Source organism: Vombatus ursinus, unplaced genomic scaffold (assembly GCF_900497805.2).
Source record: "Vombatus ursinus unplaced genomic scaffold, bare-nosed wombat genome assembly UNPS02010219.1, whole genome shotgun sequence".
Lineage (NCBI taxonomy): Eukaryota > Metazoa > Chordata > Mammalia > Diprotodontia > Vombatidae > Vombatus > Vombatus ursinus.
Genome location: NW_020949997.1, coordinates 4,456,041 through 4,528,129, shown reverse-complemented (window position 1 = coordinate 4,528,129; position 72,089 = coordinate 4,456,041). Strand labels below are relative to the sequence as shown.

Sequence of the window (72,089 nt, the reverse complement as noted above, 5' to 3'; positions counted from 1 at the left end):
ACATGCAGCCTTCTAGGTCCTTGAGTTCGGCCTTTTGACTGAGTCTAAGTTTTATAGAACAAATCCTTTTATTAAGGGGATTTGTTCTGTGAAGTTTGGATTCAGTCCAAGGGCCACACCCAAGGACCTAGAGGGCCACATGTGGCCTTGAGGTCACAGGTCCCCACCCCTGTATAGTTAGAAAGTATATTGAGGAGGTAGAATTGATAAGACTTGGCAACTACTCAGATAAGAAAGGGAAAATGAAGAGTCAAGGATGACTCCTGGGTTTCAAACTCGGCTGACTGGAAGAGCATTGGCACCCTCCACAGAACCGGGGAAGTTCAGAGGAGGGTTGTTAGGGGGAAAGATAATGAGTTTTGTTTTGGACATGTTGAGTTGAAGGTATCTAATAGGCAGACTTGAGCTCAGGAGAAAAATAAGGACAGGATCTGTAGCTAGCATGCTGTTCTTAGAAACAAGATGGAAAATCATGGGATAGATAGAATGTAAGCTCCTTGAGGCTGCCCTCAAAACTTTCACTTTTGTCTTTGTATTCCTGGGCCTGGCACAATGCCTTGCACAGAGTAGGCATTTAATGTTTATTGATTTGAACTTAACTGAATGATAGTACAATTAGAAGGATTTGTGATTGACTGAACAACTGTTGCTTAATTAATTGATATTAATCTAGAAGAAGGCTCTGGTGCTGGGGGGGTGCTTGGGTGCTTGTACTGGGACCCTAACTTCAAAACCATATTTCTCCCTAGCTTCAGAAACACTATCCCTGGCAGTTTCTCCCCAGCCCAAGGACACTATGCCTTAGCAGTTACTCATGAGTGGGTCTCAGCAACATACTTATCTCTCTCTCTAGATCAGTTACAAACCGCACCTGTAGGAGTTATTAGTTTGAACTGGCTTTGTGCTGGCTCATAAAGATATTTGTACCCACTGGACTATCTATACCACCTCCCTCCTGCATTATCTGTATCCTGGACTCCCCATGGGTATCCTAGACTTAGGACATAAGTACACTCCTTACATCTATCTTGTCAAACAAGACTTTGATTGGTGGCAGACTGGACAATCCCCAGTTGGCCCTGACCGCTAGTTAACTTAGTGACATAGCAGACCTAAAAACCACATCTCCTTGTAGACCCCCTTTGGGCTTTTCCTGGTGAACTCTGGGTAAAACGTCTGTGCAGTAGATACAGAAAGTATATGTTCCTTTAAGAATTGACCACTCCTTAGCCACTCCCTAATCCCACCTTGAATCACCTAGTTAGCATATTTGGCACATGTTTTTACTATAGTTTATCCTATATAAACTTTTTTTGGGCTAGGCAATGGGGTTAAATGACTTGCCCAGGGTCACACAGCTAGTAAGTGTCACGTATCTAAGGTTGTATTTGAACTCAGGTCCCCCTGACTCCAGAAGCAGTGCTCTATCCACTGCGCCACCTAGCTGCCCCTACTATATAAACTTTAACTGAACCCCTCTAAAGTTGCAGGTTCCTTAAGAACTTTTGCCCACTGAAAAGCATAACAATACATCTTTGCCAACTTGACTTAAAGAATGCTTAAGTCTGTGAATTCATTCCAGACCACCCTGTTCTGTACTTGGGTCCTTGAGGGGTCTCTGAACCTCTCAAACTGCAACAGTGCCAAATACAGCATAAGGAAGACATGACTGGACAGCAGTTTTTGTTTGAAAAATATTAAATATTTTACTTTCCTGAAAGCTGAAATTCAAGTCCTCACAGATAAAAGCAACGTTTGGGATGAGGAGGAAGCCTGAGAGCCAAGTATTAAACTTCTCCAGAGAGAAAGGGATTGATCTTCTGGCCATAAGATTATATTAATAAGATGATCTTGAACTCTGTGATCGTAATTTTTTTGTGCTTCCAGCTTTCCCTCTTTTTCTTTCCTCATGAAACTATTCTTTGTCTTTACTGTGATTTTAGTCCTTTCATCCTCTCCCTGTTACCCTTGTCCACCACTCCTGCTCTGGCCTCATTTTGTTCCCTTCAGTAATTAACCAATTCTGTAAAGCACTTCCTGCCAACCTTGAACGTCTTGTCTTCTTGTACTTCTACTATTCACATCCTGCCAACCATTATGTCTGGGTTTCCCATCCCATCTGCCTCTTCTGCTTCTAGTCCTGAGCTGCTGAAAAATGTTGGAGGAAGTCCCACAATTATGCCAACTAGGTCCAATAAAAATTCATGTTATCTAATCTCAATTCATTCCTCTGCTGCATGGCAATCCTTTTATGTTTCCCTAATTGACTATCAGGATCCTCAAAGTAGTTGGTCCAAAATTTTTCCTTTTTCCTCAAGCCTTCAGTGTCATCCACTTACCCCTTCCCTCTACAACAGATAACCTTGCCTCCTGCTTTACTGAGAATATCAAGGCCATTCATTGTTACTTCCTTTATCTTCCTTAGTCTACTCCTTTAAATATTCTTTCACATTCTCCCTCTGTGCCAGTCTCTGAAGAAAAGATGTCTTTTATTTTTGCTAACCCTCTACTTGTGTCCTTAAGCCCATCTATTTCTTCCTGTTTCCCCAGGGAACTTGCCTCATTTGATCATTCCCCCACCTCATCTTTAATCTCTCCCTAGTCACTGATTTCTTTTCTTCTCCCTATAAATATGCTCAGGTTTTCCCTATTCTTAAAGAACCTTCACTTGACCCTGCCGTCCTCCGAAACTATCATCCTGTATCTATGCTTTCTTTCACTATCAAAATCCTGGGAAGAATCGCTTACATTTACTGCCTCTATTTCCTCACTTTCCACTCACTTCTCAATCCCTTGATGCCTGATTTTCAATGCTGAAACCTTGCTTCAGAGTGTAATACTTGAAACAAGATTACCCAGGACCCTTTAATTGCCAAATCCAGTGACCAGATCTCCATTCTCATCCTTTTTGACTTCCTGGAAGTTGAATTCCCTCCTTCCCAATTTCTGGAGACTTTCTCTTCCTTGGATTTCATGATACTGCTCTCTTTTTGATTTTCCTCTTCTCTTTATCACTGTTCCTTCCCAGACTCTTTTGTGGGTCATCAGCCATGTCCCACCTACTACATACACATTGGTGTTCCCTAGGCATCCGTCCTGGGCCCTCTTCTCTTTTCTCTATACACTCTCTCTCAGTGAGTTCATCAGACCCTATGAATTCAATTATCATCTCTATGAAGATAACTATCAAACATAAGAGTAAAGTTCTCATACTCCTTGCGGACCTGTCTTGCATCACAAACTGCATAATGGACAGCTCAACTTCAACATCCTACAGGTACCTCAAACCCAATATCATCAAAATTGAATACCTCACCTTTTCCTTTAAACCAGGTGTCCTCACATTATGGCCAGAAGGCCAAAACTGGTTCACAGGCTATTTTTTTTTTTAGTCTAGGGACCTAAGAATTTTTTTTTTTACATTTTACAACACAACAAAACTTTATTTTAAAATGTAAAAACCATCCATAGCCCAGGGACCATACAGAAATGAATCAGCTCCATGGGCTGTAGTTTACTGACCCCTGCTCCAAACTCAACCCTCCTCCTAACTTCCCTAATTCTGTTGAAGATACCACCTTCTTTCTAGTCACCTAGGTTTACAATCTCAGAGTCATGTCTGACTGTTCACTTTCCTTCATGTCCCATATCCAATCAGTTGACAAATTTTGGATGAGATTTGCTTATCTAACATTGAGGAACTACTGCTGGGTTGCCATAGAGGCTGGAGTACTGACTTTTCCCAGTCCTAGACCTAGCCATGGTTTGAACTTTATTCAGTCCTGGGGAGCCTGGCCTCTAATGAAAAGAGGCTCCCTTTTCTCAATCTCATTAGGTCAAGTCCCCCATATTAGAACAGACTTCAGTAACAACTAGTAACTCTTAAAATCTGTCGAGAAGCTAATATTTAAACCTCATCAGAACATGAAGCAGTTTGTATGACTCATAATTAGTCATTTTATATTTTACCTAAGCTGGACACTGTCCAAATAACTCCATTACCTATTTGCTGATAAAACTGGCCACACTTGACCCAATCATTTTTCTGGTGGCTGCCCTTTCTCAATGCAGTAATTTCCCCTATTGTCAGCTAGGTCTTCACTGGGACCCAAGTCCTTCAAAATTTTCCAACTCACAAGGTCACTTCCAAGGTTGAACAGGTCCATTTCAGGGTAGTCGTTTGCCTAATATCAGAAAAGAACAAACACAAAAAAGGCAAAAGTAGTCAGAGATCCTGGTGCAAGACTGCCTAATTGTATAGACACTCCATGTGGAAAACACTGTTGGAGTCATCATGATACCACGCTAGGAAAGGACTCATCCTTTCTCAATCCTTCTCTGCAGTCACACTATGACACCTGGAGAGTGTCATAGAGCTAAGAGAGCAGCCAAAAAGAAAGAAGTAAAGCTGAGTCATCAGCTCTTCTAGCTCAGTCAATTAGAGGAAACTTCATCTTCTCGAAGTACCATTCCTGAAGTCTTGAGTCATACTTGGCCAGAAGCAGTCTGCCTAAGCTTCTACATGATCTCTTGGAATTCTGAGGATACAAAGACAAAAATAAAGCAGTCTCTGCCCATAGGCAGTTTATATTCCATGTACATAGCAAAGTATATATAAGATGTATACAAAATAATGTCAACGGTGAGGACATCAGCACTTAAGATGACTAGCCATGCTGCATGGGGTAAAGAGGGCTTCACTGCATTTCTGCTACGTTGGAGAATCCCACTTTCCTTCATTTAACTCAGAATAACGTCTGTAAGATCTGTGGGACAGCTGGGCATCAGACTTGCTTGCAAAGGGCCAGCCCCTTTCCCAGGAGCCTTTTATTTCCTTGAGCCAGGAAAAGATGGGAATCAAGCAGGTGGCAGTGAAGTTGATATACACCTGTCTTCCTGTAAACTTCCTGTAAAAGTGTGTCCACATGGTTTCTCTATTATGCTGTAAGCTCTATAATTAAATTAATTGAGTGTGAGGCTTATTCTCATTCTTGAGATTCCAAACTCGGCTAGAGAATGTTTCCACAAAACATCTTCTTAGTGCCATCATCAGAGACAAAAGACCGGACTGTATGGATTATTCTGATCCACCTTGGCATTGCTCACATTAAGTTAAGTTTCATAGGATGTCCCCAAGTATTTGTTTGTTTGGTTCTTTAAGTTCAGTGACCAGAACTCAGTATTCCAGGTGCAGTCACACTATCGTGCTGTGAAAGAGAGAACATTTCTGTTATGTTCGCACTACTAGCTGCCTATCCGAAAAGTGAGCAAGTCAGACCAAATGATCCCTAGGGTCCCTTAAAGCTCTTAAGTTCCTGTATTATGAATCAATGAATATCTACCCCTCATGATGATGACCTTTTTAGTTTTCCATAACAACATGCTGAGCTTTTTACTTCAGGGAATAGTCAACATTCCCTCCTATTTCCCTTTCCTGCATCATGACAGAGACCTTAGGGCCCATCATCTTAATAGTATAGCTTTGACTATTTTCCCCTAAATCCTTATAGTTGCCCATCTTGAAACGTAGATATCACTTTTCGGCCCACTGATAGACCTATAGGAAATTCCTTCAGTTTATCCTTGGAATTTCGTTAGAAATAACTTCACAGGAAAGCAATGTGGTTTAGTGCTATACTGGAAGTCAGGAAACCTGGGTTTGAATCTAGCTTCTGCACTTATTAAGCCATGTATGTCAATGGATAAATCATTGTGTTGTTATTCAGTCATTTCAACTATGTCTGACTCTTCATGACCCCATTTGGGGTTTGTTTGGTTTTGTTGTTTTTTTTTTTTGCAAAGATACTGTAATGGTTTGCCATTTCCTTCTCCAGTTCATCTTATAGGTGAGGAAACTGAAGCAAGCAGGGTCAAGTGATTCGCTCAGGGTTGTATAGCTAGTAAATGTCTGAGACTGGCTGGATTTGAATTTAGTTCTTCTTGACTCCAGGCCCAGTGCTCTATCCACTGCTCCACTCACCTGCCCTTGAACATTAAAGTACCCAGGTTCAAATCCCACTTTTACTACTTGTTGCCTGTGTGACTAGTCACGACCTCTCTAGGCCTCATTTTCCTCACTTGCAAAATAAAGGAGTCATAAAAGATAATCTCAAAGGTTACTTCCAGCTTTACCATGCTGTGATCCTGGAGAGAAAGGTCAACCCCTTTAAAAATTAGAGGCAAGTCTGGATGCTGAGAGCATGATGGAGAAGCTCCCAAGAAGACTGGTTTATATAGATGAGAGTATGTGATCACCAAATACCTAGTCGACAAATACCTGATGGAAGGAGGTATGTCCTTGTCCTTTGTGAGAGCAAAACTGCTTTCTTCTCATTGGAAATGAACCATCATAGAGGGGGGAGTTACTGTACAAATATGTACACATGACTGTTTTTTCTCTCTCTCTTTCCCTCTTATCCCTCCCTTCCTTTCTCTTCCCCTCCCTTCTCCTTTCCTCTCCACCCCTGCCCCACTCTTTCCCCCTCTCCTTTTTTGGGCTTTTGCCAATTAGTACAGAGGAAAAAGTCAGGTTGGGCCTCTCTATTCCACCCAGACACTCTCTAGCCAAGTATAACCTATAGCCTATTTGTTCCTTGAATGTTACTCTGGTCTCTGCCTCAAGAAGAAATGTGTTCAAAGTTTCTGGATGGCTTGTCACAGAATCCAGGTTTCCTTGACACTGGTTCCTCCTATCTGTTTTCCTAACCTTCTTTGATAGGATGTGGTGGTCTCAACTAAGCAGTTGGAAGATAGAAGTGATATCCCATAGGTCAGTATCCTCATAATAAATGCCTAGAACAGTCCTAAGCATAAAGCACAGAACTTTGGAGATAGGAAGGACATTGCATGTGCTTCAAATGCAAACCTGGGCAAAGGTCCAGTAGGTGGAACATTGTATATGGTGAACAGAAGGAAGGCCAGTTTGGCTAGAAGGTAGAATGTGTGGTCAGTCAATCAAGGACAAACAACTCCCTCCTCACCTCTGTCTCATAGAATGCCTGACTTCCTTCAAAACTCATTTCAAGTGCCTCTAGGAAGCCTGTGTTGATCCCACCTGGACATTAATGCCATCCCCATGAAAATTACTTTGTATGTTATCTTGTATTTGTATCTCTATGTATGTTGTTTTCTCCCCAAAGAAGGCATACTCTCTGAGGGCAAGGATTGTTTCATTTTTATCATTGTATCCTCAGCATTTAGGAGGAGAAAGGGGAGGGAACAAGCATTTATTAAGTCCTTACTATGTTTGAGGGGCAGCTGGGGCAGTGGATAGTGCACGGGGCTTAGAATCTGGAAGACTCACCTTTATGAGTTCAAATCCAACCTCAGATACTTACTAGCTGTGTGACCCTGAGCAAACCACTTAACCCTATTTGCCTTAGTTTCTTCATCTGTAAAATGAACTGGAGAAGGAAATGGCAAACCATTCCAGTATCTTTGCCAAGAAAACTCCAAAAGGGGTCACACAGAGTTGGTCACGACTAAAAAACAACTGAACAACACTATGTTCTAGGCTCTGTGCTAAACACTTTCCCTCTGATCCCACAACAATCCTGGGAGGTAAATGCTATTATTATCCCCATTTTGCAATTGAGGAAACTAAGGCAAACAGAGATTAAGTGGCTTGTAAAGATCATACAGTTTATAAGTGTCTGAGGTGGGATGTGAACTGAGGTCTTCCTGCTTGCAGGTCAAGCATTCTATCCAGTGGAGCACCTAGCTGCACATTGCCTAACACATAGTAGGTAATAAAAAATGCTTATTGAATTGAATCAAATAGAATCCTGATGTCCTACCCTGCTTTGCTACTAGCCAATTCCCGGTGGAATGAGGCAGCATCATATCTTTACCCACATCCGAGACTGAATTCAGTGATTAAACATGAGCTCACCCACCCCTCCTCAGCAGCTGACTTCATCTCTTTGTGTAAACAAATTGACCAGCACTTGACTCACTGATTTGCCCTTTATGGTTGTTTCTGGACTCTGGCTGACTCCCTACTTGGTAGCTGACCCACCACTTAGCCTAGACCAAGCCCTAACTTCAGCAGGTTCCTGGCTCTACCTCTCCTGGATCTCCACCCTTTCTCTACCTTCCACTGACCATGGTCCTGGCTCTATCCAATATTTCAGTTCCCCACTATTTATGGATAAAATCCAGTGTCTTAAAGCACTGCAGGATAATAGGAGTGCTTTGTGGTACAAGGCTCTACCCTTGAGAACCTAGGGGAGAGACACGATGTTTATCGTGATTCCCCAGTTGTCCCTCCCTATAATTATTTGACTACTATGAGCCCAAAGCTAAAAAAATCAGCACTCAGTCTTTAAAAAGCAGCTCTATCAGACTTAACCTCTGCTGTTAAGTGTTCTGCTTGCTTAGACTGGGCTTCTTGGCCTTCATCCACAGCCCACTGCTGACTCTGCTGTGACATGACACTCATTATCTAAACACCAGGGCCCAGTGTTCCACGCCAGTCCAGTTCCAGTCTTCCCTTTGCTGAGTGCTCCATCTCTCTACTGAGATCCAAGACAGCCACAGTCCAGAACCTCTCAGGAAGCCTGGACCAACAGGCCGCTTATCCTAGAGTCCATCTGGGGCAGTACAGACACTCTGGAGCCTTGTAAGTCACTTCTATTACTGCCAGATATCATGACTTCCAAACTCTCTGGCCACCCTGATACTTTTACTCTCAGTCAAATCAGTTCATTCTGGATTTTCTCTATCCTGATCTCTTCTGTCTAATGGGATCCACCTTTGTCAATGTGGCAGGGTTGCCCCACTGGCTATCTTCTCCCACAAGGCTTCTTCTCCAAGCATCAGGGTAATTAGCAAGGTCTAACCCCTATCACTAGGGAGAATGATGGGCTCTAGAAAGGCAAATGCAAAGGCGACTGAGCATTTTTGTCTCAGCCCCCAAAAGACACAGTTAAAAAGTGCTGAGCAGATGAGGGCCACACTCCCTGAGTCCCAAGACTCTTAGAAAAGATGAATGGAATCAATTCACGCTAACCAGAGTTAGGACCTGGGATGTTTGGTTGAGAAAGGCAAGACAAAGATGCCTCACAGGCCTTTTTTGTGATACGAGGAAGGGTAGGAGTCTTGAGCAAAAAAAAAAAAAAAAGCAGAAACTATTCATCTGACTTAGAGACATAGTGAATCTGGTCCTGCCTAAAAGAGCTACAGATGTCCCCAACAGCTCAGAAACATGTTGGCCCCAGCTATCTTATTGTAAGACAGCAGCAATATTGCCCTGAGGATGACAGAGACACAATGGGAAACAGATGGCGGCAGCAGCAGAATGATGGAGCCCTGAAAGGAGTGAGAGGCTGATACAGCCCAGATTGGTGGCCAAGTAATGGAGCACCAGGAGGAAAAAAAGATCAGTTCAGCAGGGAGCTTGGGACCAATAGAAAGGCCTTGCCATCATGACATAACAAAGCCAGCCTTGCCCTTCTCTCATACAATAAGTCCTGTGAATTGTCGTGTAAATCTGGCAGGTTGCTCTTTCTTCACGTGAGAAGGTCTTAACCCAGGGGAGCATCACAAGTCAGGAATGACTGAATAAGGCCCTGAAGAAAGGCAGAGATCCAATGGAACTGAGGGAGGAGTTTCAGTTGATTCTCTAGCAAACCCCAACTTCTTTTTCCCTTCTGACACCAACAGTTTTACAAAAATTCATCTTAGCTACTTACAACTACCCTCTCGGCATATTTAAGTCCATGGGGAGGAAGGAGGAAGAGGGGGTGGTCATATCTGTGTATATGTGTGACACATGTATGTATCTGTGTATGCATGCATGTATATATACATTCACTTATGCATCAAGAGAATATAAATAATGTACGTACATCATTGTTGGCATGTTTTCTTCCCCATTAGATTGCGAGTGCCTTGAAGACAGGGACTATATTTCTTTGTGCCAGGCACATAGTCAGCATTTAATAAATGCTTGTTGACTGACTAGCTACCTGAATTTCCCCATTTCTCTGGTTAGAAACAAAAACGAATTGTGAGAGGCCTACTGAAATATACCCGGGCCCTTTGTCTTAGGAGGGGTCCTCCCATTAAGTCTAGAATCAGGCCTTCTGACAACAAGATTGTACGTCAGACACACAGTATTCTAAAACTCCATCTCAGCTATTCACATTCACACTCCCCACATCATCAGGCAACCTGGAAGCTATTCTCCCTCCTTCTCACTCTCCCCATCTCCAACACAGCAGGGATCCATATTTCAATCCCTCAAGGATATATGGTTTTATTAGTGTGGTTACTCACTCCAAAGACTGAGATCACAGCCCCTCTAGACTCAGTAAATAATCCTCAACAGTTGCAAAGGGCAAAAAAAACTCCTCATCCCACAGAGTGAGGAGACTGAACCAAGGTGTTAGAATGGGAGAATTGAAAGGAGGTAGGCACCCCACCCCCAACCCCCTTAAAAAACAACAAAGAAAAATAGCCAATAATAATCTGTTGCTGAGTTTTTTCAGTTGTGTCTGAATCTATTTCCCCATTTGGGGGATTTTCTTGGCAAAGATATTGGAGTGGTTTGCCATTTCTTTTTTCCAGCTTATTTTACAGATAAAGAAACTGAGGCAAATAGGGTTAGACAGCTAGTAACTGTCTGAAGCTGGATTTGAACTCAGGTCCTCCTGACTCCAGGGCCAGTGTTCTATCTACTATGCCACCTAGTTGTCCCTTATATGCCCTTTCTATATGCTACCAATAGTAACAATTAATAATAATAGCAAGCATTTATATAACACATAAGCATAAAGTTTACAAAGTAATTTACAAATGTTAACTCTTTTGATGCTCACAACAACCCTGTGTGTGATTTGCTTACTGTGCCACCTGGTTGGTGTTGTGAATAGAGTGCTGGACTTGGAGTCAGGAAGCCTTAAATTCAAATCATGCCTTAGACATTTCCTAGCTATGTGACCTTGGGCAAGTCACTTAACTTCTGTGAACCTCAATTTCCTCATCTGTAAAATGGGAATAATAATAGCACCTACTTCATAGGGTTGTTGTGAGAATCAAATGATTTATTTTGATGCAGACCTTATAAAGTGCTATATGAATGCGAGCTATTATTATTAAACTACCACAAGGATATAAAAGTCAAACAAAACTTAAAATAAGTAATGCGAAGAAGAATGTGTGGGGAAAATATTTTAGGATAACTAGATGAACTAAAGTATCAGAAGTCAGAGAGATTCCATCACACAGAATCCAACCCAGGGATGAATGAGCCTCTCTGACTTTAGCTAGATTGTTCCTAAGGCAAGAGACATACAATCTGTTCCCAGGCCCATACTGAAATCCTTTCTAGCTTGTTGTACACACCAGAGCTTGCATGATATCTGTACGGTCTTAAGGAACCAGGGTCACAGCCCCACATCATTAGGAGACACCAAAGTAGGATTTTAGTGGACAATCCACAATCCCCTTTTTTGTATGTCCATTCAGGGACAGATGATGTAGATATTCTGAATTACTAGTTTGGTTGTGACCAACCCTCTATCTATCATCTTGTCCTACCTTGTTCCTAAACTGGCCTTGTCTTGTAGCAACATGGTCTTGCAGTCTGTATCAGCTTATACCCACTTCCCAGCAGCCCATTTCCAAGGTTGAGTTCCTCTTTTAAATCATAGAATCATCAATTCAGAGCTGGAAGAGTTCTTTGAAACCATGAAATTTGATCACTTAATTTGACAGATAAAAAAATCAAGGCATAGAAAAGTCCAGTGACTTGCCTAGGATCACAAAGCTAGTGAATGTCTGAAGTGGGGTCATGGCCAGACACAAGACACCAGCAGCATGGAACAACTAGAACTGAGAGACCATTGATGAGTCTAAAAGCTAAAATACCCCAAAGTCTAACGAGTCAGGGCAGGGTCAGGGCAGAATGCCTTGGGAAATCTTCCAGAAGGCGGGTGGGAGCAGGGGCAAGAGCCAATCCCAAGACCTGCAGGTAAGAGCATATAAGTGCTTTAGGAATATAATAACATGGACAGGGCAACTTAAGTGGTGTGGTGGATAGAGTGCAGGGCCTGGAGACAGGAAGACTCAACTTCCTGAATTCAAATCAGACACTTACTAGCTGTGTGACCCTAGGCAAGTCACTTAACCCTGCTTCCCTCAGTTTCCTCATCTTTAAAATGAGCTGGAGAAGGAAATGGCAAACCACTCCAGTATCTTTGCCAAGAAAACACCAAGTGGGATGACGAAGAGTCAGAAACAACTGAACAACATGGACAAATTGGGGGACATGAGATCAGAAGGAAGGGTAAATAAATACTGAAACTTTTTTTGTTCTTTCTCCAGGAGAAAGGGAATCTGAAGAAATATGGAAGAGAACTCCTACTTGATCAGGAATGCTAGGAAGGCAAATGAGACTATCCTAATTACTATTTTTATAGTGCTTTTAATGTTACAAAGAGTTTTATAATATTATCCCATTTGATTCTCACCAGGTAAGGTTTTTTGGGAGTTTTTTATTTGTTTGTTTAGAACTGTTATTTCATCAATAGACGGACCTTCCTGTGAGGAAATTTCCTCTACCAATTCAGATTGTTCAGTTGCTGTTCAGTGGCTTCAAGAGTTGCCTAGGATACTAAGATTTAAGTGACTCTGCCCATAGTCACCCAGCCTGCGTGATATTACTATCTTCATTTTACGTTTGAGGATATTAGTGAGATATTAGAAAGGTTAGGTGATTTGCCCGTGGTCACACAGCTAATAGGCAAAGGAGGCATAATTTGAGCCCGTGTCTCCTGATGCTGCGTTATGCTATACTGGGCTGCCCCTCCCTCTCATTTGCTAATAGCCCAAGCAGCATATAGACCATTTGTGGCTGTGATGAAGAAAAGCTGTTGATAATGAATAATTTGTGAGTTGTAAACAGCCTGTTATCATGTCCCCAGTCATCTACGGAGTGGGTAGGTAGGGGTCAATTACCACCAAGGCGGTGTTAATGGCGGAGCCTGATACCAGCACAATATCCAGCTCTGGAGATCAACAGAGTAGTGATAGGCCAAGTTGTTTCAAGGTTGAAAAATCACACAAGTGACAGATCCAGGGGATTAGGCAGAAGAATATGTTTCAAGAGCTTTAATATCAAAATTTGGTGGGGGGGAGTTTTCACACTTTCACAAGGTCAAGGGAATACCACAGAGAGAGAAACTAAAGACAGAGGTAACTATTGATTTAGCCGACAGAGAATTAGCCTGAGAGACAATGTCCTTTTATGACATTGGCGAGCTAATCATACCACCCACTACCTCGGTGAAAGCAGCAGAGCTACAGGTTCAGACTCCTACAAGGACTTTTGATTCAAAGCTGACAGAGGCTAAAGCAAAGATTTAGCTCAGAAGGATATAGCTCTAAGTTAGAGTGTTTCAGAGTAAATTCTATTAATCCTGAAGAAAAACAGGTTAAAATTGAGGAAATGGTTAAAACTTAATGAATTAGTTACTTAATTGTACCTGTAAATGTTTGTTTTTCCTTAAGTTTTGCTCTAAATGGCGTATCCCGGTTAAATATACCAGCTATGCTAAATGTAACATTATTTGATGTTTATGCTTATCTGTTTTAATTTTTAAAAGTTATAGATTTAATAAAAAGAATAACAGAGTGAAAAATCATATTCTTCTCTGACCCAGGTTTCCATACCTGTGCTAAGCCTTGTTGTTCAGATCAAGGCTAAAACCAAAGCACTTCTGTTTGCTTGATGGCAGATTACCACAAAACGTAGGCATCAGAAAATCAATAATCTCTGTACCAAAATTGCCCTAGAAAAATCAGACCTGTGAAATGACAGTAAAAGGCCCATCATCCTTTCTGGGCTCCTCTCATGCTTCCATTCCAGCCTTTAATGCCACTGTCCTCTTGATAGGGAACCAATCATCTGCCCTGACATTACTCCCCATCTGCATTGCAACTTTGCCTGCCTAAGTTGTACTTGGCCTTTCGATCTGCCATGAACTAAACATAAGCACGAACCCCTCTTTGTGCATTTCATCCTCAATTATATGTGTGATCTCAGGGATTAACTGAGTTTTCTCTTTCACCCCAGTGCTTGCACATAACATAGTGCTTGGCACTTAATAAACACTTAAATGCTTTATCCATTAAATTCAGAGACAAAGCCCTAACTTACCAACATTTTTTAGGCTTACATTCTTCAGAAGCACCTAGTGGCCCAGTGGATACAGAACTGGGCCTGGAGTCAGGAAGCCCCGAATTCAGCCTCAGACACTTATTAGCTATGAGAACCTGGGTAAGTCACCTAACTACTGTTTACCTCAGTTTCCTCAACTGTAACATGGGAATAACAGTAGCAACCTACCTTGCAGAGTTATTATGAGGATCAAATGTGATAATATTTGCAAAAAGTACTTAGCACAGTGACTGTGCTAAGTGTTATTTGAGGATCAAATGAGATAATACTTGTAAAAAGCACTTAGCACAGGTGCTATATAACTGCTTATTTCTTTCCTCCACCCCCAAGGTACTTTCTCAGGCTGTTACAGTAAAAAGCTTGCTATTCCCTCCAGGAGAATAGTAAATCTGGCCTCAGTCACCCAGAGATCTTATTTCCTCTTCAGGTGTTCCCCCATATTGCGCAGGGCCCAAATGTAAATCATGACCCAAAGATGGAGCTGGGTCTCCCATAGAACACCAGGGCAAACAAAGATTACCTAAAAAGATTACCTAAAAAAAGATTACCTGGCAATGCATGTGAAACAAAATTGCTTTCCCCAATAGAAACTAATGGGTCCCCCATGGGCTTTGTTATCCTATCATCCAAAAAGGAAAGGTGAAAGATTTAACTCTGGGTGGGAGTCAGAAGTAACTGACCCTGTGGTCATGCAATCATAACTTAGAGTCAGAAGGAGACTTAGAGGCCATCTAATCCAACCATCTCGTTTTACAGATGAGGAAAACAAGGTTGAAAGAGATTAAGTGACTTGGTCAAGGACCCACAGGTATGTGGAAGTGATAGAAGTAGGTTATGAGCCCATGTCCTCTCTCTCTTCAAATCCCATGTTCTTTCTGTTTTTTTCTAACTTTTATTTTCAGTTAATGGACATTTAATTTCTCTCCCATCTACCTCCCTCCCCAATTGCTGGAGAGGAAGGAGGGAGGGAAAAGAAAATTCTTTTGACAAATATGCATGTCCAAACAAAACAATTTCTTGCATTGGTCATGCCCAAAAGTATACGTTTTATTCTACATTCTGGGTCTATTGCCTCTCTTTCAGAAGGCAAGTAATATGTTTCATCACTGGTCTTCAAGAATTGTGATTGGTCACTGCACTGATATAGCTTTTAAGTTTTTCAAAGTTGTTCATCTTTACAATGTTGTTGCTTTTAATAAATTGTTTCCCTGGTTCTGCTCACTACACTCTGCATCAATTCATACTAGTCTTCTCAGGTTTCCCTGAGCCTGTCTCTTTCGTCATTTCTTAAGGCATAATGATGTTCCATTACATTCGTATCCACTGCATTTTGTTTAGCCATTCCCCAACTGATAGGCACTCCCTTTGTTTGCAGTTCTTATAATACTTTTTCCAGTGTGCTTCCCTGTACTGCTGATGAAAGAAAAAGAGGAGGCTTACCAGCTATAGACCTTGATCAAAACCAAAACTCACCGGCTTTTCTTTGCTTCTTTCTCATGACCCTAAGAGGTAGGAAGTTAACATGTACCACTTACAAAGCCTAGAACATGTACCACTTGAGTAAGTGATTAGCTCCTTGACTGAAAGAATTACAAAGCCTAGAATATTTATTCTAGGGAATAATTGGGAGTACAATCTTGAAAGAACGTTTAGCCACATATGATTTAACTATGGGACCAATGTGGTGTGGAAGCAACGTGTGACCAGGAGTCAGAAGACCTGGCTTCTCACCTGGTTCTGTGACTAACCAGCTGTAGTGTCTTGGATCACTCATTTGTTCCTCAGTTTTCCCATCTGTAAAATGAGGGATTTGATTTGAATTATTAATTCTGAGTTCTAACATTCTTTGACATTTATAAGTAGCCAGGAAGTGTTTATTCTTAGGACAGAGGAGAAAGAAGATGAGCAACACTTCAGGACTCTTGTAATGCAGAGAGGATCCAAAGATTTCCCCTAAAGATATCCCCACCCTTTCCTTCTGTTCCCTGAGTGAGGGAGAGCTCCCTGGGGCTGTCCAATAGCTTTGGGGCCCACCAGCTATCATCAGGTGGTGATGCAGAGAACACAATTAACTGAGCCAGTCCCCTATTTCCAACCTAAAAGGCTGGCCTGGGTCCCTGAGGTCTTGGTGGAGTTTTTCATAAGCATATGTACATGAAAGAAAGAAGCCCTGGTGATCCTCAAACTTCCCATCCCTCCCAAAAGAGACGGTGGCTGATAGAGCCACCCAGTTTACTCTGGTCTAGTGATAGGGCCATGGAAGTCTTCCCAATGTGATCTCGTCGCTTCTAATGGGTCCACCTCAGTGCCCAGAAATGGCAATAACAGGGAGAAAAAGGAATTCAAAATGAGACCTGCCTTTGTCCTGACCGGCTTCTATTGCTCTTTATTTCCCAGTCAAAGAGGCTGTTCGTACAGCCTCCAGGAGACTCACAGGCTCGGGGTCTGCATTGTCACCAGGGGGATTTTCCGTCCAGCCAGTGACTGACTTGGCAGGGCTTAACTTTAGTTATTATAGCACCTCTGGAAGAGAGAGATAAAGCAGAGAAGCAGCTGTTGCAATCTTGACTAAACAGGGCTCTGGTAAAGCAAGCTTGAAAATGGACTATTTAAGAGGTTGGGATGTCACAGGTTTGATTGCAGAAGTGGGTAGTGGGGAGGGAGGGAATCAGTGGATTGTAGATTCTGTTTGTCAGTTGGCTAAGGGGGTCAGCGTGTGTGTGTCTGTGTCTGTGTGTGCGCGGGTGTGATTGAGGTGGGCTGGAAAGGGGAGGGCTGTGTGTGTGTCTGTGTGTGTGCATGTGCCTCTGTGTTCACGATATATATATACCAGTGTGACAGAGACACAGCATAACGGAGCCACATAACAGAGAGAACCCAGCTACTGACAGCATTCAGGTAGGTAACTGCATGCTAACCCTAGCAAAGAGGCAAACTGCTTCTCACTCAAACCAGAGGCTCAGCATTAGAAATGAGGTCCTCTCTCCTTAGACGTGCATCTTTCTGTTCTCTGGATGCTTTGAGCTCTTTGGGGTTTGGGACTTTGCTTTTTCCTTGGGAGAACGTGCCTTCTCTCCACCCTCATCCCCTATTCCCAATCGTCTTGTTGTGAATGTCTGGATTTGGGTTTGAGTTTTTCATCCCAAGGGAAAGCTGTGTTCTGGATAGAGGATGGTCCAGCTTTTTCCTGGGAAATGAGGATGAGGAAAAGTTTCCTTTCCCCATTTTGGTTTCCCTTGAAATCCTGACTTGCTTCGAGATGCTACAGGGCTGAGGGAAGATCAGGGATAAGGGGGTGTGTTCGGGCTTACCTTCTAGATCAGCTCTTCCATGATATTAAATTAGGTTCTATCTTTCCTTATAAATATTGTCCTTTCTGTGGTTGCTTCTTTCACTCCCTGTTTTTGTACTGCTGCTAATTTTTATCAAGCTTTTAACTTGAGGCAAACGTTTGGGTTTGAGTTTTGAATCCTAAGGGACCACTTTTTGTTCACTTATGGAAAACAGTGTTTCCCAGCCAGAAGTGCTAATTATGGGAGAGGGGTTGTGAGGGGCACAGGGCAAAGGGGCATGGGGCAAGGGAGTTGCGCTCCATCATTGAGTCCAGCTGCTGGTGTGCCTGCCTCCCACAAGGACTGTTTGAAAGGATGACCTTGCCTTAGTATTCCCTGAGTCATTTTGCAGTGGTTTTTTTCTTCTTTTACCTTTCCTTGTCTCTAATTTTTCTCTCTTCAAAATAATACTACTTTCAAGAAAGTATGACATCTGAACTCTCTTCCCTTTTCTTGCCCCTCTCTCCATTTCTTCTTACTCTCTATCTTTTCTTCACCCTCCCTTCTTAATCTTCACCCAGTATCTCTACCCAAAGCTTGCCTCATATATGGGTATATGCTATCAAGCTTACATTATGTATGTATTCCCAGATGGGAATTTTTTTTTGGGGGGGGGGATCCAGGATGATTTGGGAAAATGTACTATTTAAAGCAGTTCACCTTGAGCTTGAATATCCTGATGCTAGGCTTAAACATCTGTGCTTACTTTATTCTGGGAGTACATAATTGGTCCAATTACAACCAATAAAATTGTCCTGAAGATTAACAAAAGATGTGCTTTTGCTCAGCATTCATTGGTAAGAATGCCTAAACCAGAGAAAGCTGCCAGTCCCCCCCCCCACACACACCTACAGATCTATGCATGTGCTTATATGTACATATGTGTGTATGTCTGTATGTACATATGTGTGCTTTGTTTCCCATCAAAATCTCAGAGTTCTCTTCTTTCCAGCTGTCTATGGATGCCCATGCATGTCTCATTCCCTTGCAAAAGTGTCGCAGGAAATACCATTTAAAAAAGAGCCAGGGACGTGAAGCATCTGACCCTTCTTCCTTTTAGGTCTAGGCCCGTTTAATGAAAGTGAGCAGAGGTCACTTAGCCCCCTGAGCTAGGCAGAGCCCCGTTGCAGTGAGTTAATCAAAAGGACAGGGGCCATTTTACCTGCTGCCTGTGGGGGGCACTGTGGGACAATGCCACAATCATTTTCAGTAACCATTTTTTTTCAGAGCTGAATGGGCTGTCAGGCCTTAAATTATCAACTAAGCTGAGGGCACTCAGGGATTTCGAAAATGTAGGCAAATTTGCATTGTCACTGAGGGGAGTAATTGCAAGATTAATCTCAAAACCCTGGCCTCTGTATCTTACGGTGGAAGATGCCTGGCAGCTATTGTACATTCAATTGGTCAAGTGACTGCTATTCACCCAACTCATGGTGAGGATATAAGAGAAATATGAAACATTGTCCCTTGCCCTCCAGGAGCTTACAATCTAGTTGGGAAGACAACACTAGAATAAGAGGAAATTTTACAATTATACAAGAAACTACCTGAAAAATTTTGTGGGATCAGCACGGGAAACTCCTGGTTTGGAAACTCTCTCCACCAGATTACAATCCTTCTATTATTTGGTACATAAATCCTTGGGAGTTGACTAAGGTCCATGGAAGTTAAATGAGTTGCCCTGGAACACACAGCTATAAGTGTCAGCATTTGAATCCAGGCTTTCCTGACTATAAGCCATCTGAGTCAAGTTGCATTAGTGTAGAGCAATAATACATAATTAAGGGTTAAGGTATATTAGTACAGACAACTGATTTGATTTAGGGTAGGGATTAGGCAACTTTTGAACAGATAGGGGCCATATGTTGTGATATTAGTAGAAATAGATATGTATATAGATATTTAATATACATATATGAGGAAACTATATTATATAAATATATATGAGAAAACTATAAACTATATGTATACTGTATACAGTATCTTTCTAAAATTATATAACAAATTCACAGCTTTTCATATTTTTATATTATTAAGTTCACAGTAAGAAAGAAAATTAAATATATATGTATTCTTTGAACATAATTTTGGGTGAGGTTGGATTACATTTTATACAGTTCTTTTTATTTTGATTGATGGGGGGGATTTTCCCACCAACCTCATCTGTATCTTTTGAATATTTTTATTATTTTATTTATGTCAATTCATACAATAGAATGGAAATAAAACAATTAGCTGCCTCCTAGAGGCCCTTTTCATAATTTCTGTAGGTAGAATGCCTAGGAATTGGAGATAGAGAAGTCCCTAAAGGAGCGCTTCTAATCTTCCATTACCACATTAGTACAATGAGTTTATCAGATTAGCTAATTAGCACCTGGAAGGCAGCAGAGCCTGACCCTAAAGGGAGGAGCTCTGCAGGGTTGGGTTGGAGGGAGAGGGTGTGGAGTGGGAGGAATGGACAGCCACCAGCCCTGGGCTAGGGATTTCAAATGGGGTTACCTGCTAAAGAGAAGTGGCCTAAGTGGGGTCCTCGGGGGAGGCTATGTGCTTTAGAGGTGGGTTGGGGCTCTAGACTGGAGTCCTGTAGGTCTCTAAACCTAGTGATTCATTGTTTGTCCTTGGCCCCTAATAAGATTAGTCCACACGAACAAATTCATTTGTCTATTTTGGTCAAAGGGCTCCTCGTGGCTCATGAGTAACAAATTGCCCTCTCAATGCTCAGAGCAGGCAGAGATCAGTGTGACTGCTGTCCGAGGAGGCTTCCTGGAAGAGGTGGGACGTCCATTGAGTGCTGAAGGATGGGTGTGGAATCCCTGGTTTCCCTTCCAGGGCTTCTTAACCTGGGATCATGAATTTGTGTCTTAAAATAAATATTTTGCTAAACATATTTCAACGTAATTGTTTATCCATATGTACTTCATTTTATGTATTTAAAAACGTTATTCTGATAAATGGTCCAAAGGGTTCTCCAAGCTGTCAAAGGGGGTCCTTGATAGAAAAAAAAAAAGTTAAGAGGCCATGCTTTAATCAAGCAATCAATGAACAGGAAGCATTCATAAGCATTTATTAAGCAAAAACCCTTCCACGGATAATGATGTGGGTATAGGGGGGGACAGGACAGAAAAAGACAGAGTTCTTGCCTTTAAGTAAGAGATTTTACATCCTGATGGGAAAACTATCTTATATATTAAATCGGTATATATAAGATATATAGAGTAGATGGAAAGTAGCGTTAGAGGAGAAGGCACTAGCAACTGGGGAGAATTACGGGCTTCTACAAGAAACCTTTTCTGACTCCCCGCCCCCCACCAGTTGCTTTTGCCCTCCCTCTCAAAACTACCTTGGATTCATTTTATGTGTACTCTATATATTCTTATCCATTACATGCCGTCTACCCCGCTAGAATGTATGTGCCTTGAGAGAATGGCAGAATTTCACTCCTTGTACACTATGTGCCTGGCACATAGTAGAAGCTTAGTAAATGATTGTTATAAAGGCAGACAGATGGGACAGGAGATGGAGTCCTGGATCTAGAGTCAGAAAGATCTAAATTCAAATCTAGCCTCACACACTTACTGGGCCAAGACATTTAATTGCTATCTGCCTCAGTTTCCTCAATTACAAATTTTAATAATGTATATTAATAATAGTATAATAATATATAATATACTATAATATAAAATAATAGGATAATAATCCAAAGTTTCTTGTGAGGATAAAATAAAATCGTATTTGTAAAGCACTTAGCACAGTGCCTGACACATAGCAGGTGATAATAATAATAAAAATAATGGCTAACATGCAATTGGCATTTGGGGCCGCTAGGTGGTGCAATGGATAGAGCACTGAGCCTGGAGTCAGGAAGACTCATCTTCCTGAGTTCAAATCTGGCCTCAGACACTTATTAGCTGTGCGACCCTGGGCAACTCACTTAACTCTGTTTGCCCCAGTTCTTCTTCTGTAAAATGAACTAGAGAAGGAAATGGCAAACCATGCCAGTATCTTTGCAAAAAACAAAACAAAAACAAAACAAAACAAAAAAAAACAACCCACCACCAAAAACAACAAATGGAATCACAAAGAATCAGACATGACTAAACAACAAATTTGGCATTTTTAGGCTTACAAAATGATTCACACATATGCTCTCATTTAATAGAGCAGGATGTAGATAAACAGGGGAGGTAAGTGACTTTTAAGGTAGCCTAGACTTCATGACAACAAGTATGAAGGTATGAATGAACATGCTGTTTCTAGGGTGGCAGACCTCACTGCTGCTATGCTTTATCATTCAGTTTTCTTGTCCTCTTCCTTAGGAAGTTTCTTTTCCTCAACCCACTGGGCTTTGTAAAAGCAAGTGCCCCCTCCTTCAGGATATATTCCCAAATTTCCCTATTTCTCTCTCTTACGGCCTTTGCACTTACAGATGGCACAGTGGATAAAGTGTTGAGTTGCAGTCAGCAAGACCTCAGTTCAAATCCAGCCTCAGACATTTACTAGCTGTGTGACCCTAGGAAAGATTCTTAACCTCTGTGTGCCTCAGTTTCTTCACCTATAAAATGGGAATAATAATAGCATCTACCTCTCAGGGTTGTTGTGAGGATCAAATAAGATGACATGTATAAAGTGCTTTGCAAACCTTAAAAAGCCTACTTTCTTAGAGCCCTTATTGATTCAGTAAACATTAATTAAGCACCTACTATGTACCAGTGTGCCAAGTGGGGGGATACAAAAAGAGGCAAAAGACAGTCCCTGCCCTCAAGGAGTTTATAATCTCTAGTTATTCCCTTACTAGGTTTTAACTTTTAACTAGATCAAATCAAAGTCAACAAGCAGTTCATTAAGCTCTTACTATGTTGGAGGCATTATGCCAAACATTGGAGATACAAATCCAAGCAGAAAGATAGACAATCCCTGCCCTCAAGGAGCAGGAGGGAAAGACAACACCTGAAAGGGAGCTGATAATCAGGCAGGGCCCCTGTCTCATTCGCCTTTGATTCCTTAGCACTTGAGCAGTTAGCATGGCTTGAACACAGCATGGATTCAATACGAGTTTATTGAATTGAGGTGGGTCCCTTCTGCTCATATGGAGACACACAACTGAGGATAATGTAAATCATTTGCTACAGAGATCTGGCTTAAATTGTAGGGAACTCTTGGCAAAATGGATCCTCTTGGATCTCCAATACTTGTATCATCACTTAACAAGAAATGTTGCCCTTGGTTTCCTTAAATATTGGCAGCTGTCAATACTAGGTCCTGAGGGGAGGAAGATTGACTGACAGGGTTAGCTTATTTCTTTGGAGTCCTCAAATCTTTAGCCACAATATCCTCACACATTTACTTTTCAATTTACTAGTTATTTTCAGTACACAATTGGGCTCCTGCCTTTATCAGATCTAGAAAATGGAACCAATTTAGAGCCACCCCACCCTTACCCAGGCCTTTCTGGTAATGTAACTGAGTTTTCCTTCTGGGCAGAGAAAAAATTCTTTCAGAGGAGAAGAATCTAAGATTATCAAGAAATACCCTCTCATTTTTATAGATGAGGAAATGGAGGAAGGTTCAGGAAGGGAAAGGACTTGTCCAAGGTCCTTGGTTATCACAGAATTTCAGAGCTGGAAGGGACCCCAGCAGTTATCTAGCCCAACTAATATCTGAATAAAATACCCTTTCTACAACATACTTGACAAATGCTTCCCTAGAATTTTGTTGAAGACCTTCACTGTGAGTGAATCTACCACCTACTGAGGCAACTCATTCCACTTTCAATTAGCTTTAGTTGTTAGGAATTTTTTTCCTAACATTGTTTACTTGCTTTTTTTTCTTTTTCTTTTTCTTTCTTTTTTTTATAACTTCCATCAATTGTTCCCAGTTCTGTCCTCTGGAACCAAACAATCACTCAATCAACAAACATTTGTTAAGCACCTACTGTGTGCCAGGCACTGACCAAGGCCTTTGGGATGCAAAGTCAAAAGTGAATTTGTCTCTGGGGCTTACATTATAAAATACACACAAAATAAATCCAAGGTAAAATGAAAGGGAGAGGGGGAGGACAGTAGCAGCTGGGAGAATCAGGAAAGGTTTCATTCTAGAAGGCATCACTTGAGTAGACTTTTGAAGGAAACAAGAGGTTTTCAGAAGTGAAGATGGGGAAGGAATTCATTCCAGATGAGGAGGGTGGTCAGTACAGAAATCAGACAGAGAATGTCTGTGTGAGAAACAGCCAGTTTGACTGACTTGTAATGTATGGGGAGGAGAAAAGTATATAATACAGTTGGAGGGTAGGGGCCAGGTTGTGAAGAAATTTAAAAACTAAAGATGGGAGCTTATAGTTAATCATGGCAGCAATCGGGAGCCATTGTAGTTTATTGAGGAGAGGAGTGACATAGCCAGACTAGCATTTTAAGAAAATCACTTTGGCGGCTTATGTGAAGAACGCATCAGAAGGGGGAAAGAAGAGAGAGTTTGAAGACAGAGACCAGGTAGGCTGCAGCAGGAATATAGGCAAGAGGTGATAAGGGCCTGAAGTAGCATGGCGGTTATATGAATGAATAAAAAGAAGGGCATGCATGTGAGAAATGTTGTGGAGGTAGAAATGATAAAAAGTTAGCAGGTGATTAGATATGTGGGGTAAGAAAGAATGAGGAATCAAAGATAGTGCCAAGGTTATGAACCTAAAGGAACATTCTCCATGAGAGCCTTCTCCAACGTCTGAAGATGGTGATCGTGACCTTCCAGGTTTTCTCTTCTCCAGGTTAGTTCACTCAACAAATGAAACAAAAACAGAAATTCAAAAACGAAACAAAAAGAGAAACCTGGCGTGAAATGGCTTTTTATCATCCCACTTGCCCCGTCCAATAGGGAGCTGGTGATGTGGGAACAGAGCTCAGGAAAGAGATTTGGGCTAGAAATCTTAGTAATCTGCATAAAGGTCATAACTGAACCCATAGGAACTTATGAGATCACCTAGAACTTATGGAGAAAGAGATAAGCCTACAACCGAGCCTTGGGGCTACCCAGGATTAAGAGAAACATAGAGGTCTCTCGTTTCCTTCCTTCCCAACATCCTTCCTAAAATGGAGTGCCAAAAACAGACCACAATGCTGCAGGTGTGGTCTAACCAGGGCAGAGCTCTTTGAGACTATCATGCCCTTATTCTTGGATGTTATGCCTCTCAATGCAGCTGAGTGACCATAGCTCATTTTTGATATGGATCCCTGGGGCACTCCACTGGAGACCTCCTTCCAAATGGGCATCAAACCATTAATGACTACTCCTTGGTTTCAGCAATTAAACCAGTTCCCAACCCACCTAATTGTGAGATCGTCTAGCCTGTATTTCTCCATCTTTTGCCCAAGATTAACACAAAAGATTTTTACCAAATGCTTTGCCAAAGTGTAGATCAGTAATATCTACAGCATTCCTCTGAATTACCAAGATAGTAACCTTACCAAAATGAGAAATTAGTCATCCTGTCACATCCTACTCTTGATAAAGCCTTGATGGCTCTATGCGATCGACACTTTTCTTTGTGTTCACTAACAGTCTCTTTATTAATCCATTCTGGAATTTTGCCACAAATGCAGTTAGCAGATTCCACCCTATTCCTTTTTTAAAGAAATTGGGACATTTGCCTTTCTCCAAGACTTTAGTCCTGCTCCCATTCTTCTCTTTCAGATATCACTGGCAGTGATATCGCCTTTTCCCAGTTCTTTCAGAATCAGAAGATGTAATTCAGCTGGTCTAGATGACCTGAACTCATCAATAGCAGCTGGGTACCCTGTTATTGGGGGAGAGGAAGGGAACAAGCATTTATTAAGCGCCCAGTGTTTGCCAGGAACTGTGCTAAGTGCTCTTCAGATATTATCTCATTTGATCCTCACAACCCTGGCAGGTGGGTGCTGTTATTAGCCCCACTTTGCAGACAGAGGTTAAGTGACTTGCCCAAGGTCACTCAGCTAGTAAATGTCTGAGGCCAAATCTGAACTCTGGTCTTCCTGACTCCAGGCCCAGAATTCTATCTACTGTGCCGACCAGCTGCCACTATTAATCTCCTTATTTAATTTGAGCATCATCTTTCTATTTGCCACTTTGGTTCTGTCCTTTCCAGTTCAAAGATCATTCTACTTGGAAGAGAAAGAAGCCAAATTAGAATTGACTCGGTTTGCCTTCACTTTGCAGCAGCTATCATTATCCCACCCCACCCTGAGCCACAGTCCTGTCCCTTCCTGGACCATCTTCTTTTCCTCACTGTGCTTTTAAGACACCCATTTTTGCTGCTCTTACTCTGTCCTGCCAGCCTCAGCTCGCTCTGAGTTTTACCGATCCTGACATTGTTCTCAGACTACTCCATACACCATGCTTTTGTATCCTCCTCTTTTACCTGATGTTGCTTCCATCTTCTGTATGTGGTTTGTTTTTTAATCGAAATGGATAGCCTATACAAAGGTACGCAGGCAGAAGGGCTCAGTTCGGAGAATAGCAAGAGGCCACTTTCACTAGAAGGGAGTAAATGTGAAGGGAAAGATGTGAAATAAGCCTGGAAGGGCAGTCTGAGGCACAGAAGGTAAATCAGGAAGAACTTTAAAGGCCAAGCTGAGGGGTTTGTATTTTATTCTAGAGGCAAAGGGGAGTCTTCAAAGGTTCTTGAGCAGCAGAATGACATGATCAGGCACACTTTAGGAAGATTATTTGGCCAGCTGTGTAGCGGGTGGATTGCCGAGGGAAGAGACTGGAAGCTGCAGGGGCGAGGGGAAGGGGCCACTAAGAAGCTGTTGCAATAGTCCAGGTTTTAAAGAGAGGTAATAAAGACCTGAAAAGGTGGTGAGCATGTGAGTGGAAAGAAGGTGATAGAAGAGAGGGATGTTGTGAAGGTAGAATGGGCAGAACAAGAAAACTGATTGAATGTGGTGACAGAGGGGGAGAGGGTTAGAGAGAGGAGAGTTGAAGAGGATGCTGAGGTTATAAATCTGGGTGACGGAGCAGGAGTAAGGGACTTAGGAGGAGAAGGAGGAGGAAGAAGAAGAGGAGGAGGTTAAGAGAGAAATAGAATTAGTTCTGTTTTGAAAATGTTTAAAATGTCCACGCAACATCCAGCTGAAGATTTTCAACAGGCAGTTGGTGATTGTAAGCCTGCGGTTTAGGACAGAGATTGGGGAAGTTTTGTTTTCTTTTGGGTGGGGAGTGGATATGAGTTTTGCTCTGGACCAAAAAGGAGAGGGCAAGTAGTATTGCCAGTTTTTTGACACAATTGAAAATCCCCTCTTCCTAGATTCTTTCTTCTCCCTAAACCTGTAGTTTCATCGATGGAGGGAACTTCCAGCATAGAAATGCCCTGCACAGATGCAGATCAGCCCCTCCTGTGTAACATAATTAAGAGAATTGCCTGAGTGGCTGAAAAGTGAAATGATTTGTCCAAGATAATGAAGCTAATATACATCAGGCAGGACATGAAACCAGGTCTTTCTGACAGCTCTTCTATCCACTACAACTTGCTGTGGCTAAAGTTAAAAGGATAATAATAATAATATCTGACATTTATATGACATTTTAAAGTTTGCAAAGCACTTTATATGGATACAATGGGTATAACTTGGGACTTGGAGTCCGTAAAGCCTGAGTTTGAATCATCTCGAGCACTTATTGGCTCTGTGATCCTGAGCAAGTCACTTAACCTGTCTTCCTCAGTTTCCTCATCTGTAAAATGGGGATAATAATAGCATCTGCCTTACAGGATTATTGTGAGGATCAAATGAGATAATATATGTAAAGCACTTTGCAAACCTTAAAGGGCTCTCTAAATGTTAGCTATTATTATTATCATCATCATCATTTCATTTGAGCCTCATAATAACCCTATGATACTGCAGATATTATCATCCCCATTTTACAGACCAGGAAACTGAGGCTCAGGAAGATTAAGTGAATTTTGTATGGTCACACACATTGCTAGGAGGTATCAGATGGAAATGAACCCTGAGTTTTCCTGACTCTAGTGTAGCATTCTATCTACTAAACCATGCAGCTGTATAGAAATCCATGAGCTTAGCAGGATGAAGGAAGGAGAGAGGGAGGGTGTGTATAAATTGAAGAACATTTGAAAACCAAAAAAACAGGAGCAACACCATCGTAGAAGTAAATTATAGATTATTTGGACACTTTGAAGACTTCATGAAATCATAAAATTGGAAACTGGCAATGATTTTAGCAATAACTTTATCCATTTTAATCATTTTATAAATGCAGAACCCCGGACCCAGAAAGGTTAAGTGATTTGTCCTAGATACAGTTGATGCTTTTATCCAGTTATGAGATGGGAAGGAGAAAGTTATAATGAGAAACTTCAGTTACACAAACATCTGCTGGTATTCTCATCCTACTGATGGCAGAGCATGAGTCAAATTCTTATCTTGTCTCACCTTGCTTTGCCTGTGGTTTCATCACTCATAAAGCAGTGAGATCAGTATAAGAATTACTTTAACTCAGACCAACATGAAGAACTGGCTGATGATATAAAAGTGAAAGAAGTTTGGGAGAGGATGACCATGTCATCCTGGAGTTCATAACAGCAAAGGAAGGGGATGCTGGGTAGGGTTAGACATGGACTTTCACTCACTACACTTCACACAGAATCTCAGAGCTAAAGACCCTCCAGGTCAATCTGTGCTTGAAAAATAGAATTCCCCTCTACCACATCCCTGGCAAGTAACTATCCAGCCCTTGCTTGAAGATTTCTAGTGAAGGGAAATCTCCCAAGGAAGTCCATTGTACTTTTTAATTATTCCAATTAGTAGGAAATTTTTCCTGATCACCAAGTCTACATTTGTTGTGTCGTTCAAGTTGTTATTTAGTCATGTTGAACTCTTCATGACCCCATTTTGGGGTTTTCTTGCAAAGATGCTGGAGTGGTTTGCCATTACCTTCTCCAGCTCATTTTACAAATGAAGAACTGAGACAAACAGGGTTAGGTGACTTGCCCAGGGTCACACAGCTAATAAGTGTCGGAGGCCAGATTTGAACTCAGGAAGATAAGTCTTCCTGACTCCAGGCCAGGTCCTCTATCCACTGTGCCACCTAATTACCTAAGTCTAAACTGACCTCTTAACAACTTCCATCCTTGCTCCTGAGCCAAACAGAATAAGTTTATTTATCTTTCTGTATAACAACCCTTCAGATATTGGAGAACAGCCACCAGGTACCCTCCTGAGTCATCTCTTCCCCAGGCTAAACATCCTCAATTCCTTCAACCAGTCCTCATATGGCATATCCTCTAATCCTCTCACCAGTCCGATCATCTTCTGCAAATGCTCCAGTATGTCTATGTCATTAGCAAAATGTGGCATTCAGATGTGAATACAGTGATCTAGACATGTCCTGACAAGGAAGGGATATGGTAGAACTATCAGCTCACTAGAAGTGAGCTGTTTCTCTTTTAGTGTAATTTAGGAAAGTATTACATCTCTTGGCTGCCATGTCACACTGTCAACTCATAGTGAGTCAACTAAATCCCCCAGATATTTTTCGTGCAAACTGTTGCCTAGCCATGTTTCCTTCATCCTTTTGGTTTTGATTTTTTGAATCCAGCTACAGATCATCAAATGTAGTGCTTCTGATTTAATTCAGCCCATTGTTCTAGACCAAGCGTTCTTAACCTGGGGTCCATTAATTTTTTTAATGTGATAATTGCATTTAAATATAATGGTTTAATTTGTAATCCTGCTTATTTTATTTTATGCATTTAACAACATTATTCTGAGAAATGGTCCATAGGCTTCACCAGACCACTAAAAGGATCCATGACTCAAAAAAAAAAAAAGCTAAGAACTCCTGTTTCAAACCCTTGATCTTTTGAATCATGGACTTCATCACTTAAGAACCCTCTAAGTGTTGTGTAATTTGCAGTTTGACAATTATTCCATCTATGTCTAAAACACGTATCTATGAGACACTTCACTAGAGTCCTTCCAAGTTGACATTGACCCATTAATGACAATTCCTTGACATGGTTCTATCAACCAACTCCAAATTCATCTAACTATATTATCATCTGGCCTATATCCCTCCTTCTTATCAATAAGCATGCCCCAAGAAGCTTTGTTAAATGCTTGGCTGAAATCTAAGTGTACTATATTTATAATATTCCCTTGATTGTACTAGTCTAATAACCCAGTTGAAAAAGAAAATGCTATTCTAACATGTCTCTAACATGACCTGTCCTTGGCAAAGCCATACCGGTTTTCAGAAATTACCAATTCCTTCGCAACTACTCACAAGGCAACCCATAAATAATGTATTCTAATTCTAATGTCAGAAAGAGAAGTAACGTTCATTGGTCTAAAGGTTGTAGAAGACTCAGCCCTCTTCCCTTTTTTGAAAATTGGCGAAACATTTGTACTTCCTTAGTTCAACAACACTTCTTTCACTCTTCGAAATCTTTCAATAACCACCAACAGTGGTCCAGCAATCCTATATGATCGTTCCTTAGGTACTACAGGCTATCATTTGTATAGGCTATGTGACTTGAATTCATTGAGGGTGAATAGATGCTAGCTACATTTTGACTCACCTTAGGTTTCCACTGCCTGCTAACCATTTTTGTTCTAGTCTTCCCATTGTTCATGGTTCTTCTTGGAAGAGAAGCAAAATGAGCTGAGCACCTCATCCTTCTTTTTATAGGTCATCATCATCATCATCATTGTCGTAGTTGCCATCATCATCATTGCAGTCATCATTGTCGTCATCCCTATCATCCTTCGTCATCATCCATGACTAGCAGTCTTTTCCCTTCTTTGATGCCCTATTGCCTTCAACATACCACACACAAACAAAAACCTTAGTTGTTCTTAGCCTTCCCTGCCAGTGTCACCTCATTCTGAGATTTACAACTCCTGACACTATTCTAATAAAAGTATATTATTCCTCTGTATTCATCTTGCTTACTTACTCTTGCTTTCATCTTCTATACATGTCTCTCTCTTTTTTTCTTATTTGAGTTTGTCGATGAGCTCCCTGTGTGGTCACATAAGTCTCCTTAGGCACTATCTCTTTTTTGCCTCCACATCAGAATCATTTTGCTCAAATCTTCAGAATTTCATTCTTGAGAGCTTCCCAACTGTCTTAGAGTCATTTTCCTTTTCAAAAATATTACACTACCAGATCCAAGACAACTCTGAAGGACTTATGATGAAAAAATGCTATCCGTTCCCAGAAAAAGAACTGATGGTGTCTGAATACAGATTGAAGCTTACTTTCTTGTTGCTTGCTTTATTTTTCTTGAGGGTTTTTTTTTGTCTATGTTTTCTTTCACAATACAACCATTAGGGAAATGTTTTACATGACTACACATGTATAACCTATAAGAAACTGCTTGCCTTCTCAATAAGGGGGAGGTGAGGAAGGAAGGGAGAGAATTTGGAACTCAAAGTTTAAAAAAATGAATGTTAAAAATTGTTTTTACATGTAACTGAGGAAAAATAAAATACTAAATGAAAAAAAAATTACACCAGTAGACCTATATTTTCTTTGAATCCTTTAAAATTTGCTCTCCCAGAACCTAGGGTAAATGTCAGAATCTGCTCATCTTTCCTCTTCTCCTCCATCATTAATGCCTTCAAAGACACCTATGTCTCCCACATCCTTAAAAACCCTCAGTTAATCATAACATTGCCACTAGCTATTATTCAATATCTTCCCTTCCCTTCTTGGCTAAACTCTTTGAGAAAGCCATCTATACTAGGTGACTCTGCTTCCTCTCCTCTCATTGTCTTCTAAACCCTCTAAAATTTGGCTTCTGACCTTATCTTTCAACTGAAATTGCTTTCTCCAAAGTCACCAATAAAAAAAAACCCACCAAAGTTTATTGAGAACATTTGTAACCATTATGAAATGGTTTTGATGGCTATCATTTTATAATATAGTCTGCAGTCTGGATGTTCTATTCCTCCTTCATTTCTAACTTTTTTTATCATTTCTCTTGATATTCTAGATTTTTTGTTTCTCCAAATGAATTTTGTTATTATTTTCTCTAATTTTGGGAAGTATCCCTTGGACAACTTGAATGATATCACATCAAAACTACAAGTTAGCTATGATAATATTATCACTTTTATTATATTGGCACAGCCCAGCCATGGCCACTGAATATTCCTCAAGTTACTTAAGTATTCTTTATTTCTTTAAGGAACACTTTTTGATTTAATCTAAAATCCTAAAAATTTTGGCATGTTTTTCATCATTTATCATTTTCTTTCACATAGTTATTAACAGTTTCTATGATTTTTTTTCTTTGAGCCATTCATTATTGAAGATTTCACTGCTGTCTCCATTTCTCCATTTGAGTCTGTGTCTTTTGTTTGTGTTCCCTGAACTAATTACTATTTTTTTTTTTTTGCATTATGGTTTGTAAAGCATTTGTCTACTATTTCTGCTTTTTTACATTTATTTGCAATATTGCTGGACCCTAATTCATGGTCAATATTTGTGTAAGTTTCATGTGCTACACACACATATGTGTATATATTTTCTTAAGCAGTCCCATGTAGATGACACCATGTCTTTTAGCTCTAGTTTCTCCAGCAATTTATTCAATCCATATTTTCTATTTTGTTTATTGCTGTTAGATTTTCTAAAACTGAGAGACATCAACATCTTCTGCTATTATTGTATTACTGTCTATGGCTCCTACTTAATTTTTTCCTTTATTAATATAGATGCTAAAGCATTTGGACCATTATGTTTAATATTGAGATTGGTTTGTCGTATACTTGTTCCTTTCAGCATAATATAGTTTTCTGGCTTATGTCTATATAATTAATTTCTGGTTTTGCTCGGTCTGATTGCAAATCTTGCTTTTTTGGAGATATACCTGATGCAGAGTATTAGTATTTTGTTCCAGCTCCTCACTTTAATTCTGTGGAGAGGGTGGGCAGAGTTGAGTACTGTTGTTGCCACAGAGTGGTTGCATGAGGGCAGGGACAGTGCTTGCTAGCAGAGACTCTCGCAGCAATGAGGGAAAAAAATCATGGAGTGGGTCCCAAAGCAGAAGCCTCTTGGTGCTTCCCTGCCAGAGTCTGGGAGAATGGTAGGGGAGAGGGTGCTAAATGAGTGCCATTAGTGTTGGTGCCAAGAACATTAGGAATTAGGGACAAGCCTTCTTTGCTAACAATTCATTGAGTGATAGTTTCATTAGACTTTGGGGTGTTTTAGCTTTTAGAGAGCTCTTATGCATAATTTTTATAATGAGGAGTTTTGAGACTTCATGAGGATCAGAGAAAATGTCGAGTTCTCCATCTTTCTGTTCATGTGATGACCAATAATCTCTTCACTGAAAAATCTAATGGACTTTTCTCAGTCCTCATCCTTCTTAACTTCTCTGCAGCATTTAACACCATTGAGAACCTTCTGCTCTCAGATACTTTCTCCTCTAAATGTTGTTGTGACACTGCTCTCTCCCGCTCTTCTTCAGCAACCAATTCCTTTTTGTTTGTCAGAACAGCTAATCCCCCTTATCATTTTCTCCACCTTTTGAAGTATAGAGCTCCTCTGGACTACACTCCCAAATTGCATTCATAGGTTTGGGCCCTTGAATAAGATGACTACCCTAAGTTCAAGGTACTCTGTGGGTCTGTATTTCCAAAACCCTAGCTCATGAGCCCCTACCAATGTGTTAACTTTTCATCAGTCAGCCAGAGAACACAATCCCCTCAAAGGAAAAGCATTTACTAAAATAACTCAGTGAGTAACAGAACATCTACCTTAAACAGTCAGGGTAGATTTTTCCACAAATGTACACCACATCATTCGGAAGAGAAGACATCCTCAGAATTCACAAGTAAAGAAACACACATGTAGGAAACACGTGTGGCCAAGGCCATTTTATCTCCAGTGCTGCCAGTACTTGGCCACAAGGGTCATATAGGAGAAATATTTTAAAAAAAAAAAGATTACTTTTACTCCAAAAAATTATAGAAGGCAAAAATAATCTTGTGAGGACCAACAGACAATGAACTATTTTTCTTTGTCTATCAATACATGTAATGTATTATAAAGTATACATTGGTCTCACTTTCTCCAACAGTACAGAAAATACTGAAGGAAAGCATTTCTATTCTCTGGATTATCAGAGAGAATAAAATGTTGCTCAAAAGAATGGGAAAAAATGCTTCAAGAAGCAAACAAAAAATAAAAAGAAATTGAAAAGGTAGAGAGGACTTCTTGCCTGAGTCAGGAATTAATTTGAATTATAGAAGAAATGTGACATAGGGGAGAATGGGAAGAAAAAGGATCAATGAATATTTGAAACTATATAATAGGTGTAAGGCTTTTTCCCATAGAGGAGTGAACCAGGCTATCTTGGAGGGAAAGAGACTTTTGTGCTTCCAAGAGTGATGTAAATCCACAGATTTCACAAGTGAAAGGTTATCCAGTAGTGACCAGAGGGAGAAGAGTGAAGCAGTGGTGATTCTTTGCTGAGTGACAATTAGATATTCGTTGATCTGACATAAACAACTAAGATGTCAGCTATCTTCTGAGATGCAATAGAGAACTCCTCCAGATTTTTTACATTGATACCCACTTCTACTGATTCGGGTGGAAACCAAGAATACCACCCAAAGAATGGACACACTGGATGCTTTCAAGCCACCAGGCCCAGTTGAATTACCTCTGAGGGTACTGACAGAATTGGCAGGTACAATTGCTGGGACACTATCAAGGAGTGGAGAATGACAAAGACTATTCTGATCCCCGCCCCCAAAAAAAGAGGTGATAGAAAACAGACTCTATAAGCTAAAGGCCAGGGAGTTTGACTGATTCCTGACAAAATTATACAAGTTTTTATCAAAGGCCTGATTAATGAATATCTAGTGATCATAAAGAGCTAGCATGACTTCATCAAGAGTAGATCATACCAAGCTAACTTTATTATATTTTTGTGATAGATTTTCTAAACCAATAGAACAAGGACATGCAATCAATACACTTTACCAATATTTTACCCAAGCATTTAACAAAGTACCTCATGCTATTCCTGTGGATAAGCCAGAGAGGTGTGGACCGTACTATAGTAAATTTAGGTGTATTTAGAGCTAATTGAGTAGCTGGACTAAAACCAAATAGTAATTATTACTTCAATGACAACTTAGAAAGAGATCTGTAGTGGAGTGCCCCAGGGATTTGTATCTGGCCCTGTACTGTTTAACATTTTTATAAATGACTTGGATAAAAGTATATATAACTTGCTTGACAAATTTACAGCTGACATAGAACGAGGACAGATAACTAACACACTAAATGATGAGTTCAGCATCCAAAAGTCTTCACAGGTTACAGTATTAGTCCTACTCTACTACAATGAAAAATAGGGATAAATATAAAGTCTTACTCTTAGATTAAAAAATCAACTTCTCATGTACAAGATGACAGAGACGTAGATAGAGGGCAGTTTTTCTGAAAAAGATCTGGGGCTTTCAGAGGGCTAAAAACTCAATCTGCATCAGTAATGCGGCATGGCAGTCAAAAAAAAGTTACTGTGATAGTCAAGGCTGCACTAAGGGAGGCAGAGTGTCTACGACATTGCTTAGAAAGCATCCAGAGGAATCTGACCAGGAGGGCAAAAGGCCTCAAGGGTATGCCATATGAGGATCTGTTAAAAGAATTGGGCATATTTAGACTGAAGAACAAAAAATTTAGAGGGATCAAGATAGGTGCTATCAAGTATTGAAGTGCTGTCCATGTAGAAGAGCAATTAGACTCTTATGTTTGGCCCCTCAAGGCCGAACCAGGTAGCAATAAATCACTTAACAAGCATTCATTAAGTACTTACTATATGCTAGAGACAAAAGGACAAAAAAAGAAAGAATCCTTCCTTTCAAAGAGTTTCCATTATATCAGGGAAGATAATAGACCGTTTGGCCAGGTGATAAGTATTTATTAAGCATTTACTAGGGGTTAAGGCACTGTGCTTGCTAAGCACTGGGAATACAAATACAAGCACCAAGAAAGACAATTCCTTCCCTGCCCTCAAGGAGCTTCTATTTTAATGGTGGAAGACAACATATAAAACTGAAAAGGGAATGTGGAAGGAAAGTAGCATGGCGAAGTTCGGGGAATCAGAAGCAAGTTCTGTCAGGCTGGGCCCTTCCCCAAAATGGTGGCTCCAGAAGGAACCTCATGAATGGGAGACTGGGCCAGCGTGGCAAAGGGATGTTCTGGGGTAACAAGGAAGCCGGGGAATGATAGAGAAGGCTGGAGAGTGAAAGCTGCAGAGGGGCAGAATTGGAAGCAACATAAGGAAAAGTTTCCTATTGGTTGAAAGCCATGCCAAAAAGAAATAGGCTGCCTTGAGGGGCGATTGGCTTCCTCCCTTACCAGAGACCTTCAAGCCAAGTTTGGACAAAAAAATTATCAGCCAGATGTATTGTCAAGGATATACTCATTTATATATGGGTTGGACTAGATGGATTCTAAAATCCTTCCTCATTCTGATGTTCTGTTTGTTACCAATGTGCCTGAGAGCAGGGAAATCTCTGATGAGCTCATATCTTAAAAGAACATTTGTAAAAGACGGCAACAAGGGCACCTAGCCAAGGACAAATACTAAAGAGTGTCATCAGCCAGTCAGAATAGTGTCTGGCATGAGTCCAGAATGAAATGAGGTTTATGAGGAGGGAAAAGGACAGCAAAAAAGGCTATGTTCTAGACAAAAGAAAAAAGAAAAAAAAAAGGATAGGAATACAAAGAAATATAGAAAGACTTCTACGAAAAAATGAAAAATAAAAAAGGCAGAATCAGAAGAATGGAGTACATGCTAACTAAGATCACAGGAGAGGACAAGTTGAATGAGAATGAATAGAGAAAGAATCCTGAGAAAGTGATTGAAAAATTATGATGCTTTATATGCTTAAATTAAATAATTTAAATATAAAGGATTAGTTGGTTATGCTGGTGTCCAATAATTAGATTTTAATTAAATATTTATTTTATTTTAAGGGGAAGAATTAAGTTCACTCTTTAGGAAAGGTTGTATAATGTAAACAGATGACAAAAATAAGGTAAAACTGTTCCATTTCTGTCTTGCTTTGTTTTTCCAAATAAGATGAGTTATCTCCAGGCTGAAAACAGTAGAATGGAAAAATTCCAACAAAGGGAATTGAAGCTCAAGAGGAGGCATCATAGTTCAATGGAAAGAGTGTGGGATTTGAAGTCAAAGGATCTGGGTTCAAATCCTGGTTACTACCTTTTGTAACCTTTAGCAGGGGGCAGCTAGGCACCACAGTGGATAGAGCATGAACACTGGAATCAGGAGGACCTGAGTTCAAATCCAGCCTCAGACACTTACTAGCTGTGTGACCCTGAGCAAGTCACTTAATCTTGTTTGCCTGAGTTTCCTCATCTGTCAAATGAGCTGGAGAAGGAAATGACAAACCACTCCGGTATCTTTGTCAAGAAAACCCCAAATGGGGTCACAAAGAATTGGACGCAACTCAATAACAACAAACCTTTAACAACTCACTTAATCTCTCTAACTTCAATATCCTTATCTGCAGAATGAGGGAGTTCAATTAGATGATCTCAAAAGTTCCTTCCAGCTCCGAATCCATGAGCTATAATTCTATTATAGGGGCTCGCTTTGTGAAGTTCTGTATAAATGTTATCTATTATTACTATTGGGTGGCATGTTTATCTAAGGTTGCTTCCAATTCTGTGATTCTATGATTAAATACCAGGATAATGATGTGTTGTCCTGTCTTTTCTTTATGAAAATAATAGTACTGTGCTTAGAATTCTTTCCGCAGTAGTGATAGATTTGGGCTGGGTCATTCACATGTTCATTTCTGATTTCCCACTATAATTAAAAGCATGCCTTTAAGATTGTCCAGGATTAAGGATCTGGTAAAAATTGTGATCAAGGAAAGAGAGGTGTGTGTGTGTGTGTGTGTGTGTGTGTGTATGTGTGTGTGTGTCCCCATGTATTTGTGTCCATGTGTGTACAAGCTTGCCCACTCTAGGAGGCTTACTGATCTGTGTGGAGATGAAACACTTATCTTTGATTCTAGCCCTAGCATGTTTTAACCACGCAGGCTAACCAACTTAGCTTTATTTTGAAATAACCCCAATAGACATACCCCTAATAATCCCCTTAAGCACGAAAGGGCAGTCAGGCTGGATTTAAAACAATCACATTAGGCATTTTTCAACTCTCTCTTGAAAGGAGAATCCAAACAGTTCTAACAGCTTCTTCCTCTTCTAAGGAATTTCCAAGGGTGTGCTGGAAATGAGCTTAGCTCATTCTGGCTAAGGAGCCCATTGTTAAATTTTTCCATGCGAACATTTACACTTCAGAAATTGGCTAACACTGAAAATCGGGGCTCGATTGTTTGGTTGATTATCTAGCGTCTAGACTTAAAATATTGGCAAAAAATAATGTAATGTAATGTAATGTAATGTAAATAATGTAGATTACATGTAGATTACACTTAATGTAGATTACACTTAAAAGTGTATGGTGATTTTCAGAGAGCCAGTTGTTAAACATTTGCCGGCACAGCTGCATTTCGCCTCATCCTTCCTGTGTGTTAAGAATCCTTAGCCCAGATGCTTTCCCCACTAAACCACCCTACCTTTGCCTTTCAGTGGCTCCCCTCCTGCCTCCAACGTCATGAAAACCCTGCTCTATGACCTCCTGTTGCTGGGTCTGTTCTCCAACGCTTTCAGCGACTGTCAGAAGGATTGTTTGACATGCAGAGAGAAGCTTCACCCGTCCCGGGACGGCTTCAGTGTCGATGTAAGCCAGATCACACCTAGGGACTTTTGAACCCCTGTGCAGAGTACTGTGTTCCTTTATCTTGCCATCTTCAATTCAGGAGATGCCTCCAATCTGCAAGCACGTGTACAACATTAGAATATCTCCATAGGCCTATTTGCATCATACTTAACCTCCTCAAACCTTAGCTTTTCAGTTTAATGCAACATAAATTGATTTTGACAAAGTTAATTTTTATAGTAATGCCTTTCTCAGCTGATCCCACCAAATAGCAAATAGATTTGCTCCTCTCCCATCGCTGTATTTTAATTTTTAATTGATTCAGTTTGATGAATATTATTAAGCACCTAGTTAAACACCTAGTACGCAAAAGGTCCTATGCCAAACCCTAGGAAGAAAAAATTGGATAAGGCCCAACTCTTGCCCTCAGGGAGCTTACCATTTTGTAGGGGAGAAAAGGCAGGTATGAAGATAAAAATAATGTAAATTAGAATACGCCAAGTGTGTGCTATAGGGCAGCTACTGCATAGTGGATAGAGTGCCAGCCTGGGGTCAGGAAGACTCTTCTTTCTGAGTTCAAATCTGGCCACAGACACTTACTAGCTGTGTGACCCTGGGCAAGTCGTTTAATCCTGTTTACCTCAGTTTCCTCATCTGTAAAATGAGCTGCAGAAGGAAATGGCAAATCACTCCCGTATCTTTGCCAAGAAAACCCCAAATAGGGTCACAAAGTTCAAACATGACTGAAAATAATCCGACAACAGATACAAAGTGTGTACAATAGGAACAAAGAAAAGCTTACAACAAGGAAGATATTAATTCCAACTGAGACAATCAGGGAAAGCTTCAGGGAGTATCCTAGGATCATTGATGGAAAGCTAGACTGGACCTAAGAGGTTATCTAGTTCAACCTTTTCCTTTTACAGATGTGGACCTAAGGACCAGAGAGGTTAAGTCCAAGGTCAAACAGGTACTAAACCCCAGAGCTGAAATTCAAACTCAGGTCCTCTGACTTCAGACCTAGCAGTCTTTCCACTGTACCATGCCATCTCCCACTTCTTATATAAAACGTCACATCTCGAACCTCTCAGGATTTTTTAAATGCCCACACTATTAAATATGTAATATTAATTAATAAGCAGATAGGTGGTACAGTAGACAGAGCACTGGACCTGGAGTTAGGAGGTCTTGAGTTCAAGTTTCACCTTAGACACTTACTAGCTGTGTAACCATGGACAAGTCATTTAACTTCTGTCTACCTCAATTTCCTCATCTGTAAAATGGGAATCATAGTAATAACTCTCAAGGTTGCTGTGAAGATAAAATGAGATAATTTTATATGTATATATACACATATATGCATTTTTTCATGCATACATATAAATAAATATAATTTGTAATATATAATGAAAGCAAACACATTACTGAAATGGATCTAGGACATTCAATTTTGCCCTCATTCCTGCCCTGCCACCCTCCCCATGATGCTCTGGCCCTTATTCTCCATTTAAGACTTCTGGTCAGTGCAGAAGTCAGCTGAGCAGGGATGCTGTTGTCCTAACTCAGAAGGGCAGAATCTCTGGTCCATCAGGGATTCAGTGTATCAAACATGTACTCAAGACCACCCATACTGCTGACCCTTGTCTTGAGCAGCTGGCTGACATGGAACAGGGCCAGATAACACATTAGGCATGATTGAAAGGGATAGTTGAGTATAGTTTGGGGGTATTATGAAGAGGCAGACCCAGCCTCAGGTGCTTGGATTTTGTCCCACTTTTGGCAAGCTTCCTCATGGCCTGGGGACCTGGCTGGTGGCAAAGCCAAGTAACTTCGGTTTTTACTCTGGGCAGCTCATTGGCCCCCAAAGCACCCTCCTCATCTCAAGCCCTGCCTGCTTTCCTTTTCAGGCAGCCAAGCCCTGAAGGAGTCACTAGCATATACTTTTGAAGTGCCCAGGGAAAATGGTGATAGACCCAGGGCATCTGAAAGTCCTGTCTCAAAGGGGCTGGGACCTGGGCTGTCCTGACCTAAGGAGCCTAGACTAATAGCCAATAATAGCCTAGCCTAGATAATTAGAGACCACAGAATGAGACCTGAAAAGGATCTTAGAGACCATCTTGTCCAGCTCCTTCATTCTATATATGAGAAAACTGAAGTCCTGAGAGGTCACATAGATTGTTAGTGACAGAGCTGGAACTAGAACCCAGACCTAGAACCCAGATCTCTGGGATCCTAGTCCTGTGCTCTTCTGCCACACTGAGAGCCTATAGGAACAACTAAAAACCAAGGAGGTAAAAGAAATCAGCTGGGACAGGAAGGACTTAGGGTCCAGGAAACTGAGCTAGGTGGGTTCTGAAGTGAGATGGGGGATATTATTTTCTGGAATATTCTTTTACTCTGAACATATATAGGACAGATATTTGCTATCACTTCCTTTCCCCCGACAATTATGGTTTTTCTATTTCTTTTTAAAGACAGTGTTGCGTAGTGGTTACTGAATTTGGATGCCTATACTGGCTCTGTCTGCTCTGTGACCTTAAGCAAGTCAACCTTTCTGGCCTTAGTTCTCTGTAAAAGGGCAGGAAGGATGAAATAAATGAACTCTGATGTTCCTTCTATCTCTAAACCTATGATCCTAAAACTAATATGCATAAACAATGCCTGATATTATATACGACACACAAGAGGGATAGGGACTAGAGCTAGGATTTCATTGGAATGGAGAGCTTCCAGATGAGGAAACTCTTTACCAATTCAGGTGAGAAACTTCTCTGCTATCTGTACTCTTACAAATTGCCAAAAGCACTAAGAGGTTAAGTGACATGCCCAGGGTCACACACTCAGTGTGTCTCAGAGACCATACTTGAATCCAGGTTTTCCTGGCTTTGATACCAGTTCTCTATCCAATACAACAAGCTGCCTCTCTAGGTGAGCACACTCTACATCGAAATATAAAGAAATTAAAAGATCCAAGGACAACTAGTTATCTTAAAGAACAGCTAGGTGGTGCAGTGGATAGAGCACTGGAGTTTGGCATCGGTAAGACTCATCTTTCTGAGTTCAAATCCAGCCTCAGATACTTCCTAGCTGTGTAACTCTGGGCAAGTCATTTACCCTTTTTTGCCTCATTTTCCTCATCTGTCAAAAGAGCTGGAGAAGGAAATGGCAAACCACTCCAGTATCTCTGCCAAGAAAACCCTAAATGGAGCCATAAAGAGTTGCACACGAACTGAAACAACTCAGTAACAACAAAAGTTATCTTAAGTGTTTTCAATCACTAACCTTGGTTTTCCTCCAGGTACTTTATAGACTGTAAGTACTACAGAAATATGAACTATTACTACCACCAAGTAGTCCTCATTTGCTTTGAATCTCTTCCCTTGAAGTTAAAACCTCTTGGAACTAGAAAAGTCACTCACCACAGGCTTCCCTCGGGCCTTTGATGTTCTCTAGAGAGAGACCTTGAGCTGCTCCTCCAATCAGCTCTGAGCGTTAAGAGTTTCTGCCATGTTCCCCTACACTACGTACTTCTTCTTCCGTCTTATAGCAAAGAAAAATATCACCAAGGAGTATAGCCTCTTGTCTTGGTGATACCAGCTGCCATGACTACCACTCCTGGCAGAGGCAGGTCCAGGAGAATGGGGAAGGGCCCAACAGGTGTAATCAAGTATCCAGCTGTCAAAGATCTCACCAGCCTGAGGCAGAACACAATGGCACAAGGCTTTGCCCAATGACACACAGGAGGCAAGAGAATACCAAGAGAAAGAAAGTGATCAGCTCAGATTCTTAAAATCTAGCCACTGCTCAGATTCTTACAATTTAGCCAATAGCTCAGACTCCTTAAGAGTTTGCTCAATATGACAGATGTTCTAATAAACCTTGTCTTTGGCTGAAAAAAAAAAAAGAGAAAGAAAGAAAATGATCCAGGTGAACAGACTCCCCAGGGTGGCCCCGTTTTGCCATAAAGAGGTCTCATCTGACTCTCTTGCCCTCCATCCTTGCCAAAACATAACTCCTCCACCACAGTATAGTGGGCCAATCTAAACACCAGCCCATAAGCCTGAACTCTCCCTGCTTTTATCCATTGCCTATACTAAAAGATGTCTTCAAGTAAGAGTGAGGCTGGTGCCTTCTGGTACTGACAACAGTGGCTGCTCTCTGGCCCCTCGTCTTCCTGACAGTTATAAGGCTGGATGAGAAAAAGACAAATAGAGTAACGCCTCATTTATATATTATAGAGCAACCTCACCTACCTAGACCATAGCCAAGAAATAGAAAGGAAACAAGAAAGGCTTTGGAGAAAGCAAAACAGATTCACAGAATCAATGGACTAAAATTCATATAAGAAACCTCCCTGGCCCTCATCTAAAGCCTGTTCAGGAGAAGAGAACAAGCATGTATTAAGTACCTACTATGAGCCAGGCACAGTGGATAGAGTGCCAGGCCTGCTGTTAGAAAGACCTGAGTTCAAATCCAGCTTCAGACACTTACTAGCTGTGTGACTCTGGGCAAGTTACTTAACCCTGTTTGTCTCAGTTTCTTCATTTGTAAAATGAGCTAGAGAAGGAAATGGCAAACTACTCCAGTATCTTTGCCAAGAAAACCCTAAATGAGATCGCAAAGAGTCAGACACAACTGAAAACAGCTAAACAGCATGTGCCAGGTACTGAGCTAAGAACTTTACAAATACTATCTCATTTGATCCTCACAACAACCCCAGGGAGGTAGGAGCTTAATTATCTCCATTTTACAGTTGAGGAAACTAAGACAGAAGTTTAGTGACTTGCCCAAGGTCACACAGTTAGTAAGTGTCTGAGGTCAGACTTGAACTCAGATCTTCCTAACTCCAGGCCCAGTGCTCTATCCACCCATTGTACTACCTAGCTGACTTCCTACAGCATATTTTTGTTGTTGTTTAGTTTTTCAGTCATGTCCAACTCTTCATGACCCCATGGACCATAGCATGCCAATACTGTCCATTCTGTGTGCCATTTCTTGGCAGAGATACTGGAGTGCTTTTGCCGTTTCCTTCTTTAGCTCATTTTCCAGATGAGGAAATTGAGGCAAACAGGGTTAAGTGACTTGCTCGGGGTCACACAACTAGTAAATGTCTGAGGCTCAATTTGAACTCAGGTCTTCCTGATTCTAGGACCAGTGCTCTACCCACTATACCACCTAGCTGCCTCTGCTACAGCATATTAGAAGCAGCAAATTAGAAATGGGGTGACAGACATTAAAAAATGAAAAAAGCAGCCACAAGAAAAGCACAGAAGTCTAGGCCATTTTAGGATCATAGAGCTCGAGCTGGAAGGAGTCATGGGATCACACAAAGAGTTGGAAGGAGCCTTGGAGGTCATGTACTCCAACCCTTCATTTGACTCTTGGGGGAAAGGAGCCCCCCCCATCCCCCCACCCCCGGGAGAACAAGAGCTTTGCCCAAGGTCATATGCATGAGTAGTAAGTAGCAGACTGGCAACCTGAATGCAGTCCCCTTGATTCCAAGTTCCACACTCTTTCCACTGGCTAAAAATATATTTTAAAACATTTGCTTGAAGAGTTAAACCTTCCGTCATGCAGAAAACCCAACTATTCAAAATAATTCCTCTCCGTGCCTTTTCCTGTCCTGAGAATTGGGGTTTCATTGCAGCACTCCACCTCTCATAGAAAGCAACATAAATTGCTTCAAGTATCTCTTCCATCTGGTATCTAGCTACTAGAGATCTACTCATTAATTAGAAATGATGGCAGCAACAGATCAGGTAATAAACAGTTCTCTGATCAAAACATCTGCTTCAGGGTAAGGAGCCATACTTTACAAGTCGAAGTCACACTGGGGCTATATTTTTAAACTACCTTTAGATACCTTCTGTTTTTATGGCACCTACATTTCCAAATGTATTCCTCCCCATTCCCTTCCTGAGAGCTTATAGCAGTCCCTATAACAAAAACTAAAAAAGAAGAAAGAAAGAAATTCAGCAAAGCTAACCAATATGTAGAAAAAGTGCCAGGGTACATTTAACAAGTATATCTCAACCAAACATAACTAGATTTCCAAACTGAGAGATAAAGTGATTTCTCTGCCCTTTTCTTCTACTCCTTTAGGGTGAAGCTCTTACCTGGATAAAAGGTCAGCATCTACTTGAGATGCTGACAGGCCCATGAGATGCTTCCTCATTTTGCTCTTGGAAAAACCCATCTACTAGTATACATTCATCTAGGAATATATAGAGTATTCATCAATATAAACTTTCACAATAATAATAATAATAATAATAATAATAATAATAATAACTGATGTTTATATAGCACTTTAAAGTTTGCCAAACATTTTACACATTCTGTGGAGTTCAATTTAGTAAGTATTTATTAAACACCTACAATGGGTAGGAAAATGAGCTAAGTGAGAAGACTACTAAGGCAAAAATGAATTAGTCCCTGCCCTGAAGGAACTTACCTTCGACAAATCTTATTTCATTTAAGACTCATAACAATTTTGTGATGTATTACAAATATTATCTCATTTGATTCTTGCAGCAACCCATCAAGATAGATGCTGTTATTATCCCATTTTATAGTTGAGGAAACTCAACTATAAAGGCAAACAGGTTAAGTGACTTACCCGGGGTCACACAGCTAGGATGTTTCTGAGGACACATTTGAACTCAGGTTTTCCTTACTCCTCTGTTTGCCTCAGTTTCCTCAACTGTAAAATGGGGGTGATAATAGCACCTACCACTCAAGGTTGTCAATCAACTGAGAAAATACTTGTAAAGCACTTAACACAGTGCCCGGCACATAGTAGTCATTATGTAAACGTTTACTCCCTTCCCCACCCCCAACCATAAGCAATCCAATATTAATGACAACAAGGAAGATTTCTGATAAAGTTTAGGACTTCCAGAACAGATAGAGAGATCAGAACCTATTTCAACTTTTCCAAATACTTTTAAAACTCAAAGGTCCTGATAATTTTATAAATTTATCATTCTCTCTTGTCGAGCAGCAGATCAGGAAGGGTCCAGACTGATGGACAAATGATCTGTAGTCTCATGCCTCCCCAAATTGGTTCAGCTTGTTTCTAAGATATAGGAATTTGCAAAGGCAAACGTGGCATAGCATTGGATAGAATGCCGGACTTAGAGTCAAGAAAACCACCCTTCAAATGCTACCTCTGATCCCTGATAATAATAATAAGTGCATGTTGACTGACTGATATAGCCCAGCTATGTGACGATAGGCAAGTCAGTAAGCTTCTCTGAGACTCAGTTTTCTCATTTGTAAAACAGATTTGACATGATGTGCAGTGTAACTTCATGGAGTTGTTGCAAGGCTCGTGGGATGACTTTTACAAAGTTCTCTGTAAACTTTAAAGCACTTTATAAATGCCAGCTGTTATTGTTCTTGCTAATCACAAATGGATTTTACTTTATCTCACAGAGAGGTCAAATGCTAATTTCCCACCTTGTGTTTCAAATATCTGGCCTCTTGAGCAGCTGAGCTGTCATTTACTATGCCTCCCTGTAAGACCTGCTTCACCCATTGCACTTGGCACCAGCCTGAGATATTCCAGATGCTCATTCATACTCTGGCTAAAAATAACTGTCGTTAATGGAGACTGGAGCAAATGCTGCTCGCTTGCTTAATAGACCATTAACCAACCATCAGAAAGAGGCAGGTGAATGCCTTAGTCCAAAGGGTAATACATTAAGTTTAGATATGCCAACTGCTATTAAAAAAATGCTGTTGGGGGTTTGTATTCTATATCTGAGGCTATTTGCCAACAACTCGATTAAGGCACTCGATTAGCTTCAATGATTGTCAGCTCCTGGTACTTGTAACAGCACAACAATTCTGAAAATAGAACATGCATTAGATTTGGTTATAGAATCTGATTTTCTATCATTAACATAGCATCTAATTGTATCATCTGGTCTTAGAAAACCAGGGACTCACCAAAGGTCTGATAACCCTTAGTTTTAGTTTTAATATATATTTTACTTCTTGTCTAATACTACTTAACTCTATTCAATGAACACATAAGGCTGTCATCTGATAGGATTATTTCCCTAAATTGTATATGTATAAAGTAGTTCTACTCAGTTTATTCTGAAGAAAATCCGTCTATGAATGTGCTAAGTACAGACCTTATTTTTTTCTTTCCGCGTCTGAGAAACATGCTCAGATTGTGTTAATTGTTTCATGCTTCATTCCCCTCTGTCTCTCCAGGGTACATCGTGTGAGCCAATGGTTACTTTATCTACAGAGGGCAATGAAACTGCTAGTTTCTGGTGTAGGGCTGTTCAGGCATCCTACGCCACCAGATGGAAACCTTTGGTGGAAGGAAAGGCTTGGATGGCTCATTTCACTTAGTGTCTGTGTAATTGACCACAGAGTGCTTCCTCTGATACCTCCGTCTCATGTGTTTGTGGTGCCATCTTGTCTGAGAAGATAACAGGCACCTAGGTAGCCTACTGAGTCAAATACTGGGCAGAAAGACCTCATTTCAAACCCTTCCTTGGACACTTATTAGCTATGTGACCCTGGGGAAGTCACTTAAACTCTCTGCCTCAGTTTCTTGATGTGTAAAGTGGAGCTAAAAATAATACCTACCTCACAAGGCTGCTGTGGAGATAAGATGTGATAATGTGTGTTGAGCACTTTGCAAACCTTAAATCATTATTTAAATGCTATTTATTTATTATGCAATTATTATCCTATCCTGCCTCTGACACAATCTGTGTGACCAAAGATAAATTGTCAAACAGGCAATCACAACATCACAAGGCTTATGTGAAAACCAGGCTTATTACAAGAGAAATGAACATGCAGGTGGAACCCAAAGAGTTCACAATCCATACAGAAATTTGCATATTTATGGCAGCAGGACAAATGAAGGAGGAGATACCAGGGAAGGGCATGGCATCCGAGGGGAAAAAGTGCAGTAAAGGTGGGAAAAGGACAAAACTCCTCCAGAAGGGAAGGAGCAAAGAAATGGCAAAAGCCTCATTCTTTTCCCTATGAAGACAGGAGGGTCTGCTCTCTGCAAAGGACCCCAGCTGCCTGCACAAGCGTTTTTCCAGCCTGCCACAGACTGGCTGGTGCTTGTCTTGCCTCCCAGAGACACACAGGGAATCCAGCTTGGGATTCGAACAACAAATTATGTCAGCTGGGGGGGCAGGATTCATCCTTGACACATTCAAGGCCTCCTGCATGCCCTGGGTCCAATGTTTCTGGAAAATATGGCAATTCAAAAAGACAATTTAAGGGGACCTCTTGACAGTCCTTAACATCATTACACTCCAAAAGTGTGAATGAAAAAAACCAATGACCCAGACCAAAGTCCAAGATGGGGATCCACTGTTTGAGTGTTTGGGGAGAGGGAAGAGGCAATTAGGAACAGTTCCGATGTAGAGGTAGAGAATACAACCAACTTGAGTTTGTTCATTCATCTCTTTCTTCAGCAAGTATTTGTTAAGTCCCTACCATGTGTAAGGTACTGAGTTGGACATAAAGATAAAAAATTAAATAATTCCTGCCCTCAGGGAGTTTATGTTCTACTAGGGAGGTTACAGCATATATATGGATAAGCAAATACAAAATACAGATTATGTAAATACAAATATTTTTTGCTTGTGAGGGAAAAAGCACTAATGACAAGAGAAATCAGGAAAAATGGGGGGGACTGGAGGGGGGGAAGGTGAGAGAACCTCTGGCATCTCACCAACCATTTAGGCAATGGTATACCTGTAGCAGGTCTAATAACCAGGATAATCAAGCTACCAAGCAGGTAGCAGGTGGAAATTATGCTTATAGAACATTCACTTTAATCTACAGGTTTGACCATTCAGGACAAAATCCATGCTGGCCAAGTCAAGGGCACAGTGCTTCATGTCAGGGCATAGGGAAAGGATTCTGGGATCCAGAGGCAGCCTCCTGCAGAGGAAAGAGCACTAGATTTGACATCAGGACAATTGGTTCAAATTCCAACTCCTAGACTTACTAGCTGCGTGACCTTGGATGAATCACTTAACCTCTGTTGGGCTCAGACTTCTCATCTGTTAGGTGCACCTAATAAGACGTGTTTTACCGATCTCACAGGGTTGTTGTAAGAAATGCACTTTGTAACTCTTAAAACCCTATGGGAATGATTGCTGTTAGGCTGGGATATAAATGTCTATGAAACTAGCCAGACAGGGGGAACCAGGACTGGGAATCCGTCTCATCAGACAATAGTTAGGCCATAAAAGACTGAGTCCTGAAAATTAGCTAAGGCAGAGAGGAACTAGCAGGATCTAGAGTCTAAGAGATGGAGAGCCTAGGTCTAGGCAATTAGTCTAAGAAGTGCCCAAGGAAATTGTTAAGTCAAAAATAACAGTAGTAATGAATGAACAGAGGCCTCCAAAGACAAGTTCTGATCCTGTGGGAGAAGCTGTTTGCTCTATCCCTTGTTTTTTTTTACTTGCTGGGAATAAATGGGTAGCCCTGGAACCAGGTGTTAAGTGCAGCCAGAGAGCCTTCAGAGGCCTCCAAGTGAAACTTGTAGCTAATTAGGGCCCTCTCTGGGCGGAGACGTTGGGATGAATAGGAAGTTCTCTAAGATGTGTTCTCTGATTCTCCTTGCTTGGATCAGGTACAAATGTAGTCCCTATACTGGTATCTCCAGGACAGGAGATCCCTGGAACCAGCTATGGGCACTTTTCCTGTCTCAGCTTATGAAAGTTTCCTCTCTCAACCACACATCTGACATCTGGTGATTGGCCAGGACAATCCTGGCAGGGGTGGTAGTGGGGTGGAAAGAAACAGATAGAGACAGAAAGACAAAGACAGTGAGAAAGAGAGGAGAAATGGGGGGTGGCTGGTGAGAAAGCTGCAGGGAGTGGTTCAATGGCCTGTTTCCTTGCTTGAAGTGAGGTAAAGGACTCAAACTATAAGAGAGCTCAAACTATCACAGTCTGACCCCATGGCAGTGTCAAGTTGCCCAAATAAATTATAAATTCTCCTTCTAGAAAAATCAAAGGGCAAAGCAGGATCAGTCACCAGATTAGTCAAGGATTAGACAGCAGGCACCTCTGGGTGTCCTCACAGTGGGATGGTAAAGCAGGATTTGGAAACAGAAATTCATTCATTCAAAAATCAATGATTAGATACCTACTACATGCTAGTAGGTACTACATGTTACTACATACTAGATAGTAGGCGTTATCGTTATTAAGTTGTTTTTCAGTCCAACTCTCCATAACTCCATGTGGGGTTTTCCTGGCAAAGACACTGGAGTGGTTTGCCATTTTCTTCTCCACCTCATTTTACAGATAAGGAAACTGAGGCAAACAGGGTTAAGTGACTTGTCCAGAGTCACACAGTTAGCAACTCTCTGAGGCTGGATTTGAACTGGGTAAGATGAGTGTTCCTGATTCCAAGGCCAGTGCTCTATCCACTGAACCACCTAGCTGCCTATGCTAGGCACCAAGGGGCATACGTAGTTGAGACAAGCCATAGTTCCTGCCTTCATGGAACTTAGTCTTGGAGAGATCCGGGAAATAGAAACACGGGTAATGATTATATGCAATGTTATGTGAAAAATACATTAGAGAGTTGCTAAAGTTCTATTTGAAGTCAGAGGGAGGGATGGCTGTTATCAGCTGGGGGAACCAGGGAAGGTTTTATGGAAGAGAGGGCATTATGCTAGCTCTGGGCATGGAATTCAACAGGTAAAGATGGGATAGGTAGATTATCTAAATCATGTAAGTTTATCTTGGCCAGTCTCTCCAGGGCAGGAGTATACAACTGACCTAGGGAGCAAGGCACAGCTGCTCTTGGTTTGGGCACAGACATCAAGGAAAAGGAATATGGGTCACCAGTCATGTAGACACAGACAACTGACAGTTGAATGAATGGAGCCACTGGTCAATTTTACTAATGCCTTGCTGTGCTGTAATATGAGAAATGCTTTTCAACTAGACTGAAATTTGCATCTCAAAGGATAGCTTGGGGGTACCTCTTCCTTGATGTCTGTCTCAAAAGTTAAGAGATGTCTCTGGCATATCCTTTCTTCTAATAACTCATTGGGAAGCAATAATCAATGCAGCTGAAACAAGCTCAAATCCGTTTATCTTATCAGAAGACGCTGTCTCTGGATAACACATTTCTAAACCATGTAGACTGAGATAAACTATGTCAAGTGCTACTTCCTTTTGGTTGTGCCAAAATGACTTCTTCTGGGTTCAAAGGATGCCTCATAATTCAAGTATGGGGGGGTAGGGACACAAGCCTTATATTTACATTATTGATGCCCTTAATAATTTTGCACAGTTCCCCTGCATTTTGAACAGGCCTACTGATTTTTCCTCCTTTGTCTTCATACAGAAATCACTACATTCTCTCTTCATCATTTTAATTGCCTTTTTTGGATCCTTTCTTTTTCCGTTATTTCTTTCTTTCTTTTTAACATATACCTTTTGTTTCTTTTCCCCCATGCTCCCACTGAAACAGAGAGAGATAAGGGACCAGAACAGTACAGAGTACTTCCTCCATACAAATAGACATATCGTCTTGTCATTTTGTACAAAACAGAATACTGTTTTCTAGTTTGCATATGATCCCCTTTATGACAATGTCTGTTATTTTGTTGGCTTTTTTGGGCCATAACAGCACATTAAATTGATACTTGTAGAGAACATTTTACAGAGCCTCTTAGATCCCTTCTTGGGTTGTAGCTAAAAGCTCTGAAACAGAATGACAGAGTCAAAAAGAACCATAGTGGCCATCTGGTTCTACCTTTACTGGAGCACAAATACTGTCCACAATATCCCCTGCTACCCAGTGCCACTGGCCTCCTTATTGTTCCTCAACACAACAGTCTAGTTCCTGACTGGGGGTATTTTTACCTACCATTCCCATGTCTGGAATGCTCCTCCCCTCATCTCCATCTATGGGCTTCCTTAAAGTCCTAGATAAAATGCAATCTTTTCTAGGAAGCCTTTCCTGATGCCCTTTACTTATACCTCCTTCCCTGTGCAGATTATTTCAAATTTACCCTGCTAATAAAACAAAAAACAAAAAAAAAACAAAAAACACAAATTTACCCTGCTTATCTAGCTTGTTTATACACAGTTGTGTATTGTCTCACCTATGGGGGCAGGAGGAGGAAAGACAGAGAGAGAGAGAGAAAGAGAGAGACAGAGAGACAGAGACAGAGAGAGACAGAGAAAGAGAGACAGAGACAAAGAGAGAGACAGAGACTGAAAGAGAGACAGAGAGATTACTATAGTCCAGGCACTATGCTATACTCTGAGTACACATACAAAATCAGGGACTACCTTTTACCTTTCTTCATATTCACAGTATCTAGCACATTAGGTGCTTAATAAATGTTTATTGACTGACCGAACTCTCTACAACTTTCAACCAGTTCCCTTAGTTCTGACCCCTGGAGCAAAGGAGAACAAGTCTATCTAATTCCCCCTTCCTCATGACAGCCCTTCAACTACTTGAAGACAATAATCATGTGCCCCTGTCTTCTCTCCAAGCTAACCATCCCTAGTTCTTTGTAGGGCATGGTCTTCAATCTTTTTATCATCCTTGTACCCTTTCTTTCAGGGGCAGTTAGGTGGTACAGTAAATAAAGCTCCAAGCCAGGGTCAGGAAGACTCATCTTCCTGAGTTCAAATCTAGTCCCAGACATTTACTAGCTGTGTGACCCTGGGCAAATCACTTCACCCTGTTTGCCTCAGTTTTCCCATGTATAGATCGAGCTGCAAAACGGAATGGCAAACCATTTCAGTATCTTTGCAAAGAAAAACCCAAATGCGGTCACAAGGAGTGGGCCGCGATTGAATCAGCTAACAATAGCAATCCCTTCTTTCAACATGCTGTCTTTTGTCAATACCCTTCCTTAAAAGTGGTGCCTTGAATGCAAAACAATAATTAAATATGATCTGACCAAGGCAAACTTTGGCAAGATTGCCACCTTCCTCCTTCTGAACATGAAAATTGTTAGTGCAGTCTTTGATTCTCTTAATTTTTTGGATTTGTTTTCCTATGCTGTTATCTCCAATTGAGCATGCAGTCCTCTAAACCCCCTATATCTTGGATGCTTTTGTTCCCAATCCATTACGTTGTGGTTGCCTGCCCAAAAGCCCAGATTGTAATTTTTCTGCCCACTCCTACAGTCTCATGAGACCTTCCTGCCATTTATCTCTGTCAGCCTGGCATTTTACTACCCAGAAAAATTTGTCATCTGTGAACCTGGAAATTTCATTGCAATACTTCTCCTAGATCATTTATAAAAACATTAAATGAGACCAGTTCCAGTACCAGGCACCAGGGTTTTCCATTATTAACACTTCTCTAGCCAGAGAAGCCCCTGCCTATTCCCACATGTTGTTCTCCAGTTTCCAGCTCTATTTCTTTGCCACTTAAAGATGTTTCTGCCTATCACGAGGGAACACAGGGGCTCTTTAGGGAGGCATTATTACATAATGGAAAGCGCAACATATTCAGCAGGTCAGAAGACCTGGCTTCTGAGTTCTGCCTCTAATACTTCCTAAGTACATGACAAGATCAGTCATTTTGCCATTCTGAGGCTCAATTTGCACATCTGCAAAGTAGGTATAATAACACTTTCATTACCTGCCTCTCAGGTTGTTTTAAGGAAAGGACTTTGGAAACGTTTTAAAGAGCTATAGAAATGTGAGCTATTAATATTTTAACTGGTTTTACTGCATAATCTTTCCAAATACTTTTTGAAAGCCTAAATAATATCTACTAACTGCCCACTGTCTTTGTGCTTATTTATTCTCTTAAAGAACTCTGGTAGATTAATGGATTATGCTTTTTGTCTCATAGAAACAACATTTCCTTTTCCCTGCTAGTAGGTTAGGTGGTGTGGTTGAGAGAGAGCCAGACTTAAATTCAAAGAGACTTGAATTCAAATCCTTCCTAAAACATACCTACTAGTGATGGAATCCTGGGCAAGTCAATGAATAACACTAGAAGATCAATAGGGATATCAGTGGGTATGAAAATTTAATTATAATTGTACTTTGAAATGAAATTTTTCATCCTCTATTTTCTTTGTCTTGTGCTAAAAATAAAAGTGTACTGCATCAATTGGCATGGCCTGGTTCTTAGAGGTCTTCTTAAATTCTGATCTTTTCAGTTAAGCAGAAATTAAATCAAGAGCTAGCCCTTGAGCCAATAAGAATTCATAATAATAATAAGTAGCGTTTGTGTAGTGCTTTGAGCTTTGCAAAGTACTTTGCATGTCATTAGATCCTCGCAACAGTTCTTTGAGGTACATGCTATTATTATCCCCCATTTTACATATGAGGAAACTAAAGCTGAGGCAGGTTAGTCTTTTTTTCAGTGTTGATTAACTCAGTTCGTATTCTAAAAGGATGATCCTTACAATTGTGAAATACCACATACGGAGGTGGGGGAAGGGAACCAAACTGTTTCCCAAAGAAAAACCAGAGTCAAAAAATTGGAAGGGAGTTGGAAAGGATCCCCAGTACCTATGTAGTCTAAACCATACCCCAGAGGAGCCTTCCTTCAACACTTCAAAATTTCAAGGATGACATGACTTCATAGATCTGTGGAGCCCCCCACAAGACTTGGATAACTGTAACTCAGATAACTGGACTTCCCTAGGGGTTGTTTCTGAAGAATTCATTGCCTTCTAGTCAACTGGACGATGAACCTCCCCAGGCTTACTGAGGCTGGTCGTCAGACAGTCAGTCCAACAGAGTAGCCATTGAGTGACGCAGTAAACAGACAAAGAGAGCTGGGGTTAAGATAACTGCAGTCTGAATCCTCTTCAGATACTCCCTTCCATGTAACCCTAGGCAAGCATACTGTTGAGAAAATTGTTGTTGTTGTTCCGTATTTTCAATCGTGTCCAATTTTCTGTGACCTCACTTGGGGTTTTCTTGGCAGAGATATTGGAGTGGTTTGTCATTTCCTCCTCCAGCTCATTTTATGATGAGGAAACTGAGGCAAACAGGGTGAAGTGACTTGCCCAGGATCACACAGCTAGTAAGTGTCTGAAGCTGGATTTGAACTCACAAAGATGAATCTTCCTGATTTCAGGCCTGGCATTCTATCCACTGTGCCACCTAGCTGACCTTGAGCGAGTTTGCTGGGACAAAAAAATAATTAAATTTATTGACAAATGATAACTCTTACACGTTTTTATATCTTTAAAAAGTTCTAATATGCAATATATCCCTCCTTTGCAATAATCGCTTGTTTTACATTATTTCGCATTGACCTCACAAGAATTGGACACATTCTTTCATTCATCATAAAACAGTACTGCCACATTGGAACCATTTCTGCTTTTAATACATTTTATTGATATGTTTTGTTTTTATATCACCTACATTTCCCACTGTATTCTTCCCCTCACCCTCTCTCAGAGAGCCATTCCTTTTGATAAAGAATAGAGAAATAAGAAGAAAAAATAAGTTCAAGAAAACATACTCATAAATCTCTGTTACATAGAGCTCACTTCTTTTAAGTATATAATAAATTCAACATATAATTTTCAAAGCTGTCCTGCTTGTCCATTCCATATATATATATATATATATATAGATATAGATATAGATATAGATATATATGCAGTGATCTTTACAGGCAGCTAGGCCACAGTGGAGAGAGTACTGGGGCTGCAGTCAGAAAGACCTCCCTCTCAGAGACTTAGCAGCTGTATGATCCTGAGCAAGTCTCTTTCCCTCAGTTTCCTTGTCTGTAAAATGAGGATAATAATGACACCTACCTCCCAGGGTTCTTGTGCAGATTAAATGAGAAAACTTTAAAGCACCTGGCACATAGTAAGCACTATATAAATGTTAGCTATTATTGTTATTACTAGCTGTCAGACCCCAGGCAAAGATACTTAACCTCTGTTTGCCTCAGTTTCCTCATCTGTAGAATGGATACAATGAGAGTACCTACCTTTCAGGGTTGTTGTGAGGATCAAATGAGATAATTGTAAAGCACTTAACACAGTGCCTGGCACCTAGTAGGTGCTATTTAAATGCTATCTATTGTTATTGTTATAATTGTTATTATCATTATTACCCATGACCCCCACCTCCACACAGAAGTATCTTCTCATATCTTTTCTTTGGGGGTGGAATTTGGTTATCATAATTTCCCAGCATTTCTGATTCGTTTTGTTTCGTTGTTGTTTCTTTTTACACTGTTGTGGCCATTGTTTGTATTGTTTTAATGGTTCTGTTTGTTTTACTTTGTGTCAGTTCTCCCCATGATCCTCCATATTCGTCATTTCTTACAGCGCAATAATATTCCATTGCATTCACGCACTGCAATTTGCTTAGCCATTTGCCGGTTGATGGGCATCTATGTTGTTGCCAGTTCTTTGTTATCAGAAAATAAATGCTGCTATAAATGTTTTGGTATCACATAGGATATCAGACATTTCTTTGATGAACTGTCCATTTTTCCTTGCTTTAATTATAGCCCATAACATTTTTTAAAAGTTTAATTATTTTTATTGTCAACCCAACAAACACAAAATAAATTGAGCATTTCTACGCACAAAGTAGAACAGGAAAAGATTTTTACATGAAACCGTAAATCTCTGTTACATATAGCTCACTTCTCCTTTTAAGTTAAATTCAACATATAATTTTCAAAGCTGTCCTGCTTATCTATTTCCTTCATTGTGCATTGAAAAAAATGTTTCAATGAACCTCTTTCTTTTCTTTTCTTTTTTTTTTAACAACCCTATCACTAGCCCCCACCCCTTTACCCCAAGCTCCTTCTAGCATTGAAAAGAAAAAAGAGAAAAAAATACTTTTAACAAATATTGCTGAACAAAACAAATGTCCTTTCTGATCATATCTCAAAATGCATAACTCTTTCTGCACTTTGATTACATCACTTCTCAGTGGGTAGCATGTTTGATCATCAGTCCTCCAAAATCATGATTGATAATTACATTTTTCAGAATCCTTAAGTCTTTTTTTTAAATAAACCATTTACCATGAGTTTACTATATTTACTAGCCAGCTTTTAATTACAACTTAAGTGAAAACTTCAATTTTACAGAGGTGGAATAGTACTAGGAAAAGAAAAAGAGTTTCACTGTATGCTTGGCTGTATTTCAATTTTGGGCTTCAGCAGACATGTGTGGAAATCTTTGTTGAAGCATTTTCTCTTTTTTTCCTCTGCAAACTTTTCTTCTTAGCTTTGCCACATGAGTACTTCTCAAGCCTCAGTCTGACTAACTTCCACATAAGGCATTACAGAGTACTTCTTCCTGTTGTATCTTTTGTTTAGGTACCAAGCTATTGGCCACTGCTTGTACTTGTGCCAGATGATACATCCAAAAATGTCTTTTCTCCAAGCACCTGGTCTTGGCCTTTCTTGACCATTTAAGTTTTTCAATATTGAGTTTTTTTTAAATATACAATGTTGTTATTATTGCATAAATTGTTCTCTGGGTTCTGCTCACTTCATTCTGCATTAATTCATACCAATCTTCCTAGATTTCTCTGGAACTGTCCTTTTCATCATTTTTTTTTACCACAAAATAATAGTCTATTACATTTAAATTCATAGGTCATAATTTGTTCAGCCATTCCCCACTAGATGGATAACCTCTTAGTTTCCAATTCTTTGCCACCATAAAAAGAGCTGCTATAAATGTTTTTACGTATGGATCCTTTCCCTTTTTCTTTGATCTCTAGGGTGCTGGTCAAATAGTGGTAATAGGTCAAAAGGTAAGTAGCATTTAGTGATGTTAAGGATATAAGTCCATATTGCTTTCTAGAATGCCTGGGCATATTTACAGTTCTAGCAACAGTACACTAGTGTGCCTATTTTTCCGTAACACCACCATCACCCCCATAACTGTCATTTTCCGTTTTTTTGTGTTGTTATTTTGAGACCGGTTCTCCTTATCTCACCTGGGATGGAAGTATAGTGGCTAACCTGCAATTCGATTCCAAGGTTGATTGGTTTAGAAACTTTAACCAGCTGTGTTCTTTCTAACCTGGCCTGGTTCGTCCCTTCTTAGGCAGCTTGGTGGCCATCTGCTCCCTATACTCACTGTATCAGTGACAGATTTAGTGAAGACATTCCATTAGCTTTAGCCCTACTTAAGCTCAGAACCTCTAAACTCAAGTGACCCGCCAGCAGGTGCTTACCTCCATTCCCAGCTATTTTTTCTTTTTGTTATCTTTACCAATCTGATGTGTGTGAGATGGGGTTTCAAAGCTGCTTTAATTTACGTGTCTCTAAATAGTAGTGATCTGGAGCATTTGTTCATGTGGCTATTAATAGTTTAGATTTTTTCCTTTCAAGCACTGCCTGTTCATATCTTTTGACTATCAGTCGAGGAATGACTTTTGTTCTTATATATTTGAATTAATTCTTATGTGTCTTGTATAGCAGGGAAACTTGACAAAGATTTTATCTCAGTTAACCCTTCTATTTTAACAACATTAATTGCACAAAAACTTTTTAATTTATGCAATCATAATTGTCCATTTTATCATCAATGCTCCTTTTTGTTCCTTATTTGGTCACAAAGTCTTCCTCTACTGCTAGTTGTGAAAAGTGTTTCTTTCCTTACTCCTCTAATTGGTTTACAACATAACCTTTTACATTCAAATCATTTATCTGTTTGGAATTTATCTTGGTATACGGTGTAAACTAATTAGTCTAAACTAATTTTATGCCAGGCTGCTTCCAAGTTTTCCTAACAATTTTTATCAAATAAGGAGTCCCTCTGGAATTGGGGTCTTTGATTTTATCGAGTACTATGTGACTTTGTTGCTGTGTGTTATGTATCTAATCCATTCTACTGACTGTCTTTTCTGTTTTTTCATCAGTACCAATTGGGTGTAATAATTACTGCTTTGTGGTACAATTTTAAAATTTGTTACTGCTAGGCCCCCTTCCTTCTTTTTTTTCATTATTCCCCTTGAGATTCCTGATATATTGTTTCTTTGGATGAATTCTATTACATTTTTCTTGCTCTATAAAATAGTCCTTTGGTAGTTTGATTAGTATGGTATTGAATAAGTAAGTGAGATTTAAATCAGGTGAGTTCCCAGGTCATTGAAACATGTTCATCTCCACGTCTTGGAGATGAATTTCTTAACCTTTTGTTATATGCACTATTATTCAAGGTTGTGTTGCAATATTCCATCTCCGTTTGGGGATTTCTATAATTCCAAAACATATTTTTGGGGGGTGAGGCAATTAGGGTTAAATGACTTGCCCAAAGTCACACAGTTAGTGAGTGTTATGTGTCTGAGGCCAAATTTGAACTCAGGTCCTCCTGACTCCAGGGCCAGCGCTCTATACACTGCACCACCCAGCTGCCCCCAAAATAATTTTTCTTCTCAATATATCAATAGATTTATCACAGTTCATCCTTCCTTTAATGGGGATAAGACCTTTAAGCCCAATGGAAATAAAAATTCACTGAAACTTTTTTGGAGTTAATGTTTTACAGTCTGAAATGCCCACATGTTATTGGGTCACCTAGACTTCTGGCAACTATTTTAGTTTAACCTTGAATAAAAAGTGAGTTTCATCAGCAAAAATTACCATTTTCCAATCTTCAGTACTCCATTCTTTGTATTATCTGGACAACAAAGCATAAATGGTATTATATCTATGACAAATTTTTTTTCTTCATATTATTGGGTTGGCAGCTTCTAAAAAATTAAGTGTTCTCACTATTCTCTCAACTTTAAGAAATCTTTATCATCATGAAGAGGAGCTAGAAATGACCCCCCCCATCTGTCAGGTCCCTCTGAAGTTCTTTGTTTTCAAAGGTTTAATAAGGCTATTTTACAGAAATAGGTTTTCTATTCTTGGTGTTATTTTTTGTTTTCCACTGAATTTTTCTTTGTGCTTTGTTGTAACGTGTTCTATTTCATTATGAGTTTGAATGACCCTTGAAATGCTTGACTTCTCTAAATCAACAACCAGTATGATGTCTCTAACAGTCATTGAAATATGCTCTTTAAGAGTGATAACCCTTCTTAAAAACCACAGAATTAGAAACCCCACAAAAGATATCAATGGAATACACACGTATAGCACAAGATTCAGCACTAAAATCAGAAAGAACTAAAGACAGAGAAATCAGTTCAATAAGATTTCCAAGTATTCAAGCATGTGTTCTGAATCAGCTTAGAGTCAGTAGAAGCACACATGCATGACAATTGTTATCACAAAATGAAACCATATCAAAAATTACTTGGCCCAAACAATTTACACGCTATAGCTTCACCTCTTTCAACCTTAGTTTCAGCATCTGTAAAATGGGGCAATAATGACCTCACAGAGTTGCTTTTTGTAAATGAGATAATATACTTAAAGCTTTTTGAAAATCTTAAAGTGCTATCTAAAGGTTAGCTATTATTAGTATCTATTGTTTCACTCATGCTCAAAGCCTTTATAGTCGGTTAGCAGCTGCTAGAGCTTTAGCTCTGCCACCATAGGCTGGCATGATCCAGGGTTACCATCATACCATGAGGGAGGAAAGCTTGTGAAGAGAGTTTAGGTTTTAACAATTTTTTTTTCTGAAAGAAGAAAAAACTAAATTCATGTATTATCCAGCACTCACCAGCACATAAATTGAAGTCTTACCTGTGCTGTCAAGTACATTGTTTTCCTTCACAGATCAAGACAACGAAAACCCAGAGGAAATAAATCGTTTCTGCTGTGTTTTGGGCAAAGCTGGAATTAGGCTTATGCATACATCCTTCCTGGTTTAAAGAGCCAACAAACCTCACTAGAGTCAAATGTAAGCTTTGCTGTGATCAGGAGACTGAAAAAGGGGGAGCCAGACTTTTCAAATTTACACACATCACTTCTGGGGGATAGGAGGAGACAGTGACAGTTTGGTCTGATGCTGAAATTTCAACGGTGTAGGGAACTCTTGTGGAGAATCTCTCCACTGCTGCAGATCAACACCTCATCAGTAGCAGTCTTAGAGAGTTACTTTGCCTGGGGCAGTAAGAAGGTAAGCGATTTGCTCTGGGTCACATAGGTAATAAGGGTCAGAAGTACAATATGAATCCAGGTCCTCCTGATTCCAAGGTTGGCCTTCCATGCACTAGGTCACACTTCTTCTCGGGTGATGGAACAAGCAAAAGGAACTAGTTGAAACTTCTTATTTGTTTGGTTTTTTTGTTGTTTTTTAGGCAAGTGGGGTTAAGTGACTCACCCAGGGTCACACTGCCAGTAAGTGTCAAGTGTTTGGTCTGAGGCTGGATTTGAACTCAGGTCCTCCTGACTTCAGGACAGGTGCTCTATCCACTCAGCCACCCAACTTCCCCTTGAAACTCCTTATTTGGACTTCATTTTTACATGAGCACAAAACAAAACAATAAAAATAGCATTCATATAGCATCTTAAGGTTTGCAAATCATTTTACAAATACAATCTTATTTGATCCTCCTGTCTAGGAGGTATGTGCTATTATTATCCCCATTTTACAAACAAAGAAACTAAAGCAGACAAAGGTAAAGTGACTTGCCCAAGGTCATACAGCTTGAGGGGGATTTGAACTCGAGTCTTCCTGACTACAACCCCTGATGGTTCTATCCACTGTACCACTTAACTGCCTCTAAACAAAAGAACCATATAAGGATTTTTACCCACGTACAGTTTTTCAAAGCTGTTTTATTAAAAGCCAAACATTAAATACCAATATGAGCAAATAAATTGTTTAATAATTATTTACATTTAAATTAATTTCAACACACAAAGTATCATAACAATTGTTCAGGCACCTTGCTTCTCTCTGGTAAGTCCTCTTTGAGATTCTTAATTTATTCTCATTTGCTTTTCATTTTACATGGTTCTATTAGAATGCATTAGGGGCAGCTAGGTATCCCAGTGGATAGCACGCCAGGCCTGGAGTCAGGAAGACTCACCTATGTGATATTAAATCTGGCCTCAGACATTTACTAGCTGTGTGATCCTGGGCAAGTCAATTGACCCTGTTTGCGTCAGTTTCCTCATCCGTAAAATAAGCTGCAGAAGGAAATGGCAAACCACTCCAATGTCTTGCCCAAGAAAACTCCAAATGAGGTCACAGAGAATCAGACATGACCAAAAAACAATTGCGGCAAATAGGATTAAGGGACTTGCCCAGGGTCACACAGCTATTAAGTGTCTGAGGCCAAATTTGTACTCAGGAAGAGGAGTCTTCCTGACTTCAGGCCCAGCACTCTATGCACTATGGCACCACTAGCTGCCCCTTGCAGCTAACTGTTATTGTTGAGTTGGTTTCAGTTGTGTCTGACTCTTCAAGATCCCATTTTGGAGTTTTCTTGGCAAAGATACTGGCGTGGGGGCAGCTGGGTGGCACGCTGTGTAGAGCTCCAGACTTGGAGTCAGGAGGACCTGAGTTCAAATCCAGCCTCAGACACATAACACTAGCTGTGTGACCCTGGGTAAGTCACTTTACCCCAACTGCCTCACTGCAAGCAAAAAAAATAAATAAATAAGACACTGGAGTGGTTTGCTAATTCCTTCTCTAGCTCATTTGACACATTAGGAAACTGAGGCAAACAGGGTTAAGTGACACAGGGTCACACAGCTAGTCAGTATCTGAGGCCAGATTTGAATTCAGTTTTTCCTGACTCCAGGACCAGCGCTCTATCCACTGTGCCACTTAACAACCTCCACTTATATGCTGTTACATATATATGTGTATATATGTGTATGTGTGTATATAATAAAATATGCTGCTACAAAAACCGCTGTATGGATAATTACCTTGTTTTGTTTTGTTTTGCATATTACTTACTTGCTGTGAGGCAGCAAGCAAGCACAGTGGATAGAGGCAGATTTGAAATTAAGAAGACCCGAGTTTGAATCCTACCTTAGACACTTAGTATCTATGTGTCTCTAAGCAAGTCAGTTAACATCTCTCAGCCTCAGTTTCCTCATCTGGAAAGTGGAGATAATAATAATAATACTGACTTCACCAGGTTGTTGTGAGAATCAAGCAACATATAAAGTGTTATATAAATGTTAGTTATTAATATTGTTTTTACTTCTAGGATATATTCTAAGCAATGGAATTATGGATTAAAAGATAATGGTCTATAATTTTTAAGATCAATTTGTCCTCCCCAAAACATGTCCAGCCTATATTCACAGGAATATAGTGCCTACAATCATATCAGTCATTATCCTTTGAGTTTGACCCTCTAGCATAGGAATTCATAACCTGCGGTCCTTGGATAGAATCTAGGTGGTCCATGAACCTGGTTGGGAGAAAAAATTACATCTTTATTTCAATGAAATTGGTTTCCTTTGTAATCCCGTGTATTTTATCTTATGCATTTAAAAACATTATTCAGAAAATAGGTCCCCAGGCTTTACCAGACTGCCTACACAGGCCATGATACAGAAAGGGTAAGAAGCCCTGACCTCCAGAACTCAGAAATTGACTCTGCAGAAAACTGGAGTCAAGTAATTTGTCAATACTTAGATATAGTCTAAATGTTCGCGTTAGTAGAGAAGGGTTGTCCCATTCCTCTCCAATTGCCTTTGGGCTGACAAGAGTTCCTTCTCTTTCTCTTCTTCACCTCCAACCCTCTACAGGAATGCATCACAGATTGTGAAGTGCAAGACTTCCTTAGCCCGTTCTGGGCCCCTTGCACCAAGGCCATGAATAAGGGACCTTGGCAGCTCAGCTCGGCCAGCAAGGACAAGGCAATGGCATCTGTTCACCAGCCACAGGTGATGGAGGAGCAGGGCCCAAGCCAGATGGAGGGCAAGAACCGCGTGGCCCGTGTCAGAAGCTTGCTCCACACCCAGGAACAAGAGGCAGCAGAAGGCTTGGGGGAGGCAGGGGAGGAGATGCAGAAGAAGTTGCAGAAACGGTTTGGGGGCTTCACTGGGGCACGGAAATCTGCCCGGAAGTTGGCCAACCAGAAGCGGTTCAGTGAATTTATGAGGCAGTACCTTGTCATGAGCATGCATGCTAGTGAGCACCAACGTCATGGCCTGGCCCCAGGCCGCAACCTGCGTCAGAACGGCAACGTGTAGCCCGAAGGGGAGGCCTCTCCCAGCTACACCGTCCACTTCAACCCATGAGTAAGTTGAGCATTAACCCACTTTGGAAACAGTTGGAGGCAGCAACCTCATTCACCCAACTCTCCTGTCATTCCCCTGTACAGGACCCATCCATTTCCCTCTCCTAAGGAGTTTGGCTCCTGTAGGGACTAGGAGATCCAACCATCTTTCTTGCCTTCTATGAAGAGCCTGGTTGATATGGAGACTAGTAGACGCACTCTTCCTTTAAGAATCCAAGAGTTTTTTGGTACTGGCCCTTGAGTTTACCTACCACTCCCATTTGGAGCCTGGTTACTATGGGGATAATGGTACTCTCTGTTAGGTAAATTCATTCCTCTGTTTCTCTCCAGGAGTTAAGTTACTATGGGGACTGTTAATAGTGGACCAATTCTCCATTTCCAGTTACCATAGTTACTATTTGGCTCACTTTTCCCTTGGAGACTTTATCTCTGAGGGGCCATTAGCTGGACACCCCCCCCCAATTTTCCCCTAGGGGGTCTGGTGACTGTGGTAATGTTTTTACTACTTTCCCCTCAAAGACCACATGCAGTTCTTCAGCCTATGAGCCTCCCCTCCCCACCCCCAATCTCTCAAGGACACTGGTTTCCATGGAAACCACTAGACCTCTCATCCCAGGACCAATACTTAGACCTGCTTCTTTTTCTTCCCCTAAAGTGTCTGCCCTGCCTCTTCACAGGTTTGGATTAACTTCTACACGCAGGTTGCCTTGCATTTTTCTGATATCAGGCCACTGAACTGGGTTTTGAGGGTAAATATTCAGTTTTTTCCAGTGTATTCTGGATAAATGGGTATGGGTCTGGGGGATTTTTGAGCTTCTCAGTTCCCAGTTGAGTCTCACACTCCTTCCCAGTTTGTGCTTTTCTCTTTTTGCCTGTACACCCCAATTCTCTGCTTCTTCCTAAGGAAGTCTTGCAATTCACAATTAATTTAAATGTAAACCGTGTTCTCTCTTCCTCTTGACCCATTCCCATGCACAAGAATATGTATGTCTAGCTATATATGTGCATATCAGATAAAGAGACCAATTTGGAAATATTACTCTTGACTGAAATGATACAAACCCAACTTTCACAGCCCATTACAACTTGGGAGTTATTTGTAAAATGCATAGCTATTTTTCCCCCTGAAAACCTAGCATTCTACTAGTACAAGTGAATGTGTTACAACTCCTATGTGGGATTCTATCCATTTCCACATTTGTATGTCTAATTTCAAGTGGCCAGATCAATCCTGCACAAAATTTGAAGAATTCTTTAGGTATATTCAATGTTTTAATTTTTTTTTTTTAAGAAGAGCCCTGTTCAAGTGGTAAAGTAATTAAGGCACCAAAAAAAGATTCTCAAAGTCTGAATGTCTCGCTTTGAATTTCTTGTTTTGCTCATTCTGATGATCACAAATCAGGGGTAACTTGCCACCTGGTTTGCCAATAACCTTCTCTTTCTAACTTTTTTGTTTTTTTAAGGTTATTGAGGTTAAGTGACTTGCCCAGGATCACACAGCTAGTAAGTGTCAAGTGTTTGGTATGAGGCCAGATTTGAACTCATGTTCTCCCGACTTCAGGGCCGGTGCTCTATCCACTGTGCCACCTAGTTGTCCCTAACCCTCTCTTTCTAAATGCTATTACATGTATTTGTCTTTATTCATTCTATAAGGTTCTCTGTATCCCGGGACAGCCTACATAGCTATTTACCCAAGGACATGCTCATCAGCAAACAATCACATTTCCAAATGTAGACTTATGTACTAAATTGTACTGAAACTAGTGCCGGGGTGTTTCTTTTTTTTCCAAGTAAACTGTATGACTAATTCCTGACCCCCTGAATTTACCTGTGCATATTCTCTCTTGGGGTCATCCTGGAGGATCCATGATATCATTAAGGGGTAAGAGTTCTATTTTTCCCTGAGCAAAAGTTCACAGTATAATACAATGCCTAAGGCCGTTATTCAGCAAATCTTTCAAATCCCTTGTGTGTTCAGTCCTTTCAGACCACAACAAGGCCTTTTTCTTTTTTTTAATTGGAGCTTTATTGAAAGGCCTGCAGCTTGAGGTCGATTTCTGCACTCCAATCCTGCTCCCTGTTCTTTAATTGAATGCAGTTTAACTCACATTATCAGGATGCAGTAAACACTAAGGCAGTATGTCCTGGCTTGCTATCACTCTGGGTTTTGAGGAACCCAATTTCCCAGGGATTTGGGGGGGGGCAGCTCCTTTCTATTTTCCTTTGGGAGATATCGTCAAAGAAAAAATATTAATGCTCTACTCCTCATTGTAGGCATGAGTTTACCAGAAAAAAACCATTTTATTAATGTATGATTATTCTAAATTCAGAGAAAAATGTCCAGACTGACAGAGTCCCCTCATCCCCTTGGATATCTCCTTCTACAAGTCATTTTGAAATCCTAATTTATAGGATTCTCAAATAAGCAATATTTCAGTTGAGAACAAGGGGCTGAAGTTGAGATAACAGTTCAGTTAACAGTTTGCTTTGTCAGAGAGAACGGTCACCTAACCTTTGGCCCACCCTTGAAGAATCATTTTCCTGAAAGCATTCATTCTGTCTTTGACCACTCTTTTCATGGATTTTCCTTTCCTGCTGGTCAATACCAACCTAACTTTCATTAACTGAAGTAATCAAAGAGAATTCTTCCTTCTCCTAGGTAGATTATTGCTGTAATTGTTCAAGGTAGATCAGTCAAGCATCCCTTTCCCTTCTCTGATTCCTGCCCTAATTACTTTATGGGAGGAGTCCTTCCTAGGCTGATCGGAGAGAGGAGAGCAGCATATTATTTCAGAATTGACAGAGAAAGACCAATAAGGATTTCTTTGTCAGATTAAAACAAAAGCTTTGGACTAGGAAAATTTTAAATGCTTTCTTTAAAATATTTCTTTAAATGCTTCTCAAAGGGGGAGCAAGGGAGCATTTTAGTCTGCGAAGTGCTCCCAATTCTGGAGATTGAGAGCATCACAAAACATGATATTATTCAATAAACTGAGTTTGAAGCAAAAGATCTTTTCTCTTCCTAAGAACAGGATTATATCATTATGTACTTCATGCAGAGAAAATCTAATTTTCTCCCAATTTGTCCCCAATTTTTAATTGTATTTCCTCTAAAATTAAAACTGGAAAGGTCAAAGATTCAAGAGATTGAATCTTGAATCTAATGCAACACAGAACCTTTCGTAGAGTTTTAAAGTTCATATTTGAAAACCACATCAAAAAAGCCCATGCTCCACCTACCAAATGCCCATCAGACATCCCCTCCTCCAAACCCTCAATGAAAATTCCTACATCACAAACACATATATGAACTGCACACTCATAAACATGTACTAACACAAAATACCAACTTAAATAGGAGAACTTGGGTAAAACCCAGAGAGAGAAAAATATATACTGGCTTTTTCTGTGCAGGAAACCTGGGAAAACTGAGTTTGGGACTCAGTGTTTCAGACTTAGGTAACCTCATCTTCTACTGTGCTCTCCTGTCCTCATTGGGCCCAGGGTCTAGATTCATTTCTATGCAAGTACAGTGCAAATTTTCTATAACACAAGCTTGGCTATAAACAAACATACTGTAAGCACACAGTTTATTCACTAGGATCATATGCTTAGAACCAGAAGGATCTTCCAAGGCCTCCTATTCCAATCTTTCCATTTTGCCCATAGAAAACTGAGTGGCCGGCATACAATTCATAAATATATCCCAAAAGAATGAAAGACAGGGTAGGTTAGTGGCAAGAGTACTGGAGCAAGAATTTTTTAAAAATTGTTCAGGAGCAGCTTGGTGGTACAGTGGATAGAGCTCTGGCCTTGGAATCAGGAGGACCTGAGTTCAAATCCAGCCTCAGATACTTGACACTTACTAGCTGTGTGACCCTGGGCATGTTACTTAACCCCAATTGCCTCACCAAAAAATAAAAAAAAATAGTTCAAAAGACTTACTTTGTAGTTCTGTTTGACTATTCATTAGTTGTGAGACCTTTGGCATATCACCTAAACTTTTTGAATCTCAGTTTCCTTACCTATAAAATGAATATAATAATAATATATATACATATGTGTAGTGTAAAGATCAAAACACTATTTAAGTATAATGGATAGATAGGGCAAGTATGACTGCAAGAATGCAGGTCTCTGAGTTCATTCTGCCCTTTCAAGTGTTACTAAGAGAAATTTCTGAGTAATTTGCATGTCCCTGGCATTAGCTAGTACCAGGGGCACAAAGAGTATTGAAAGAGATTTGCTTACCTTAATCTTATTATCAGGTAGGCCTGGGAGAGGTCTTACCAAGGGAGAGAAAAATAAAGTTATTTCCCTTAATGAGAAAGCCTTTGCTGAATTACTGCTGTCATCTTCTTCTAGGCTTCTTCCCCACTGAATCTGTCTTTAGCTACTGAGTCTTCTTCCTCAAAGGGAATGTTTATTAATCTTTTACTACTAGAGTCTATTTCAGCTCTTTTGTTACTCAGGCCCACAGTCATGCCTAGCCAGCAAAGCAAAAAATCCCTACTATTAAAGTTTTTCTTTTTAGCAATTTTACTTGCCCTCAGAGAAGATTTATCAAGATGCATCTGGTATTTAGATTAAGGCAAATTAATTCCTTTCCCTGGGTAACTAGCACCAGAGCCTTGCAAATTATCCTAGAACTCTACTTAGCAACTCTGAAGAATCAGCATAGAACTGGAAACTTTTGCCATGCATTACTGTAGTTATACCCAAGTCTATATGTTCCTTTCATAAATAGGAGTTATTATTAATAATCCCTTATATAAACACACAATACCCTTCAAAACAAGATAGTTCCCTTTGCCTATACTATTGCCCAGTCCCTACCCTTCATCTGTGATTTAGCTCAGGTCAAGAAAGTCAAAGATCCCATCAACCACCAGATAGCTGTTCCACATTGCAACCATACCTAGTGACTCTGAATCTACTTTACAAGTAAATTAGTCCCAAGATTGCAAGTATGCTTTCTTGAGCATGAAGGAAAGATCTTCAGCCTCATCTACACCCCTACTCCTTCATACAGGTTCCAAACAAGGGTTGTGCTGATAAATGATTAACAACTGTCTTTCACATACATATACACACATACATATGTGTATATATATGTGTGTGTGTGTATATGTGTATGTATACATATATACCACATATAGACATACATATGTATGTGTATGCATATGTATGTATGTGTAAATGTATGTATACACACTTTTAAGTTTAATCTGCATCATTAACAATTTCTCCATTACTTTCTTAAATCCAGACAATTAGCAAGATAAGAAACCAAGCTCTGATTTGTAGTATTTGCTGATTTGAAAATTTGACAATTGGCTTTCCCAAACCAGTTCAAGCTGACTCCAACACAGCCCTGCAAACAACACTCCAGCATCCACCAGCCAAGTGGGAGGTTGGACTTGATGACTTCCAAGGTCCTACCAACTATAAGATTCTATGCCCATTTCCAGCTAAATCTACAAAAGCAGCAGAATGGGGTAAACTGAGGAAATAGTCTTGGAAAGGCTGGGGCATATTAACTTTGCCCTTGTTGAACTGCTGCATCTGCCAAGATTATTTCCCACCCTAGACCCATGCTATCCCCTACAGCATGGGTTCTTAACCTTTTTTGTTGCCATAGATACCTTTAGCAGTCTAGTGGTGCTTATATATCTTTTCTCAGATTAACAGGATTTTTTTAATGAATAAAATAAAATACATAGGATTACAAAAGAAACCAATTATATTGAAATTGAACTGTCAAATTATTCTTTGAAAAAACAAAATCATGGACCACAGATTAAGCCCCCTTACCCTATAAGCCACCATGCTCAGGGCAGTCCAGCCTTGAGTTCACCAGTTCTCACTGGGATCACCACCTTGCTTTGCCTGCCTGGTTTCTAGAGAAGTCTTGTTCCTGTGGAAACCATTAACAGATTGGCTTCCTACCCAACCATTGGTCCCTCCCCTCTCTCCCACTGCTGTTCATCTCTTTTTTTCTGAAATACTTAAGATTTAAGATCAGCTTGGCTCATACAACCTAAACACTGTGTTACACACACACACACACACACACACACACACACACACACACATTCTACAAGTGGTTTCTCTGTATTAGGTATACCATAAGGCTAAAAACTGACCCTGCAACATCTCAGATAGTAGGAGCCCGGTCTCCATCAGAGTGACTAGGGCTGGAGAGTGAGGCTTCAAGAATGGAAGAAGATGGAACTGACTAATGCAGTAGGGTATAAAATACTAGGAGTGCTGAAAGGTCAGGGCCAAGGAACATGACTAGCCCTGGGCAGCATTGTGAAATAAGCAAAAGTTTGTCTTCTGCCCACTTTATATATTCCCCTGTCCTGGTCCCTCTGATTACAGAAGAGGATAAACTAATAAGCTAATTTAATCAAAACCATTAGTGATCTCATGTGTTAGCATTTTAAAGAAGACTGAAGGGAAGAGGGAAATAATTAGCTTAGAGGAATTCATTTTTAGTAGTAGAAATCTAGGCACTAAAGTGAGAATGAAATAGTAGAGAACAGACAAGGCGGGGTAGAGAAGAGGCCTTCCTGACACCCCTCCAATCACAGCATGTATACAACCATCTGCTGTATCTATGTGGAAGGATGGACCTGACAATCAGCTTGGGAAGCACAGTAATGGGGCCCAAGACGTGTGAACTGGTTCGCCTTCTTATACTCCCCCTACCCACGTGTTTTGTTTTCCCGGGATTCCAGCAATCCGGTGACAGGAAGTGAGAACCAACAACATAGAGCAGATAGAAGTAGCCTCGTGGCATTGCTAAGGACACCAGATCAGGAGCCAGAGCTGGATTTTGAATCTGGGCCCCTCTCCTTCCTAGCTATGTAACCTTGGGTAAATTCTTTCACTCTCTGGGCCTGAGTTTCCTTCTCTGTAAAATGAGGGGGTTGGTCCCTTCCCATTCTAAACCCTGCGAAAGGTCAGAAAGACAGATGATTTATCATTCCAATCATTTCTGTTTGGCCTCCTCAGGTGTCCGAGTGTTCCCACACACAGCATGTCTCCAGCCCTAGACCAACTGCAGGGATTTGGGATTCCTTCATCCCCACGGCTCCGGTCATCCTGCAGGCCCTTTATGGGGGGTCTGGATCAACTTCTCTGCTCCCTGAGCTAGTGGGTGCCACCACGGTTCGGTTCGATATGTTTCTGTTTTTTCATGAGCACCTCTGCTACCCGCACCCTCAGGAGAAGCGTATTTTTGTAATTCCTAAGAGGAGGGTGAAGTTGAAACATGGACACAGCTCTGCCCTGCCTTGCCCTGTCCCCTCCAGCCTGCCTCTCCTTGGGGGAAGGTTGGAAAAGTGTGGCCGATTCAGTCAAAGCCTGGGATTTTGACCTGCTGCTACCATCACTTGTTTGTTAATGATCTGTTCTTTTTCATTGTTTCCAACGAATGTTTCTGCATTAAACTTCTACAGAGCAAATGGTTAATACATGAGTTTACTATTTCTGCGGAATCTCTATGAGCAACAGAGCAGCCCACGCTGCACGGGTATGGAAGACTGGACCTTAGGGTTTTTAGTAGGCTCACATCAACACAATGGTGTCAGGTAGAATCAAATGTTTCATGTATCCCTATCAGTTATGGTGGGGTCAGATTGCAAATGTATTGCTGCATTAAAACAGGGGAAAGAGAATAAGCATATTTAAACCCATTTTGTGCCAGACACTGTGTTAAGTGCTTTAAAAATATTATCTCATTTGATCTTCATGACAACCCTGTGAGGTAACAGTACTACTACTACCACCACTACTACTACTACTACCATACCTACACCTACCCTGTGAAGTAACAATACTATTACTACTACTACTACTACATCTACTATTATTACTACTACACTACCTACAATACCTACTACTACTACTACTATTATCTAGCATATTTAAACCCTATGATGTGACAGGTACTGTGTTAAATGCTTTATAAATATTACCTCATTTGGTCCTCACAACAACCCTGTGGGGTAATACCACTACCACTACTACAACACGACTATCATTAGCTAGCATTTACATAGCATTTACTATGTTCCAGGTACTGTGCCAAACACTCTGCAAATATTATCTCATTTAAATCTCACAACAACCCTACGAGGTAACAACAACAACAAGCATTTATATAGTATTTACTATGTGCCAGGTGCTATGCTAAACACTTTAAAATATGATCTCATTATTTGATCTTCACAATAACCCTGTAAGATAACACTACTACTGCTACAACTACCATTACTACTACTACTATTTATTATTTTTACTGCTACTACTAGCTAGCATTTATATTGTTTACTATGTGCCCAGCACTGTGCTAAACTCTTTACTAATATAAACTCTTTACTAATATTATCTCATTTGATTCATTCTACCTTGAGAGGTAGGCATTATTATTATCCCCATTTTACAGCTAAGAAACCTGAGGCAACTAGAGGTTAAGTAAGTTGCTCAGGGTCACACAGCTAGTAAGTGTCTGAGGATGGATTTTAACTCTGATTTTCCTGACTTCAGGCCCAGTGTTCAATCCACAGTGCCACCTAGCTGCCATATTAAAAAAAGACTTGCTGAGGAGGACATTGTTTAACAAATATTACCTCACTTGAGATGCACAGTGACTGGTACATAGTAGGCCCTTAATAAATGCTTGTTACCTCCCCTTCCCT

At 40.5% G+C, this 72,089-nt stretch overlaps 1 protein-coding gene across 1 annotated transcript; it reads left to right on the top strand.

The window, feature by feature from the left end:
- The first annotated feature begins 38,173 nt into the window (after positions 1–38,173).
- On the top strand, positions 38,174–63,334 carry PNOC (prepronociceptin). Its single transcript, XM_027853792.1, has 2 exons — positions 38,174–38,299; positions 62,888–63,334. Exons 1-2 carry the CDS (start codon positions 38,174–38,176, stop codon positions 63,332–63,334), a joined length of 573 nt encoding a protein of 190 aa, XP_027709593.1.
- Positions 63,335–72,089: the final 8,755 nt, after the last annotated feature.

What these genes read in the sequence shown, in the direction of transcription:
- PNOC (XM_027853792.1), top strand. Translation starts at nt 38,174, where the DNA reads ATGAAAACCCTGCTCTATGACCTCCTGTTGCTGGGTCTGTTCTCCAAC. An exon ending in GGGACGGCTTCAGTGTCGAT is followed by an intron (nt 38,300 to 62,887) that starts GTAAGCCAGATC and finishes AACCCTCTACAG; the next exon opens with GAATGCATCACAGATTGTGA.